The sequence below is a fragment of the Xenopus laevis genome, chromosome 1L, assembly GCF_017654675.1.
Source record: "Xenopus laevis strain J_2021 chromosome 1L, Xenopus_laevis_v10.1, whole genome shotgun sequence".
Taxonomy (NCBI): Eukaryota; Metazoa; Chordata; class Amphibia; order Anura; family Pipidae; genus Xenopus; species Xenopus laevis.
In genome coordinates this window covers 175,741,287-175,813,375 of record NC_054371.1, presented here as the reverse complement: position 1 = coordinate 175,813,375, position 72,089 = coordinate 175,741,287, and the positions used below count along the sequence as shown (strand labels likewise).

General features: G+C 39.5%; 3 protein-coding genes and 1 pseudogene across 4 annotated transcripts in view; 3 read left to right on the top strand and 1 right to left on the bottom strand.

Moving 5' to 3' along the window:
- mlxip.L (MLX interacting protein L homeolog) overlaps positions 1-17,290 on the top strand; it is a 57,875-nt gene extending 40,585 nt beyond the window's left edge. Inside the window, exons 10-17 of the mRNA XM_041567672.1 lie at positions 3,196-3,317; positions 4,955-5,135; positions 6,498-6,610; positions 8,151-8,252; positions 9,143-9,270; positions 11,716-11,839; positions 12,439-12,568; positions 13,469-17,290. Of these exons, the coding sequence (XP_041423606.1) occupies positions 3,196-3,317; positions 4,955-5,135; positions 6,498-6,610; positions 8,151-8,252; positions 9,143-9,270; positions 11,716-11,839; positions 12,439-12,568; positions 13,469-13,590 (1,022 nt within the window). The 3' untranslated portion in view covers positions 13,591-17,290. The remainder of the gene's footprint in view (positions 1-3,195; positions 3,318-4,954; positions 5,136-6,497; positions 6,611-8,150; positions 8,253-9,142; positions 9,271-11,715; positions 11,840-12,438; positions 12,569-13,468) is intronic.
- Positions 17,291-19,971: 2,681 nt separating this feature from the next.
- Positions 19,972-20,483, bottom strand: LOC108695670 (annotated as a pseudogene).
- Positions 20,484-25,172: 4,689 nt separating this feature from the next.
- LOC121395090 lies at positions 25,173-30,272 on the top strand. Its single transcript, XM_041567667.1, has 2 exons — positions 25,173-26,158; positions 28,644-30,272. Exon 2 carries the CDS (start codon positions 28,725-28,727, stop codon positions 29,919-29,921), a length of 1,197 nt encoding a protein of 398 aa, XP_041423601.1. The 5' UTR covers positions 25,173-26,158; positions 28,644-28,724; the 3' UTR covers positions 29,922-30,272.
- Positions 30,273-36,835: 6,563 nt separating this feature from the next.
- Positions 36,836-60,871, top strand: lrrc43.L (leucine rich repeat containing 43 L homeolog). 2 transcript variants are annotated; one of them, XM_018263151.2, is made up of 12 exons: positions 36,836-37,481; positions 39,017-39,265; positions 39,687-39,797; positions 39,900-40,039; positions 41,074-41,312; positions 41,864-42,042; positions 44,411-44,495; positions 44,888-45,024; positions 50,184-50,279; positions 54,912-55,112; positions 56,052-56,130; positions 60,427-60,871. In XM_018263151.2, exons 1-12 carry the CDS (start codon positions 37,392-37,394, stop codon positions 60,591-60,593), a joined length of 1,773 nt encoding a protein of 590 aa, XP_018118640.1. In that variant the 5' UTR covers positions 36,836-37,391; the 3' UTR covers positions 60,594-60,871. The 2 variants fall into 2 exon arrangements, with proteins under 2 accessions (XP_018118640.1, XP_018118658.1); XM_018263169.2 differs by lacking the exon at positions 39,017-39,265 and having other exon boundaries at positions 36,918-37,481.
- The last annotated feature ends 11,218 nt before the right edge of the window (positions 60,872-72,089 follow it).

Below are 72,089 nucleotides of genomic sequence, written 5' to 3'. Positions count from 1 at the left end.
TTTGTTTTTTTTTTGTTTTGAAAGCAAATTCCAAAATGAATTTCAGTGTAACGTTGTGTTCTTGCATGGGGTAATTTGTGCTACACACTTGGTTATCCCTAAGGCAAATGTCACATTTGGCCTTCAGCCACCCGTGTGTAGTAGTAACAGGCATATATGGGATCTGCGTATCACTGTGCACATATGGAGATTGGGGGTGGGGGGCTAGGCAGGTGCCTCTCCTGGCTATCTACCCATAATTCGGCCCTCTTTCCCCAACAGCCTGGCCGTTGCCTTGCCGGACAACTTGGCCTGTCACTTGCAATGGAAGTGCTGTCTTTTGCCTGGTTAAGCAATTTCATAGAGGGTAAACTTGGGCATAGTGGGAGAGAAATGCAATGGACACTGCCTGAAATCACCCTGTGTATAATTGCCTTAAAGAAGAACACAGTGTTTACTGAAAAACAATGTGAAATGTTATATCAATTGTTTTGTTTTTTTTTTGTTTTGAAAGCAAATTCCAAAATGAATTTCAGTGTAACGTTGTGTTCTTGCATGGGGTAATTTGTGCTACACACTTGGTTATCCCTAAGGCAAATGTCACATTTGGCCTTCAGCCACCCGTGTGTAGTAGTAACAGGCATATATGGGATCTGCGTATCACTGTGCACATATGGAGATTGCAGCAACAATATGCTCATGTGTGCATTGTGGACAGGTGGATGATATTTATTCCCGCCATTGCACACATTGTGGAGAAAACACCACCTCCTTTTTCTCTATAATAATAAAACAGTAGCTTGTACTTGATCCAAACTAAGATATAATTAATCCTTATTGGAAGCAGAACCAACCTATTGGGTTTATTTAATATTTATGTGATTTTCTAGTAGACTTAAGGTATAAAGATCCAAATTACAGAAAGATCCATTATCCAGAAAACCCCAGGTCCCGAGCATTCTGGATAACAGATCCCATACCTGTACTGTTATTTTTCACCTGAGTACAGCAGTGGTCAAAATGGCCCATGTGCCATTATGCAAAATACATTAACCATTACCTAGAGTGGGTAAGGTGAATTGGTATGTATTGAATCCCTGATTTGGTTCGGGGAGGTCTGGACAGAGATTCAAAAAAGGCCCTGGCGTGTTAATTACACAGAGGCCCATACACCCCCCCCCCACACACAGCCTGATAAATAGTGATTGTCTATGGCAACTTACAGCAGCCCGGGCCTGGATTCGAGACTTGCCTAAATTGCAAATGTTAAAATCATGTGACTTTAGACAATGTGGCAATAGAAAGTGTCAACTGTTTTTCTGCAAATTTTGTTTGCATTTCCCATTGGTACTCTACTAATTTGCATATGCAAATTAGGATTTGGTTCAGTATCCATCTCAGAAGATTCTGAAAAAAATATATTTAGATAGATAGATATGAGAAAATTCTGAAAAATAATATATATGATACAGTGATTCCTAAAGGTGTGACAATTTCTCTTTATGATATTGTCCTGCTGATTCAAAAGGCAAGCCTAAACTTCTAGGCAACTTAAACAGTCTAGGACAGTACATTGATTCCATCATAAATAGACAGGTGATGAACTTCTCCTTTTAGAGTCTAAGCTCTTTTGGGCAGGGCCCTCTTTTATTTATTGGTTGTTTTTGTATGAAATCTTGTATATTTACCCATGTACAGAATATGTTGGTGCCTTTTAAATATGTGTTAACAATAATAATAATGGTGTAAATGCTAACTACAACATGTTTAAAGCAAGAATAGTCTCGCCACCATGTGGAGCTATTGCCATTAAAACTTACAGACTTTTCCACCCATTTGCTGAGCTGGAAAATGCTCAGCGCCAATCCCCATTGCTCCAGTCCAGATGATGAAAGGGGAGGGGACAGGGGCGACGAATGGCAGTGGGACTAGGGGCGCCCACTATGTAAATCCGGCCCTGAATGTGAGGAGCACAGTGACGTCTAGGAAGTGCAGAATGGCAAGAGGCATGCTTGAGGCATAGAGGAAGGGCAGGCAATACATGATTGACAGATGAGATTTTCAGATACCTTTCTAGCTGGTATGTTATGATAAAAAAAATTAAATAAAATAAGAATTTGGGTTTCATGTTTCATTTGAAAAGCACTATTATTAAACAGGTGTTTATGTTTGGGTGACAGGTCCCCTTTAAGGAATGATTGTTCATACAGTATACCTTGTGCCTTCCCTTTGATGTCAGTGGTAATTAGGAATGCACAAAATCCATGATTTTTCGGGATTCGGCTAAACCTCAGTAAAATCAGGTGTTCAGCTAAATCAAATGTGAGCAGTGTCGGACTGGCCCACCGGGATACCAGGAAAACTCCCCGTGGGCCCATTTGGCCAATTTCATGGTCATTATCAATTTCTATGAGAACAAAAAAGCTAAATATATGGTTTAATATATTATAGTATGTAAAGAAAAGAGACTAGGAGAATAGAGGTTGAGTGAGGAGAGGAAGAATAATAGAACTGAGAGTGGGCCCCTGGTATAAGGTCTTTGGGTGGGCCCCTGGTGTCCCAGTCCGATACTGTGTGGGGGCCCCTGAGGTAGCAGTCCCAGTGGGCCCAGGACCCCCAGTCCGACACTGAATGTGAGAAAAGTCTAGGCTTTAAAGAACTCAAGACGAAAGAGCCTAGCTGAAATGTGAATGTGTATGGTTTAATGGCAGTGTCCTGCCAAAAATTATGAATGTGGTATATCTCTAATAGGATGCAAAGTAGTTGGGCTACAATACGTGCTTTAAGTGCCATAGCCATTTTACTTAAAGGAGTGGTTCATCTTTAAGTTAACTCTTAGTATGTTATAGAATTATTTGCCTTCTTCTGACTCTTTCTAGCTTTCAAATGGGGGTCACTGACTCCATCTTAAATGAAATACCAGCAGCAGGTACATTAAACTCTTTTAAAGTCCGTTATAAAATAAGAGCCATCTGCTGTTATGGAATGACATGTAAGGTGAAAATAAACATGACGAAGTGGCAAATGTTCTTTAGCTGTCTTTTGTATGCTGATATGTGTTCCTTACATCTAGGTATGAATGGAGTGCAGAAAGGAGGGCTTATTTTAAGAAATGTCATGACTGTAAGGGAGACAATGTCTGTACATGGGAATTTTATTAAACATTGAAAGCATATGAAGTGTTTCTATTAAAATTTAACTGAATGTCTCCTTTAGCTTCCTTCCAAGGACAAACTCAAGCTGTGATAATGTCACCTGCACCCCTTAAGACCGACACTGTGCTGGCTCCAAGAATTACTCAACCCAACGTCGTTATTGCTCCTGCTGCAATCGCTGGAGTAAGATACTTTCCTGTTCTGTTTGCCTAGCAATCTCTAGATATCATGAAGATGTTCACCATGAAGGGGCTATTCAGTTACTACTGCCAATGTGTGTAGAGTCTTGTGTTAATCATACTGGCGATCAAGCAGACTCCATTTGGTAGGTAGAAAATTTGTAGTTAAAATGGGCTGTTAGTGAGACCTGGCTTACTATATATAATACAATAAAGCAGACAGCCACAGTTTCAAGTTATGTTTTTATAGTAAAGAACTATATATTTTGTGTGAAACATGGTGGTGGCAGTATCATATTTGGAGCCTGCTTTGTTGGCTCTTTTATTGATGAAACTATAAATTCTGAATTGCACCAGCAAATTCTGCAGCAAAATGTCAGGGAATCCATCCATGAACAAAATCATAACAGTAGGTCATGCAGTAAGACAGAGATTCTAAACACACAAGTCAAGCTACCAAAGAATGGTTAAAGCAGATGAAGGTTAATGTTTTGGAATGGGTGACCATAATTCCATAGAAATATTGTGCAAGGATTTGAAGCGGCCAGTTTATATGAGTTAAAACTGTTCTGTAAGGAGGAATGGGCCAAAATTCTTCCAAACCGATGTTCAGAACTAATCAACACTTCCTGGCAGACCTGGTCTGTAGATTCTGAAATAATTGAATTGCTCCAGTTACTGAAAGCAAAGGTTTGCATACCTTTGCTACCCACAAATATGTAACTTTTTACGGTATGGTAATTTTATTTTTAAAGTAATACTGGAAATTCAATTCAAAAGTTTACAAATCTTTACACACCACTGTGTGTGTGTGTGTGTGTGTATATATATATATATATATATATATATATATATATATATATATATATATATATATATATATATATATATATATATATATATATATATATATATATATATATATATATATATATATATATATATATATATATAGAGAGAGAGAGACGCAAACATATTGCATACCCCATCAAGAGACTAATTTACTAAAGTTAGAATTGGAGCATTGTCACCAAAAATTTAAATTTGACTTAACATTGACCATTGTCAGTCTGACAAGTTTTGGTGAATTAACTTCATACTGGAGAACATTCGCATCTTTTTCCCAGGTGAAACTTCAAAGATTTGCCAATTTATGAAGAGCACAAGAGCACGTTTTTGTATCTCATTATCTATGTCATATCCTCTGTGTTAATATCCCATATCCATCATTTTTTTATGGTATAAATCCTTTAGCAATATTTTCCCACTTCAACCTTATCGGGTGAATTTATTTAAAGAACTGATGTCCACAAAATGTAGGGGATTAAGTTTGCAGTGGCATAAATACAACTTTAAGTGAATATGCGATGTCCCCATGAAAAATATACCTGATGTATTCATGCAAAAAGTTGACAATTCACACTATTGCACATATGCCCCATTGTGCAGCCTTTTAAGCCTGGAGACAGCAGGAGTTAGAACTTTCCATACCTGAAATATATAATTACCTCAAAGCATTTCTGTGTTAGAAATGTGGCAATGGAATCACCCACTACAGGAAGAGTAATAGGTAATTTTACTTACATTGCATGATAGTTGCACAACAATCTCTTCATACCAGCCTTTCTCCCTTACTTATAGACTCCATCACTGCCAGAGTTCCATGGCAGTATCCTTGTTGGTCCAGCTCAGCAAACTCAGGGCAGCCAGATGTCCCAGCCTATGGTGCCTCGCATGTTCCCCAGCCTGACTTCAGAGTCTTTGGTTAAGAGAGAAAAAACTCCATTGCAGAGCTGCAGCACAGCCCCTTCTCCTTCATCCTGTAAGTAATATAAGTTTCTAGATTACCCATTGAATTTGGTGGGCATCTGCTATATTGTCTTGAAAGCATACATTTAGTCAGACATTAGTATAAACTCGCTTACCTCACATACAGATATTTATATATTTATCTACATTTAGGTTTGGATATGGCTTGGCATTTGGCCAAATCTTTGGTGGAGAATTCACAATTCAGCCAAATCCAAAAATCCAGAAACTATTCCCCCAAACATTGCAAGTCTTTATAATAATATATTGAGTAAAACAGCCCATATGTAAAACCTTTTCATCTAAATAACCCCTTTTTCATAACAATATACTGTTATAGTAGTATGTACTATTGTATAATCATATATGGAAAATTGCTGCCCCTGATGTTGATTAGGCCTATAGTAGTAATGATCCATGCCTTCAAAGTTGTCCATAGCAGCTCACCGTTTTTAATCTTTTTATGCTGTATTTAGTGTGCCACTGACACGGCACATGTTTATTGTGCTCTAGGCTGCTGTTGAGAAGCTAAGTTTAAAGGGCAAGGAAAGGCTAAACAAAATGATGAGTGCAGAGAAAGGCGTACCTAATTGCAGGCCACCCTTGGAGCAAGTTTGCTGAAGCATGGCTCATTTTAAAACATCTGTTGCTAATTATTTCCAAAAACTGGAAAGTACAGTGATAACTTTACCCAAAAATCATTGTGCGGTCTCAAGATCAAGACTGCCACGCATGCACAATAGGTATTCTTTTGTTTCTGTGCATGTGTACATCTTGTGTTTTATGAATGGCTTTCCCACCCGCTGGAGCGCATGATACAGGCAGGGAAAGTTTGCACATGCGCAGATGAACAGAAAAGATGCGCTTGCTGACGAGTTCGAAATGGCAGATGCGACCAGTGCATGAAAGGGAGATATACAAGGTGGAATAACTGCGTTTACAATAGGTATTTCAAAAAACAAAGGTAGCGACCTGGGAGAGGCGAATCCAACAATTTAAATGGTGCATTAATTATAAAACATCTTTCCTTGCCCTTTAAAGATCATCAAAAACATTAGCAGAAAGTGGTGTTACATTGTCATAGAAGCTAAAGCTACAGGTCAAATTATTGATTAATGCTGATGGAGAATGCACTGTTTTTTTATGGTGCCATGTAAGGTAAATCTGAATGAACTACTAATCAGACTTGAATAGTGATTGTTATATAATATATAATGTGTAACATTGTCATGTACTAGCCTGTGGTGTATTAGGGCACATTTCAAGCATGAGGCTTTAAAGAGCCTTTGTGTCATCAACTTTAATTTACTTCATACCATAGCAATTGTGTTTTGCACAGGGCCCTTATTCATTGTTCTGTTTATCTTTTTTTAAGGCCGAGACTGTCAGAATTCAAGGCAGGGATCCCCATGCGCATCTGAACATAGCCTCAGTCCCCCACACAGCTCAGGAAAAGCCTCAAGCGACTCTCAAGTTGTAACATACAAGGTATGATCTGGGCTGTGCAGTAAGTGAAGCAATGCAAGGCCACAAGGTAAAGGTGCATTAGGCACACCTCTGCCCCCTCAGCATGCGCCACTCACCCGACCACTAAGGGTAGGACTCCACGAGCGATTTTGTCGCGATCCGACACGCTGCGACAAAACGCATGCGACAAAAATAAGGTAAGAGATAGAATTTTCCCATGGCATCGCATCGTTGATCCAACGCGACACGATCGCAAACAAAATCTCGTGGAGTCCTACCCTAAGTCTTCCCCCAGTGCATGAAAGCCTCTGTGCTGTTCTCATAACCCCTAAACTTGGAGTAGTCACACAGAAGAGGTATTTACTAGTCTCATCCTCCATGGTGCTTCTTCTGCCTACCGTAATTCCTGCCCTAAAGTTAGGTAAAAAAGTCCAAAGTAGCTGTAGCACACAATTCAGTTTTGTCAATGCAAAAAGTGACTTTTATTGGTTCATTGCAGACTTCAAAAACATGGCAACGTTTCGGGCCGCACAGGGCCCTTTCTCAAGCCTTGAGAAAGGGCCCTGTGCGGCCCGAAACGTTGCCATGTTTTTGAAAAAAAACTTTTATTGGTTCATTGCAGACTTCAAAAACATGGCAACGTTTCGGGCCGCACAGGGCCCTTTCTCAAGCCTTGAGAAAGGGCCCTGTGCGGCCCGAAACGTTGCCATGTTTTTGAAGTCTGCAATGAGCCAATAAAAGTCACTTTTTGCATTGACAAAACTGAATTGTGTGCTACAGCTACTTTGGACTTTGTTGCAATTGTACTGGCTCTTCGCAGGGGGCCTTGTATGCTGTTTAGCACCAGATACCTGAAAAGGCTGATGGAGTAACAGGTGAGCGCTCTAATTTTTGTGTGGCCCTAAAGTGAGGTAGCTGACATTTCCTGGTGTTAATTGGTTTCTGTCCTAAGTTACTTTCAAATGCATATTGCTTTGCCAAGATAATCGTAAAGTAAAAAAAACCATATCAGGCTCTTTGTGCAACTCTGTAATAGCACAAGAAAAATTAGATTTATCTTTTTATTTCTGTAATAGGGGAAGAAAAACTTTTCCAGTACTGGTCGGAGTGACCAGCGAGAAGTTCTGAAACTGCTGAAAGAAACATAAGTGACATTAATAGCAATAAATATCTGACAAATCTGGTTGCTGCTGTAGGTTACTTCAGCAGCCAAAAGTTTAAATGTCATGCAGGTGAACATGGTAGAATTGTTCATACTGCCAAAACCAATGAAAATAAAAAATAATCTGCCAGGAGGGAGGCAGAATGGAAATGTAAATAGTTTAGAAAGCACAAAAAATGAGGACTAATTGCAAACTCTCTACTTACATCGGAGTGAATACTGATTTTAAAAGTAACTGCTCTTGTGATAACATCAATCCAATTAAACCCTAATGGAGAGGAAACCCCATTGATGATTTTATGAGAACTTATGTGGTGTAACACACCTGTGTGTATCATACTGGTACAGTGGAGCATGACCATGTAATAATGGTTTACTTTGTATTTCCTTCCTTTTCAGAATCAAAGATTAAAGCATATTTCTGCAGAACAGAAGCGAAGGTTTAATATAAAGACTGCATTCAGCACATTGAACAATATTGTGGCATCCAACACAAAACCGGTAATTAGTAAAAACTTCCATCATGTATTCTGTTTGTGGATCAAGTTTCCTGAATGTTCCTGAAGTTGCTGAGACCAACTCTACATCTACTTTCTGTTCCAAATCCAGTAACGCTTCATGCTTCATTCACACACATACTTCTGCATTGTGTGGGCACACCCGGCACAGTGAGAGAATGTGACCAACATTGATTCCCCACTAGAACCTGCATTAAGTATGATGACCCAGTAGGAGGCTTAAGGCATTATGAGCCTTGGAATTTGTAAACATGAAGAAAGGGCTCTGTAAGTGGGTATCAAGCTACAATGATATATGAAATAAATTATGACCGTAAATTCTTACAGCGCCACCAACGAAAAAGGCTTTACTTGGAGCTGAATAAAATTGTTATAATTATTATTACAGAAAACTGATGAGTGCTATATATATATATATATATATGCAGGCCCACAGTACCAGCACTCAGACACATGTTGCCAGTGGTGCACGATCGATAAATCGTATATAGTCTTATGAAGGATCAGCACACACTGTTCTTTAGTGAAGTAATAGTGTTTATTTTCAAACAAAACACATTTTTATCCGACGTTTCGGTCCCACCTGGGGACCTTTTTCAAGGACGAAAAAGGTCCCCAGGTGGGACCGAAACGTCGGATAAAAATGTGTTTTGTTTGAAAATAAACACTATTACTTCACTAAAGAACAGTGTGTGCTGATCCTTCATAAGACTATATATATATATATATATATATATATATATATATATATATATATATATATATATATATATATATATATATATATATATATATATATATATACACACATATATTTATATTGTGTGCTAAGCCATTCTAATTTTTCTTTTTACCTTTGCTTTCTATATTCAGATTAGTCATGCAATCACACTACAGAAAACAGTAGACTATATTGCCAAACTGCAGCAAGAAAGGGCCCATACTGTGGAAGAAACAAGACGTCTCAGGGAAGAAGTGGAAGAGCTGAATCTTGCTATCAGGTGATTGCTTACACAGCCTGTCCTTATTACTGAGTGAAAGCAGATGACCGGAACAGTTTTTCAGCATTTAGTTGAAAGCCCTGCAAGTAGAGTAGAGAGGCTGTTATAGCAACAAAGGGAGAACTAGCTTCATATTACCACCCTTGGTTACAGATTGAGGTGTTTTGTTAACAATAGTACTTTTCATAATATAGTGTGTATATTTAGCATCATATTAGTAAAGCAAAGCATAGGTTCCAGGAAGGTCCTAGAGCCATCTAGGTCATGCCACACACATTTGTTTGCTCTTCCTTGCTTTCCTTACCCTTAACGACCTTCATGTCTTCTCACTGTTTCTTCTCTGATTTCTATGTGCTTCATCCTCACTCATCTCCATGCTGTACCTCAATGTCTCTGCATCCTCATCACCTACCTTCACAGTCTATGGGGTATGTTTATCAAAAAATGAAGTTAGAGATCGCCACAGTCCTCTAGAGTGAAATTCCGCCACTCTCTATTCATTTATATGGGATTTTGAAAGGCATATTTATCAAAAGATGAACTTTCACTTTCACCCATTGATAAATACTCTAAATTCCATAGAAATTAATAAAGAATGGCAGAATTTCACTCTAGAGGAATGTGGCGATCTCTAACTTCACTTTTTGATAAATATAAACCCTATGTGCTCCTCCATCTTTCACCAATCTCTGGGCCCTCTCCCTGCTCCTTGTCAATATCTGTGAACTCCCCCTGTTGCTGCCCCACCTCTGAACCTAAAGTCAAAATATTGCTACTACAGTATATATAGAACACACGTAAAATCTGGTATGCTCATAAACAAACATACAGATGAATAAGTATTCCATTCATTTTATTCAAAATATTGCTACTGCAGTATATATATAGAACACATGCACATAAAATCTGGAACGCTTATTAACAAACATATATAGATTAAAGGGGTGGTTCACCTTAAAGTTAAGTTTTAGTATGTTATAGAATGACCAATTATAAGTAACTTTTCAATTGGTCTTCATTTTTTTATTTTGTATAGTTTTTGAATTATTTGCCTTCTTCTTCTGACTCTTTCCAGCTTTCAAATTGGGGTCACTGATCCCATCTAAAAAACAAATGCTCTGTGAGATTGCAAATTTATTGTTATTGCTACTTTTTATTATTCATCTTTCTTTTCAGTCCCTCTCCTATTCATGTTCCAGTTTCCTATTCAAATGAATGCATGGTTGCTATGGAAATTTGGACCCTAGCAACCAGATTGCTGAAATTGCAAACTGGAGAGCTGCTGATTGAAAAACTAAATAACTCAAAAACCACAAATAATGAAAAATGAAAACCAATTGAAAATTGTCTCAGAATATCACCCTCTACATCACACAAAGTTAACTCAAAGATGAACACCCCTTTAAAAAATATTCCATTCATTTATTTAAATGTAAGGGTCAGGGCACACGGTCAGAATCGGTGAGATATACATAAATTTTCTATATTAAGTGGATTCTGTGATATTTCCTTTATTAAACTGTGAGACCAGGCTTTGGGCTTAACTGAGAGTCCGCAATGCTAGGGTTAACTGAATCCAGGAAGTACAGTTTGGGTCACTGACACTTGGCCTTCAAAAAATGCTGTTGACCTGAAACCTGCCTAGAAGTAGAAAACTGTCTAAAACTGCTAATTTCTCAGAAACCTTTAAATAGAAAATGTAAAATTTAAAAATGCTTAGAAAAACACCACGACTATGTTAACATGAATTCATACTTTAAGAAAACCTTTGGGGTAGTTCACCGTTTCGTAAGTTTTAGAATTCTTAGCAACTTTTCAATTGGTCTTCATTTTTTATAGTGTTTGATTTATTTTCTTCCTCTTCTGCCTTTTTCTAGCTTTCTAATGGGGGTCATTAACCCTGCTAGCCAAAACAAAACCCACCTCACCCTTCTGTGAGGCTACAATGTTAATGTTATTTTATCTTTCTATTCCAGTCCTATTCTATTAATATTCCAGTCTCTCGTTCAATCCAGTGCCAGGTTGCTTGGGTAAACTGGTCCATAGCAGCTAGATACTGTAGCTATTGTTATTCCAAACTGGAGAGCTGCTGAAAAAACCCCCAAATAATTCAGAAAACCACAAAAAATAAAAAAAACAAAGACCAGTCTCAGAATTCCACTCATTACATAATACTAAAAGTTAATGTTAGTTAAAGTTAGTTATAAAGTAAAACAACCCCTTTAATATTTGTAATTTTGACTACGGGCCTTGCTTTTACAGCAGCACCTTTGTTTTAGTGGGAAACACTATATTTTTGTTATTATTTTTGTTGAATTTGTATCTCTTGCTTCTATCTCTGGCAGGCATTTATCATTTTGTGGTACACAGCTGTGAACTAGCCAGTAGTTATGTGTGAACTGTATACTAACAGCAATATATTATGGAGTTTTTTTTCCTTTACAGCTCTTGTCAGCAGCTGCTCCCAGCAACGGGGGTGCCAATTGCGCCACAGAGCTCATTGCACATGAGAGATTTTTTTGACAAATATGTAAAGAGCAGAACCCTTCAAAATTGGAAGTTTTGGATCGTATCCTTTGGCTAGTGTGCATTTTGTCAGCTTCAGGTTGCCATGATATAATATACTCTTCAAATGTTAAGTCTCTTGGGGTCAAGACTGAATCAAAGTGCAAATAGTAGAAACTATAAGATTTCTGATGTCTCCTGTATACAAAGCATGCCATGTGGAATAGTAATTATTATCTAGACTAATATATTCACAAAAACACTGTGTTCTATACATTTATGTGCGCAAACTGTAGGTCAGTTTTACTGTATCATCAAAACTGATCTAAATCACCACAACTGTTTAATAAATGTATTTTTACTACTAAATGTATGTTTAGTAATAGTATCTGGTTGGTGATCACTTGGAATTACGGACAGTGTGAAAAACTTTGTGTGCCCTTAGGCCAAAGTATTCATTTTGTCTCCTTGTTTGAGCACTTTTTTTGCTGGATATATTAAAGGATTTAATTAAATTGGCCTTTAAATTTGCCTTTTATAACAGTTTTTTAGAAGGGAATACATATGCAGTGTGGTTTTATATGAATGTGCATGCATAATAATAGACCTATACATTGCATGTTGTACTTTGTGCCTTTCCCTTGACTTCATTTGGTAACACAGTTCAGCATAATCATTAAACCATTGTTTGAGTCCTTCAATGACATGGTGTCCACAGCAAGCTTAGAGGAGATGTGCAGCTCTACCAAGGATTGGCTGGATACGCACTGCTCTCTCCGTGCTTTGAGGCCCAGTAAGTACCTGTACTTTCTCTTAACCATCACCCCTACAGTATGTATCCTTATATATCAGCACATATTCTTCTTTTCTTCAGCTGCAGTGTCTTAGAGGATATTTCAGGGCCTTTGGAAAAAGAATGAAAATTGATTATGGTGTGCAATGATTGTTAGATATTTTCATTTTCTTCAGGGATGCCCTGTATGTAGCCCTCTATCTGCTTTTGAATTATAAAATTATATATATATATATATATATAATACACAAAAGCCATGAATATCCTGTAAATTATATCCTTATAAACGGTGAGTAGTGATGTCATCAGTTATAAACGGTGAGTAGTGATGTCATTTCTGTCACATGACTCACTAAAATTTGTGTATTATAATAAATAAAGTACCCCCAGTTGTAAAATATGAGGATATTAGAAGTTACCTCGGAGTTCCATGACCTGTATAAAAACACTCGGCCTTCGGCCTCGTGTTTTTATATGGTCATGAAACTCCTCGGTAACTAATAATATCCTTATATTTTACAAGAGGGGGTACTTTATTCACTATATATATATATATATATATATATATATATATATATATATATATATATATATATATATATATATATATATATATATATATATATATATATATATATATATATATATATATTTTAATATAAGCCTCTGCGGATAGAGGTGCTTGGAGTTTTAATTCAAAAACAGCTGAAAGTCTCCCCTGATTTACATACTTGTCCTTTCCAAATAGGCTCCCCAGACTTCAATCATTACATTTCGACTCCTCTTCCATAATCCTAGCTTTTCATATTTACTTATTGCTTTTTATTAACATACTGTATGGTGCCATGAATTCAGTGCTGGAAACATAACCACAAATTGCATTTTCTCTTCCTTCTGTAGTGGTGCTGAATACACTTCGTCGGCTGAGCACAACTACATCAATCCTGACAGATCCGATGAGACTGCCAGAGCAAGCCAAACAGGCAGTTAGTAGCAACAGTAAAGGTGGGGGAGAGACATAAGTTGATTAACATGGTACAGAAGAGTTCTCATGTGTGGCGGAGAAGGGCTTGTGTTGTTCCGCTGTTCCGGAATGGCACCTCTAACACTCCACCCTTGTCAGATACAAGTGGCATGTCCGGCCTTCAGACAAGTTCATGGCTTTCAGGGAATTCTAATTTTTGTGGAGCTGCAAAGCATCACCTTTGTGAAAGGCAGAAAGAAAAACCCCAGAGAGTTTCAGCTCAAATAACCTGCATATATATATATAAGCTTGATCTGATTTCTAAATTACAGATATTAAATAAAGGGAATAAAATGTCTATGGAAAAGTCAGGATTGTCTTCTACTCCTCAGTAACCCTTATATTTGTCACTGATTTTTTTCATTGTCCTTATGTTTGTGCAGTGGGTTGCAGGACCTCCAGGCAGTGAAGGAGTTAAGATATCTAGGCAAGTGTTCCACTGAATGAGAACAATGTCCCAGCTAAACCTTCTACCTGCTGATAAAAGCTGTGTTATTTACTCAGGTCTCTGCAGTTTCATTTCAACACGCTCGTGCCAGGGAAGATGAAACAGACTAATATCCACAAGTATAGTTATTGTGCAATTAAAGGAATGAAATCTATCATGCTGGATTTAGGATGTGGTAGAAAGGCAGCTAAAGGGAATGTTCTATGGAATTTTTTTTCCAGCTGTACAATAAGAAGCTTTGAACATTGCAGTTTCTGTTAATAAATATTTTAACATTGGAGAAAAACATCACCGGTGCTGTTGCCCACAGCAAGTAATCAAAACTTGAATTCTGTTTTTAACTTTTAGGTGACTGTTCAAATCTAATTGCTGATTGGCTGATATGGACAACATCACCAGTGATGTTTGTCTCCAGTGTTAATTAATATGCCACTTGGTTTAGTGGATAGACCTAAAGCAGTGGTTTATCATGTCATAGAAGTCAACCATGTTATTGGGATCATTATGGTCCAAGTTTTACTTCATGTCACCATTTGTAGTGTATATGAATTAGGTTTAACAATTTTTAGGACTGGATCAATATCACCGTCATGACAGAATAGTTGACACAGCTGTATTGTGTTGCAAAGGATGATTAAAGTTCTTGTGTGTCTCAAGGCAGTACATTCAGACATTTGGAGCAAGAATGGCCTAAAACCTGTTACTGAACCCTGTTTCGTAAATATTGGGTCCACAGATGTTGTAGAATCATAACACCTTGTGTGTCTTCACCGTTGATTCTGTGTTGGAGAATACTGGGCATTGTAGTTTAGCATTATCTGGGGACCCAAGGTTAAGAAACAGGGGCCTAAGAGGTTAGAAAAGAATTGGGGCTACTGTTTGTAAGTAATTCTGGTGCTTTTTATTATAAGGAATCTCCTGCTTTTCGTGATCAGATCTTCATTTTCTTTCCTCCTATTATTTTATGACAAAATCAAGTTGAAAGGCAGACTATAAAGAGACCCTTTATTTCTGTTCTGGGTCCTTGATTCTTCTGATAAAACAGGTGGAAGTTCTGTTATTCAGTGGCAAGGGGTGACTTTAGGTGTTGCTAAAAATCATAACCACCAAGCTCACTGCACCAAACTGACCAAAATATCCACACCAGTTATTTCTATAGCAGTTACTTAAAGTGCTGGTGCAAGCAGCGGTGCCACTTAGAAACGCGACAGTTACAGAATGCTTTCAGTAAATTACCATAGCATTCAGTGGGACTTTTCAGCTTCACCCCACAGACACCAAAGCGCCAAAAACCATGTTGCCATTGTCCATAGAGTGTGTGATAATGAGTTCTTCTACTTTAAGCCCTATGACAGGCTTGTTGAATGCTGCTGCTCTCTGTGACAGAATGTGGCAATCCAAACACCCCTTTTCATCTATCACTAGCCAGAACACTCAAGTGAGTGTATTTAGCATTTGCTGGGTAGTTTACCGTTAAGTTTATTTTTAATATGACGTTAATTTGTTTATTTTTAACTTTTGAGTTGGTCTTCATTTTTTATCTTTTTTTTTTTATTTGCCTCCTCATTCTGCCTCTTTCATCTTTTAAATTGGGGTCACTGATCCCAGCAACCAAATGACTCTGTCTGCTACTATTCATTCTCTCATTCTCACTACAGTCTGATTGCTGGAGTATATTGCACCCTAGCATCCAGGTAGCTGCTGGGATTTCAAACTAGAGTAGAATTGCTGAAAAAAAACTATAAATTATTAAAAAAAAGATAAAAAATAAATAATGACCAGTTTCACACTCTCTCAGATGATCACTGGCTACATCATGCAAAAAGTTAAAGGTGAACTACACTATTAATTGCAGTGACAGATGAACTGGTGCATCTTGCCCATCTGAGCTATGGCCATATTTCTTAAAAAATGACCACATTGGTCAAAATATGATATATAACCATGAGCTTTCTTTTGTTACATTTTAGTCATAAATAAACCTAATTATCAATGCAAATATGTTCCCATGGCAATGGAGATAAACGTTTAACACTGCGGGAAAAATGTTATTTTTTTTTTTATCTGCTTGTTCATGTTTATATTGGTCCTTTGTTCCCATGAGTACAGACCCACAAGGACCAGTAACACCAATTACTGGGTGTAGAGCAGTCACAGAGGAAAGAACACTTATGGGTAGTAAGTGACCATAATTAATCTACTGGCTTTCTTACAAATGCATAAAGTTCTGCTGCTGCAGTATAGTAAATGAAGTGTTAAGCAAGTCAGTGCAATGAGCGTGGCAAGGATGAAAGTCCAGAAATAAGAGCATTTTGTAGATTATAATAATTTTGTAATGGACCATCATGATAATGCAAATGTCGGCATCTCCCGCTACCCTGTCTGGAATGCTGGGAGTCCAATAGGGTATGGAGGGCAGCAGGCAGGCATGTAGTTAGGATTACAACTTGCATCACTTCTGTGTTAGTCCATTTAAAGCTATTATAATTTACAACATTCATTTTCCACCTAGAGTTAAGTATTTTGTCAGACAGTATTTTTGTATCTAGCTGTATATATAGAATGGGATTGTTTTTCTGTCATTAATGCAAATTTATGAAATACGGCAATTACGTTTGAGACTTTTATCGCGCTTACAAGAAATCTGGAAATAAATGAAGCCAATGAAAATGCTTTTGTGAAAGCACAACCAGCAATACAAAATCTAATCGAAAAAGTTTTGGTGGAGTCTTTACCTGGTCTACGAGGGGCTGGAATTTCAGACCTGCCAGTGCATAAAAACTGGCGACAGAACAATTATGGTGTGAGATTTGCTACATGTCTGTTGCCTGGACATTCAAATGGAGAAGAGAGCTGCAAAAGCCCAGGGGAACGTGCATGCCTGTTGCTTCAATATACATATGGTTGTTAAACATTCATTGGGAGAAGCTTTATTCAGAACTTTACTGACAGATCAACAGCATAAATATTGTGGCAATAACTGATTTTGAGAATTTTTTTATATTAATGGATTATTTTTGTTTTCTGTGTAAACGATTGTACGTTAATGGGATTCCCATTTTACCTGTTACCTCCTCTTTTTTTTTTTTTTGGACTTGTATCTTGGCATACCTTGTATGTATATGTGTGTGTTTGTGTATATATAATATATACCCACACACATTCAAAAATGTTTCATTTTAATGTTCAGCGCATGATTTTAATGTTATCTGACAAAGAAAATAAGCAATAAAAAAACTTTTGCATCTTCTGCTGTAGTTTCCTGTAAGAAAAAAATGTTTGTGACACCTGATCATGCCCAACATAAATAATACTAACTTAAAAGAGATTATGCAATTGCTGCCCTTCGTCGCCTTTATTTTTTCTTTGGAAAGCTTCCTAAAACTTAACATAATAATGTGATTAAAGGTAAATTTGCTTTGTTGGCAACATTTTCTTTATTAATATTTTGTGTGTGATATAGAAATCTTGCAGCAGGCATGCCATCACAGAGCAAGCAGAGGAATTTTAAACAGATTTTCTGAATATTAAACAGGTTTTGCAGATTATAATAATCACTTTATTATTTTACCAAATAATTTTAGTAGCTTGAAACTCACACTATCCGTATTTTTGGCAGGTTGCATAAAGGAACACCATTACATCTGTGGCAAAGGTCAATGGGACTTAGGGTAATGGCACAAAGTGGGATCATAATTGGGCAAAGGGCAATCAATGACGATTGCTCCAGCTAAAAATGACTTAGGGGCAAATTCACTAAGCGCCATCAATTCGCTAGCGTTGGGCATTTTTGTTACTTCGCAAATTCACTAATGAACGCTGGCGTAAATTCGCTAGTGTTACTTCGCACCCTTGCCTGGCGAATTTGCGCAACGGACGTAACTACGCAAATTCACTAACACGCGCATTGTACTGAACGCTACCTTATACGCTAGACTTCCTTCGCCACCTCAGACCAGGCGAAGCGCAATAGAGTAGATAGGGATTACTTAAAAAAAATTTACATTTTTTCTAAGTCCCAAAAAACGCTGGTGTTTTTTCTATATTATGGGTGATAGGCTGAAAAAGATGGAAATTTTTTTTTCGGCTCCCCTCCTTCCCCCCTACATTTTCTAACTCATGGCAACTTAACTATACAGTGGGCACATGTGTAGGGCAAAATAAAAATTTTATTTGATGTTTTGAAGGTTTCCCAGGCATTTGTAGTGCTGCTACATATTCCTCCATTGAAATTTGAATTTGGCGCTGTATGCAAATTAACCATCGCTAGCGTAACTTCGCTTAGCTTAGCGAATCAACGCTAGCGCAACTTCGCAACCTTACGCTACCCCTGAGCGCAACTTCGGATTTTTGTGAATTTGCGGAGCGCTGGCGAAACTACGCCTGGCGAAGTGCGGCGAAGTTACGCCTGGCGCAACTACAAATCTTAGTGAATTTGCCCCATAGTGCAGAAGCAGATTACTTCAGTAAAGGGTAAGACTTTTGTTGGCAAGGTAATTAAACGATTCTGCAGTGAGCAGTCAGGAAAACACTGCAAAAGAAGCAAATGTAACAAATCTTCAGGGTATAAAGGTGATACCTTTATTGGCCAACTAAGATAATCATAGCAAGCTTTCAGAACATTTTATTTCATTTTTCAAGCTGATTAAAATGAAGCTGTGGTGTTCTCTGGTATATATACAACATTCAGCTCATAGGTCAAATGGCCAACAAAAAGGCATATCAGTCTTTGTGTAAGGTGTTAAAGTCATAAGCTACATATATGCACTTGGTCAGTAGGCACATGCAGGGCTGGACTGGGAGTAAAAAGCAGCCAGGGCAAAAAAAATCAAGGCAGTCCACATGTAAACACGCAATGATCTTTCACTCATCCACTCATCTATTGGGTTAAAACTGCAAAAAAAAAAAATATATATATATATATATATAAGCAAAAAGAGCTGCTTTACTTACTTAAGTGTAATAATACATGAGTGATAATCCGAGTTCCCTGTATAAATCAGTCTTCTAATCAGACTTCTAATATCCTTATCATTTACTTTGCTACTTTTAAAAAACAGTGCAGTCAATAAATATAAATGCCATTAAGCAAAATGTTGAAGGGTACTAATGGTTGTCGCTGGCATGATGCCTAGGATTTACTGTGGAAGAAATTTCCCCATAAAGCATAAAAAGCAAAGAGCCCAGAGAAGTGGATGGGATATTTGGTGTCTTGCTAAGTATTCATGGAACAATACTTTGATGCTGCGTTGTTTCTGTATATATATATATATATATATATATATATATATATATATATATATATATATATATATATGTGTGTGTTCCATTGTTATAAGGTAATCTGATCCCATGTAAATATTAAGGAGCAATGTCATGTATATGCAAACAACACATAACAATAGACTACATTTCAAGAACTTCAATCAGAGAGCTCTGAAAATAATGACTCTAATTTCTCATCAGATTGCTTTAGAAAAGGCATTGCTGTAGACAAGCCAATATTCTATTATCTGCAGGAAGGCAGGCTTCTATCACAAGATACAGTTGTCAATTAAAAAATGGGTTTTTTTGGAATGCTGTGGACAGTTGTATATTCTCTTGCACATGCAACATTTTCACTTTCTGGTAAGGATTCTGACACATAACATTGACATCGTTATCTCTTTTAATTTATTTTTTACATTTTTTAAAAAGTTATATATTTATATACATTGAAAACAAAAAACAAGTGATGTATTTCCAAAACACAGGAACAAGGTTTTTCATTTATAATCACATTTCATTGTGTTCATAAACTAAAATGTGACTAAACCAACTGTACTGCATTATATTATATTAAAGTATAGTATACACCAGACCTATTCTGGTCGGATATTCTCTATTATACTATATTTTATTCACATATAAATAATGAGATGTACAAAACATTCATAAATGTGGCCCGCTATGTGACTTAGGTGAGTTTAAAGTAGCTTGACCCTTCTCTAGTTGGTAACACGCTGGTTTAATAGAGTCTTTTCATTGTCTTTTTTTGGTGTGATTAGTGTGTAGGGTATGGATTCCCTTAGAATTCAATCATTTTAGCACAATCCACGTTATCTCGGTTGGGAACCTGATACATTCTGGTATAATTATTTGTGATGAGAGCTGAAACGAGGGACAAGGACCTTGAACAGCTTGGGAATTAAATTTTTCTGCATCAGCCAAAAGTTAGCCATTTTCATAGCTCGCTTGTCTGTGTCCCCTTGCTTGCAATAGTCAATCCGTTTTTCTGTATACTGCTGCAGCTTTTCCGCCCGAGCCCAGGTTGTCTCAATCCTCTCATGTCGGGTCAAGCCTGTGAGAAGATTCCTAAATAAATCAAGTCTGGAACGCGGTCGTAGGCCGAGCTGCAGGGCAACGCGGCCGTTGGATATCAGGAGCCCGGGAAAAAGTTGCATGCTTAAAAGAAGGCGAAGGTGACAAGTCGTCTCTTTTAATTTATTGTCTTTCTATCACACTGACAGTGAAGGGGTGTGTCGTGGCTTCCGGAAACAGCTGGAGTCAGTAGTGTGGGAAAGATTATGCAGCACAGTTTTCAATTAGGATCAGGAGCCAGCAGCCCACTTGAACAAAATATAGAGCAGCCCCTCGGGCATTTGCCCGAACGGACAGATTGCCCATTCAGGCCTGGGCACATGGATAATTAGCTGCATAGACTTTGAGCATTAAACAGTTATTTAGTAAAGTCATTTGACCGTTAGTTGCCCTTAAAGAGGAAATATTGTGAAAATGAAAATCTAATATAAGCTTCAGCATACTGAAAAAAAAACTTTCTAAATGCAATCAATTAAATATTCTGTACTGTTTCTGAAATAATCAAGTGTATGTTCACTGTCCCTCTCTCAGCATCTGTTTCTCTTCATTCTGTCTTCATGCAGGAGTTGGGTGTCAGATAATCTTTGACAGTTAGATCCAATATATCTTATAGGGGGGCTCCTGCTGCCTAGAAGATATATTAGGGCTCGCTCTATTAAAATCACCAGACATCATGTCTCTCTACATGCAGGATTTGTGCAAAATGCAGTTATTTTTTTTTTTTTTTAGATTTTGTTTGTACTGGAATCAGTTATTTGAGTGAGCTCTAATACATCTGATAGGAAAGGGAGCCCCCCTATAAAATATCTAACTGTCAATGACTATCTGACACCCAACTGCTGCAAGAAGACAGAATGAAGAGAAACAGATGCTGAGAGAGGGATAGTGAAGATAAATTTGATTATTTCAGAAACTATGCAGAATATTAATTGATTGCATTTAGAAAGTTTCTTATTTCAGTATGTTGAAGAAGCTTATATAAAATGTTTATTTTTGCGATAGTTTCCCTTTAAGGCAAGTGCATGTGCAAATATTCCAGTTAGCATCACATGTGGATGTTTCTCTTAGAACTGCATAAAATCATTTGAAACATTGGAGAACGTTCCCTAGCTTCCATGGTACATTCTTAGTGTTCTTTCTCCCTGATGTAGGTAAATGGAGTTGGTGCAAAGCACCTGCCCGTTGCAAGAAGGATTACGATATATGCATTTATTGAAACCACGTAACTACTATATTCCAGTTCTACCAAATAGTTTGAAAGATCTAACAACAAGGCAGGAATGACATTTACTACTTTACTGTCCCTGAAACTTTGTGCAAACATAGCAAATGGAACTGCTTGTCCTATTCCCCTTTGTCCCAAAATCAATATTGTCTTTTCTTTACACAAATACTTGCTAAACATTCAAATATTGCGATCCCGTATTTGTACATGGTCTGACATATTACACTGTGCTATACAATAAGTGCATCTCATATTTTTCTGCATTCTGCTCTTCAGTGGACCTTAAAGTGTGGTTCACCTTCAAACAACTAGTTGTTTTCAGATAGATCACCAGAAATAGCGACTTTTTCCAAATACTTTCTATTTTCTATGTGTGACCATTTTTCTAACATTGAAATGTAAAGTGTAATTTTCCACCTTCTGATGCAGCCCTGGGAGGGGGGGGGTCGCCGACCCTGTAAACTGTTCTAAATTGATACATTTAGTTGATACATTTCTTCTCTTTGTCCCTGCTGAGCAGAATCTCCAGGTTTCATTACAGGCAGCTGTTGGAATTAATACAATAGTTGCTAATACTCCAGAGATGCTCCTGAGAAATGTATCAACTAAATGTTGCAAAATTGTAACAGTTTAGAGTCTGCACCTGAATTACTGAGCTGCCAGACTCAAACACCAGAGACACGAACATTCAACTTTAAACTTAGATTTTAGAAAAACAGTAAAAAATAAATTATGGAAAGTAATTGAAAAAAGTCTTTATTTCTGGGGAACAATCTGAAAACTACTGAACTGAATAAGTGTTTGGAAGGTGAACAACCCCTTTAATGAAGAATGTCAGGACAATGGGAATAACCATCAGTGTTATAATCAAGTGTAAGCGTTTTTCAGAAACTGTCATGGGCACCTTTATAGGGAAGCATACCCAGAACCAAGATATGACCCAGATAGAGATTTCATGCCAAAAATAGCCAACCTCTTAAAGTTTACCCCCTCCCCCTGCCTTTTTTAATCCTTTAAATGGCAATCAACAGAAAATCTACAAAGCTGACATGAAAGTACAATTGTGTCAGCATCACAGATCCTACATTCCTTGGTTTCTGTTTGGTCTGTGCCAGAAGCACAGAAGAGAAGCAGAGGGGCACCAGGAGGTATTGGAGCCCCATGAGGTCCTATTCATATAAAATTTAAATAAATATTGGCAAAACTGGTTGAACTTGTGGGCCTGAAAAATAATCTGCTGTGGGGCCCAGTAATATCTTGTTACTCCATTGTAAAAAAGGGGTCTCCATGAAGTAGAATATTAACTCACCACATCAAGGAAGTGGCCCAGGTGCACCGCCCTGAGCCCTCAGCATAGGGAGTGGACAACCGTGAATAAATCTGGAGCAGGCACTCAAATAAAGGCAATCTTCCATCAAATTGTTGAAATAAAGTAAAAGAGATTTATTGTGTCCTCTGCCTTACGTGTTTCGTGTTACAAACACTTAATCATAGGCCTATGATTACGTGTTTGTAACACGAAATGCGTAAGGCAAAGGACACAATAAATCTCTTTTACTTCATTTCAACAATTTTATGGAAGATTGCCTTTATTTAAGCGCCTAAGCCACTGGTCTGTGCCAGGCTGTATATTGTTGGGTAACAAGCGTACCAATTGCTGGTTACATCTGTTGCAACTGTTCCTTTTACACAGTGTCCTTTAGTTATGAGCTTTGAGCAGGTCCATCCTATGATGGAATAGATCCTGAGTGCACAAAGACCCCCCCCCCCCCACAGGCCCCATAAATAGTTATTGTCTATGACACTTTACAGAGGCCCCTCTTGCCTTTGACAGAATCTACAGATTGCCAGTCTGGACCTAGCCTTGAACAAAATTAAGGGAGAAGTGTGCATGCATACCAAACTGTTTTAATGGAATGACAAAATAATATAGTGTTGCTCTGCACTGGTAAACCTGGTATGTTTGCTTCAGATACATAACTACAGTTTATATAATCAGGCTGATATATAGCCATGGGGGGCAGCCTTTCAAAGCTGAAAAAGTAGAAAAGGCACAGGATACACAGCAGATTTCAAATAAGCTCTGTTGTACACAATAGGATTCTTCAGAACTTATTTGTTATCTACTGTGCTTGAATGGTTGCCCCCACAGCTGCACAGTAGCTTGTTTATATAAACTATAGTAGAGTTTTTGAATGAAACACACCACTTTTACCAGTACAGGGCAACACTACATTAAATTGTCATTCCTTTAAAACGTTTTCATTTTTTGGTGTTACTGTTCCTTTAAGTAAAAGTTAAAGTGATACTGTCATGGGAAAATCAGTTAATAGTGCTGCTTCAGCAGAATTCTGCACTGCAATCCAATTCTCAAAAGAGCAAACAGATTTTTTTATATTTAATTTTGAAATCTGACATGGGGCTAGACATATTGTCAGTTTCCCAGCTGCCCCCAGTCATGTGACTTGTGCCTGCACTTTAGGAAGGAACTACTTTCTGTGAGGCTGTAATCTCTCCTACTCAATGGAACTGGGGGGGGGGAGGGGTGATATCACTTCAACTTGCAGTACAGCAGTAAAGAGTGACTGAAGTTTATCAGAGCACAAGTCACATGACTGGGGGCAGCTGGGAAACTGGCAATATGTTTAGCACCTGACAAGCAGTATTTGTGTCCATTTTTGTGTGATGCATCACTACTGATGTTAATTAGTTCCTGCTTTGAGTTCGTCCCACAGAACTAGAGTGGAATCAGCAAAGGCATTATAGTCCAGTACTCTTAGTACAAGTCAATTGCGTTCATGGACCCACTTAGTAGGGTAACCCTGGAATCACTGTATGGTCCAGCAGCAGTTCCAGGGCTTCTTTGTATTCATGTGACTAATTCATCATGACAGGCCGCAAAAGTTGCCAGAACCACTTATGGATGCAGTCATTTTTGTGAATAGTGTCAAAATGTACTTAAAGGGGTTATTCACTTTTATATTAACTTTTAGTATGGTGTAGAGAGTGATATTCTAAGACAATTTGCAATTGGTTTAATTTTTTTATTATATGTGGTTTTTAAGTTATTTAGCTTTTTATTTAGCATCTCACCAGTTTGCTATTTCAGCAGTCTGGTTGCTAATGTCCAAATTTCCCTTATGCAAGCATGCATTTATTTGAATAAAGACTGAAATATAAATAGAAGAGGTTCTAAATAGAAAGATTAGTAATAAAAAGTAGCAATAACAATATATATGAAGCCTTCCAGAACATTTGTTTTTAGATGGGGTCAGTGACCCCTGTGTGAAAGCTGGAAAGATTCAGAAGACCAATTGAAAAGTTGCTTAGAATTATCCATTCTATAATATACATAAACGTATTCTGCATCCAAAATAGTGCTTTGCACTTTTTTTTAACGATGCTTACAGACATATCCTACACCTGCAAAACTCAAGCAGTCTCAAGCATTCCCAATAGATCCTATACCTGGTTGAGAAAATGGCAGAATACAATCTGCAGGGGTGACTGAGAGACGTAACATAGGGCAGATTCAATTATAACAATTTTTTGAGGGACAGTTTTGAAAGGGATTGCAAGGGGCTAATGTCTTTTCCTGCCTGAACACTTGATTGCACAAGTATGCTTCTTATCAAATACACACAAGTTGTAGACTGTGTAAACCTACTATAGCCACTCAGGTGTTCAAACATTACCAAATATAGGGTAGTTACATTGTGTATGACATCACAATGGAATCTCTTTGTTTACTATGCTATATAAGTTGTAGTACTACCCATAATAAACTGAACTTGTTTTGCAACACACAAGCCTACAGTGTCGTTCATTGCAAGTTCCCTGATCAGCACGCTTGGAGAGATGATATCAGATGGTTTACCGTTGCATCAAGTATAAGACGAGCCGGCTCGCAGCTGCAAGGACAGTGCAGGGATAGCACAGTGGAGTTTAGTGGCCCTAACAGTTTTCTGGTGTCAGAAGTGGAACGGCTGGAAATCCAGAGGTAAGTAGAATCACTGTCTGAACTGACGGTGTTTTCTCTTACCTTTGGCTCTTTCCGATTGTCCGATTCTTTAGTTTAAATAAGTGTCTCATGTATGGTTGAGACTGTCTCATGTATGGTTGAGACAAGGGCATGATTACCAGTTTAAATAAGTGTCTCATGTATGGTTGAGACTGTCTCATGTATGGTTGAGACAAGGGCATGATTTGCAGCTAAAGTGTCTCATGTATGGTTGAGACTGTCTCATGTATGGTTGAGACTGGTTATAGAGATCCCATGGTAGTATAGTAAAATAGGGATACTCAGGTTGTGCACGGAGACCATTTCTTACTGACTGATTCATCTTTCCATGCGTATTATTGTCTTGTCTTGTCTGTGTATTTGTGTTTTAAAATATATCTGTGAACAGCTGCAGCGTTAAGAGTGATCACGAGTTGCTAAACGGGTATTGTTGGGACCTTGATCTCAGTTCAGCCCTGGCTTCTCTGTTTCGTTGCAATCGTACATGACACGTTCTTTGATAAGAATTTAAGGTATTGATATATTTGTTTTTTTATTGAATTCAATAGTCCACATAATTGATTAACCAATATTTCTGTTGACTCTATTTCACTTCTCTTCCTTCGGCCTATTCTTATCCCATTATACACCGTAGACGTATAAACTCTGCGTGTTCAGAGTTCGAGGCTATTTTTCCTGCAAAAAGTTTAGATTTATGTCCAGGCAATAGGTGAATAAACCTGGAACAGAGAGTCAGCCTATAATATAAGAACAAATAAACAGTTCTCGTTAGGAAAACTGTGAGTTACATTTAATCATTACACCACCAATTAGTCTATCCTATACCTTCTTTTTCTCTTTTTGATACTTACTAATCTTATTTGTAGACTGTTCTTGTCTTGAATCAAGATGGGTGGTAAGACTTCAAAAAAATGTACCACCGCCCCTCCTTAATGAGACTTGCAAACAGTATGTGTATAGATGTAGTCCTACTGGAGGATTTTATGTTGACCCCTGGGTAGATAATCTTGCAGGTTGGTGTGAACATTTAGAGCTAGACAATCCTTTTCCACGTGATGGAGCTAATGATTTATATTATATGAATATAGTTTATCAAATGTGTGTTCAGAAGAAAGAAGGTGACCCTAAATGGGATTATACATATATGACACCGGGTGGGAAAATTGGCTTAAGATTGCCCCAGGTTGGTACTCTACACCTTCCCTCCCTAAGAACTACAATCCATGAAAAATTGGTGTTTTAAAACTATTCAACAACACAATTCACAATGCTCTACAACCTGTGATCAAACTGTTAATACTACCCCACCCCCTTACATGGCTATCTACCCTAATTTGACACATAAACCAGACACCATGGAGGATAACGAGATTTGCATTGCTGTAGCTTCTGCTCCTATAGTACCCCAAGCTGCCCCTATAGCACCAGTCCAAGCAGCCCCATTGGTTCAACAACCAATGCCTGTCCCTGCCCCACCCCGTATGATTGAAGCTGCAGCCTACCCATTGCCGGCCTTCCCCCAATCTGGCTTAGATACAGTAGATACTGATAAAAATCGAGATACCCCAAATGCCCTAATTAGAAAAAGATATGGGGATAACCAGGTTCTACATAGGGCTGCCCTGAAGGTTGTACCCCACTTTTCCCTGTCATCTCATCTTCATTCAGTGCAGACCCATACATTGTATTAAACGTTGCAGGAGTGGATTTATTATTCCTAGTGGACACGGGAGCCACCACCTCCTGCATTAATACAAAATATTATGAGGGAGACAGACACGGATCGATACCTTCAGTTGGGATTAACGTGGTACTAACTCCCACCTTCCAAACACCACCTTTACCTATTGTATGCCCAGGCTCTACCCGTACCATTTCACACCCATTTACACTCATCCCTGGGTGCCCCGAAAATCTGTAAGCCAGAGATCTATTCCACAAGTTAGGATTTCAATCCATCAGAATTTCCCCGGATGGGGGCCTTTCTGCAGATATTTTTGTTTCCGAAACTAACTCTATTTTTCTAAATTCTAACGACCTTTTTACTAACCCTTCCGTCTGTATGGGCTAATGACAAATTTGATGTGGGCTTTGTTGACTGTACACCTTACAAAGCACTACTTAAACCACACTCACATCCAGTATACATAAAACAGTACCCTCCATCACAGGAAAAGTTAGATGGTATCCGTTTGTTAATACAGATATTCCTTAATCAGGATATCCTCACTAGTGTTGTGTCTCCTTACAATACTCTCATCAATCCAGTTCCTAAGAAGAACAACGAATTTCGATTTGTACAAGATTTAAGAGCTATTAATTCACTAATTATACCAATTGCACCTATTGTGCCAGACATTACAGTTCTTCTTACCTCCATTCCGTGTGATGCTTTGGTGTTCACGGTTTTGGATTTATCCAATACATTTTTTTATGGTTCCAGTAGACCCTGAGACACAGTTACTTTTGGCTTTTACTTTTGAGGTGTTCCAACTTACCTGGAAACACCTCCCCCAAGGCCTAGTGGATTCACCAGCGGCTTACTCCCTGGTGCTCCAGCATACCCTTAAGTCATGGGCCCCCGGCCATGGTTCTGTCCTGCTTCAATTTGTTGATGATTTATTGTTGTGTAGTCCAAGCCAGGAAGCTAACCACCATGATACCACCTCACTGCTGCAACATCTGGCAGCAGAGGGTCATAAGGTTGCTAAACATAAAGCTCAGATGGGGGCTGAGACTGTTGAATATTTGGGATTCATTCTTTCCCACGGCCAGAGACAAATAAACCCAAAGAGAGTACAAGCACTAACTAAGATAAAAAAACCTGAAACTCCAAAGGAAATGCTGTCCTTCCTTGGCATCGTCAATTATTGCCATCAATGGATACCGAACTGTTCTTACTTTGACAATATCTTAAGACAATGTACTAAAAAGGATGCACCACCTTACGTACAATGGACTGAACAAATGACTAATGCTTTTCATTCTCTCCTACAGACATTGGTTACAGCACCTGCGCTTGGTTTACCTAATTATGTTAAACCTTTTCATTTATATGTCAAGGACACCTGTAAAACCATGGCTGCGGTCTGTGCTCAAGAATCTGGGGGAAGTTTTCGTCCTGTGGCCTATTTTTCCAAAGTAATGCCGCTTCCGGTACAGGGGATGCCGGCGTGTCTCAGAGCTTTAGCAGCTAGTGCTATGGCTGTTGAACTGTCACAGTCTGTCACAATAGGCCACAATACTATTTTGCACACCTCACATCAGGTTACACACCTATTGAAGAACATTACCACCCAACACATGACCTCCCAAAGATTAAGTGGCTATGAAGTTATTCTATTAGGTACTGCAAATTTACAGATCAAATACGCAATCAACACTCAAGGGCCTGCTGCCATACTGCATGCTCTATTACATCTGTCTGACCCTACTAATGCTTTTATACTCGATCCTCATGACTGTGTTGAATCTATCCACTACTCTACCTCACCTCGACTCGATCTAACTGACACTCCTTTGTCACATGCTACTAACGTTTTTGTTGATGGTTCCTGCTCCAGGCCTTCCGATGACACCTACAAAGCAGCATATTCAGTTGTCCAACTCCCTAATATTGTACTCGAGACTAAGTCTATCCCTGTTAATTCTGCACAAGCAGCAGAACTTATAGCACTCACCAGGGCCTGTCACTTGTTTGCCAACCGCCCCGTTAATATATTCAGTGACAGTAGATACGCTTTTGGGGTAGTTCATGATTTTGGCAAAATTTGGCAACAAAGAGGTTATGTTACTGCAGATGGGAAATCCATCGCACACCCTGCCCTCATTCATAATCTTTTACAGGCCATCCAACTTCCTTCCGAAATTGCAATTATCCATTGCAGGGCACATACCAACAGAACTGACGAGATTTCCCTCGGTAATGCCCTAGCAGACCAGGTTGCCAAAACTACTGCATCCTCTGCCACTCCCACTGTCATCCCCATGTTTCTCCACACACCTCCGAGTTGTCCAGACAGTCAAATTCTACAGTATTTGCAAACATTTGCCACTCAGACTGACCTGCATTTTTGGGAACAGCAAAATCTTACCCTTGACCAGTTTGGTCTTTATTCCATCCAAGGCAAAGTGGGTATCCCCGAAAACAGTCTACCCCTACTTATCTCTCAAGCTCACGGCATTGGACATAGGAGTTCTAAGCTCACTTTGGCTGAAATGCAAAAACATTTCATCGCAAAGAACCTTGAGACAGCATTGTTCTACCTTTGTTAAAACTTGCCTCACCTGTCTTAGGGCCAACACCTTAGGAACACACAAAGTACACCAAAATTTGCCTCCCCCAATTGCACCTTTTTCTCACTGGCAAGTTGATTTTACTCATATTCCTAAGATTGGCAAACTACAGGAATATTTGCTCGTTTTTACCGACCATTTCTCTCGCTGGGTAGAAGCTTTCCCTTGCCGTCACGAAGACGCCAAAACCGTTGTTAAGTTCCTAGTTAATGACATCATACCCCGATTTGGTTGTCCGCAAAAAAAAATTAATTCCGATAATGGCCCAGCTTTTGTTAGTAAGGTCCTCCAGCTTCTAATTTCCACCTTACAAATCACATGGAAGTTTCACATTCCTTACCATCCAAAGAGTGCCGGTGTTGTTGAGCGAATGAATCGCACCATAAAGGATAAGCTCACCAAAGCCACATCTGCCACATGGACTAATTGGAAGTCCTTTTTACCTGCAGTACTAGCTGAAATACGCATGACACCACATTCAGTTACTAAATTATCTCCTTTTGAAATTGTCATGGGACGCCCATTTCCCACTCCCTGGGTCAAAGGCTCCTTAGTCATCCAACACACTGATCTTAATTTAATTCAGGAGGAGTATGTACGTAATCTTATTACTACATTGAATGGCATCTATGGTGATGTTTCTTTGTCTTTTCCTTTGCCCCCCCAGGAGCCGACCCATCCATTTCGCCCAGGTGATCCTGTTGTGGTTCGACAGCTCCATCGCTATCGAAAAGGGGGATTCCCATTTGGCCCACGAGTCACAGTGATTGCCATCACACGGAGAGCAGTCCTCACCGATGCCAGCGACCATTGGATCCACGCTTCACGAGTGAAACTCGCGCCAACACTTCCAACGCCAGAACTGAGTAAAGCTGACAACACGGAACATGACACCACCACCAAATCCGTCACAGAAGGACCCGAAGATGACGTCTCAGGACCTCACACCCCTACCACCGATGATGATGAGGAAGTCCACAAAATATGCACTATGGTGCATAATTGGCACTTTCCTTTTTCTATTTTTCCCGATTATGATAATCCTTAACTGCATATGTTACCCAAACCCTCACAGCCCTTTGGGATCAGTTTGTTACCAGTTTTTCAAGAGCAATACAACACTCCATCGCCATGAACGATCAAACCCCATCGCCACCTTAGGAGGTCAGTCTACTAATGAATGATAAGTTGCAATTAAACAAAGTGATGGCACTACCACCTTCTGGTATAACTCCATTGGCAAAAAGCTCAGATCGGTGTCACCTTATTGATTGTCTTAATTTTTGTTTCATTTCTTTTCTGCTGTATAATTCCCTATATCAGGAAATTAACTTCATCTTTAATTACTTCTTCTGAGGGCTTGCAACTTAAGCTTATTCATGCTGCTCGCGTATAGTCACTTATGTGACTAAAAGGGGGATTGAAAGGGATTGCAAGGGGCTAATGTCTTTTCCTGCCTGAACACTTGATTGCACAAGTATGCTTCTTATCAAATACACACAAGTTGTAGACTGTGTAAACCTACTATAGCCACTCAGGTGTTCAAACATTACCAAATATAGGGTAGTTACATTGTGTATGACATCACAATGGAATCTCTTTGTTTACTATGCTATATAAGTTGTAGTACTACCCATAATAAACTGAACTTGTTTTGCAACACACAAGCCTACAGTGTCGTTCATTGCAAGTTCCCTGATCAGCACGCTTGGAGAGATGATATCAGATGGTTTACCGTTGCATCAAGCATAAGACGAGCCGGCTCGCAGCTGCAAGGACAGTGCAGGGATAGCACAGTGGAGTTTAGTGGCCCTAACAGTTTTATAGAAGAGCTTTATCGAGTTCATATATTTAGTTTCATTTTGCTTTAAAACTAAATGTTGAAAAAGCTGGAGCCGTATTAGAACGTTTACCTTAAAAATGGTGTATATACATATTACATGAATTAAATGAACACAGTACACAAATGTTTTTCTTCAATCGTTTATTAATCTATCTCATTCTATTGACAGATATTGCTCTGTTACTTATTCCCTTAGAACCTATCAGGGGCGTTACTACAGAGGAAGCAGACCCTGCAGCTGCAGGGGGGACCAGGAGGTATAGGGGCCCATGAGGCCCAAATCAAAAGCAATTTCATCATATACTGGTAAAACAGAACAACCTCTGTATATGTTGGGGGCCCTAAAAGGTATTTGCTGTGGTGCCCAGTAACTTCTAGTTATGCCACTGGTTTTCTTCAACTGTTTATTAATCTATCTCATTCTACTGACAGATATTGCGCTGTTAATTATTCCCTTAGAAGTTAGAACATATAGCCAGGGTCGCCATCAGGGGGGCCCCCCTTGACAGCACTAACGCTGGAGTTTGTAGGAAGCTACAGGAGAGCGGCTGGCTATTGATTTGCCCTCCCTCAGATGTTGCGCTCACTCCTACTCACTAACTCTCATCCGCAGCGTGGGGGGATCATATCTTCTAAATTGGTGGGTTTTGCCTGTGCCCCAACAGCTCTGGGCTCGTCACTGATAATGCTGCCAGTTTTACTTGACTTGCATAAATTACATTCCAAGTTTCTGGTAAATGAAAGGGGCAGTGATGGTTTTTGCGCATTTGAAATTCCTGACCCTAAGCACATATTTGTTATTTAGGAGAGGTAGTGCTGTTTACTGCATATTCAGTAAGGAGCAGTGACATAGATCTGCACAGTGGTGTAGTGGAGATGGTGCCTATAGTAACAGTGGGTTAATACTCTCTGGGAAGGGAGTGTGACTGTGGGATAGCAGGTATAGTAGGGAGAGATGGTGCCTATAGTATCAGTGGGATAGTCTCTGGGAAGGGAGTGTGCCTGTGAGATAGCAGGTATAGTAGGGATAGATGGTGCCTATAGTAGCAGTGGGGATAATAGTCTCAGGGAAGGAACTGTGGCTGTGGGATAGCAGGTATAGTAGGGAGAGATGGTGCCTATAGTAGCAGTGGGATAATAGTCTCTGGGAAGGGACTGTGCTTGTGGCACAGCAGGTAAAGTAGGGAGAGGTGGTGCCTATAGTAGCAGTGGGAGAATAGTCTGTGGGAAGGGAATGTGACTGTGGGATAGCTGGTATAGTAGGGAGAGATGGTGCCTATAGTAACAGTGGGATAATAGTCTCTGGGAAGGGAGTGTGACTGTGAGATAGCAGGTATAGTAGGGATAGATGGTGCCTATAGTAGCAGTGGGGATAATAGTCTCAGGGAAGGAACTGTGGCTGTGGGATAGCAGTAGGGAGAGATGGTGCCTATAGTAACAGTGGGTTAATCCTCTCTGGGAAGGGAGTGTGACTGTGGGATAGCAGGTATAGTAGGGAGAGATGGTGCCTATAGTAACAGTGGGATAATAGTCTCTGGGAAGGGAGCGTGACTGTGAGATAGCAGGTATAGTAGGGATAGATGGTGCCTATAGTAGCAGTGGGGATAATAGTCTCAGGGAAGGAACTGTGGCTGTGGGATAGCAGTAGGGAGAGATGGTGCCTATAGTAACAGTGGGTTAATCCTCTCTGGGAAGGGAGTGTGACTGTGGGATAGCAGGTATAGTAGGGAGAGATGGTGCCTATAGTAACAGTGGGATAATAGTCTCTGGGAAGGGAGCGTGACTGTGAGATAGCAGGTATAGTAGGGATAGATGGTGCCTATAGTAGCAGTGGGGATAATAGTCTCAGGGAAGGAACTGTGGCTGTGGGATAGCAGTAGGGAGAGATGGTGCCTATAGTAACAGTCAGGGTCGGACTGGGGGGACCGGGGCCCACCGGGACTGCTGGTCCAGGGCCCCCGCCCCCCTACTGCGCGCATGCGCGAGCGCACTTCTCGGCGCGCAAGCGCCGATACGCATGCACAAGCGCCGATGCGCATGCACAAGCGGTGATGCGATGCACATCGCCGAAAACTTTTTAAAATTTTTTTATACTATTAGAGGGGGTCTGGCCCGGCGGGGGCCCACGAGGGTCGGGGCCCACCGGGTTTTTTCCCGGTGTCCCGCCGGGCCAGTCCGACACTGGTAACAGTGGGTTAATGCTCTCTGGGAATGGAGTTTTACTGTGGGATAGCAGGTATAGTAGGGAGAGATGGTGTCTATAGTAACAGTGGGATAATAGTCTCTGGAAGGGAGTGTGACTGTGGGATAGCAGGTATCAGTGTCGGACTGGCCCACCGGGACACCGGGAAAAATCCCGGTGGGCCCCAGTCCTTGTGGGCCTCCACGACCACATGCTGTCACTGTCCGTACTTTTGTGAGCTGCTCTCCGTTTTTTGTGTTCGCATTGTGCGCTCCCCCACCCGCTGTACCTAGTGGGTCCCGCTCCGCTGCTGCTCCACTACTCCTCTGCGCATGTTTTAGCTGTGCTGATGATGTCACTGGCTGGCGTCCCGTACGTGGGGGAGTCAGAGAGAGACTGAGAACAGCTGACAACGATAACTTCCGCCTGAAAGATTCCAGCACTCTGTCATGTCCTGTAAAGTTTGTTAACAGCAGTGGTGGGGAAAGAACGATAAGGGACGGGTTTCTTCACAAAATAAATATTAGAGAGGAGAGAGTGAGGAAAGCAGGACGCAAAATAGATATTTCTGAGCGATCGGCAGTCTGCCCTTGGTGCCCTGTAATAGGAAACTTTACCACAGCTGCGACTGTGTTCTGGGTTAAGTTGTGCGGGAGTTGTAAATCCCAACTTTCTTATCCAGGCACACAGTTTAACTCTGCAGTTCACGGAGCACACAATCTCTGATGTAGTGATGTGTTCTATGGGGGGGGGGGCAGACTGTCCAGCACTCAGGAATGTATGTGTTATGCTTTCTCTCCCACCCTCCCCTCTACAAAATCTTCCTATTGTGAAGAAATAGTTATGCTCTCTCCTCTCCACTGTGTGTTAACAGCAGAGCCGGGCCAACCCGGCCAGGCGCCCCAGGCAACCTGGCCGGGCACGGCGCCGGCTTAGTGTGCGCCAGCGTGCATGCGCAAAAATACGCACCAGCGCGCATGCGCGAAACTACGTGCCAGCGCGAAACTATGCGCATGCGCGCAAGCGCATTTAAAACAGAAATTACTGACGCCAGTCAGGGAGACACAGGACCGGACACGGGGTAGGCGACAGAGCAGGTACGTGCCTGGCGCCCCCTCAGCTTTGCGCCCTAGGCACGTGCCTACTCTGCCTACCCCTAGTTCCGGCCCTGGTTAACAGACTCCCTGTCTCCAAAATAGACTAGCAAAAAATAGGGGAGAGGAAGGCTGAAAAGGAATATGAAAAGAATACAGGTAGAGCAGAGAATTGAGGAATGGGAGGAGGGGAAAATAGTAAAAAGTTATGCATCATGTCATAAGGAAAGAAGAAACCAGAAAAAAACAAAAGGGGCAAGAGGAGCAATATAGAAAAGTGTCATGGAGATATCATTGGTAAAGAGAAAAGGAACAGATATTAAACAGAAGGGGTTTTACAAAAAGGGAGAGGAAAATCAAACTAGAGGGCTCAAGAGTGGAGGAGAGAGAAGCAGAATGAAGTAAGAGGCAAGAGAGGAAAATATGAAAGTACAAGAGCAGAAATACCAGAAGAAGAAAAATGCAAATGGATAGTGAGAAGAAGAGAAAATATTAAAATAAGATGTATTGGGACAACAAAAATGAGTATGTGAGTACAGTGTTGTGCATTTTATTTACAGTTATGCTGTTTTTGGTCTTGGGCCTCTGCTTCAGCTTGTGTTGGGCCTGCAAATATCCTGCCTTGCGTTTGGTTAATTTATACATAAAGTTCTGTGGTTATCCTATTTTGTTTTCTAGGGAATTGATACATAAATGCTTTCATGGCTTTTATTCTACCAAATGTTCTGGGTGGATTATAATTTAAATTGGTATTTACCTTGTATGCATCCTAGCCAGCATGTTTCATTGCCCTGACTATATATAGATTGCTAGTGCCAGAACCCACTGCCCCTCACTGTTGTTAAAGTGCAAGTGTCACTGCCTCTCCCTGTGTAGAATGTGTTTGGTGTGCCTGAATTTAGTGCCTTTGACTAAATCATGTGCTGGAAATGTTTTGCCTCACTTTATACTGTGAGGATGCTATGCCATTGTGCTCACCCTATAATTTAATTTTGGTTCATATATAACCTCTACCTCAACTCTGCTTCCAGATCTTAACCTGTGACTCCCACTCTGGTGTTAAACGACTGCTGCCATCAGCTATGTCTGTCATTAAATACAAGGTGCCACACTGTATATGTCATGAAATAGTATGTGGCCATGATGTGTCTGTCATGAAATTGAAATGCTCAGGGCCGGATTTGATAGGCAGGCGCCCCTAGACCATGTGGTCCTAGCACCCGCCCTCACTACCTCCCCCCGCACAAGGAGCACGGAGCACTGGGGAGCTGTGTGTCTCCAGTGCTCCAGAGAAAGCGGCTGGAGCGGCATGCTGCCCCCAATACCTTGCCGCCCTAGGTCCGGGCCTTGGTGGCCTCTCCACAAATCTAGGCCTGGAAATGCTTTGAAGTCACACAGGTGTGTTGGTGGGTGTGCCAATATCTAGTAGAATAAAGTCAAAGGCAACTGGACTTTTAGTGGCTTCTTCAGTACAACTGAGTGGTAGGGAATCTCCTTTCATTTAAACCAGTACGGGGAGTACAGTCACAGAGACCCAATCAAAATGGTTCCATTGAACTTCAGTAAATTGTTGGCAGATTCTTAGCAACATTTCAATTGGTCTTCATTTTTTTGTATAGTTTTCAAACTGTTTAATTAATTTAATATTCTTTTTTTTTATAATAAAAATGTTTATTTTGACATTTATTTGGGGGCGCTATTTTGTATTGGGTGGGCCCTTGAAATTAGGTTTCCTGGTGGGCCATAGGCTCCCCAGTCCGACACTGGCAGGTATAGTAGGGAGAGATGGTGCCTATAGTAACAGTGGGTTACGGCGTGGGAGGGGCCCCTAAAATGTTGTTGTGAGGGGCGTGATTTCTAATGGGGGCCCTGCATAAACTGCACAATGGAGAATTAATGTTGAGGGTCCTGCGTAACGAGTGCATAGAGATGTGCCCATTGCTAACAATAATATCAATATTTACTATATTTTTTCTATGTTCGTGTCTAAGAAACTTGTTCTTTGCAAAGCAGCGTGGAATTCCACTTAGACTAATCTCCCGCTAAAACCGATTCCTATTACGGTTTTTCTAAATCCTCCTCTCTGATAGTACAGCCACTAGACTTGTCTAATAGGGGCGTGTGGGGATTTCCCGCCAGCCGTAGAATACAAAGAACAACGCGAACATGTTGCAGCCCCTTAGCAATGGACGCTGTCTCTTGGCAACGTGATCCTCGCTTCCACCTGAGGTGACACGAATGGCTTCTGTAGTCACTGGGAATGTGAAATCTGGGGAAAGGAAGCACGGGGAAAAGTTCTGAACTGATCTGGGCAATATAAGGAGCACATCATGGCCGCTATCACTGTAACTGCTGCACTGGAAGAGCAATTGCGATCTCTCTGCCTCGGTTCCTTCCCATGTGGCACCAAAGGGACTCGGGTAATTATTGGTTTCTTTTGCTTTACAACCAGTGTTCGGGTGAAGGATCCCTTTCAAGATATGTGTAAACAAAATTGCCTCTGAAAGCAGAATCCTTCAGTCCATGGGCCACTGGTTCTGTCTATGTGGCACTGTAACAATGAAGGCTTCATAACAGGTCTGTTAACGGAAACCCTCAAAAAAAAAAAAAAGAAATGAAATAAAAAAAAGAAATGAAATAAAAAACACTCCTCTAAAAAAAAGAAATGAAATAAAAAACACTCCTCTAAGTACTTCACTTTGGCAATTTATAATAAAGCAGTCCTCCACCCAACGCACTATTTTTTTTTTTAGCAAAAATGTTAGCAGAGAAGAGTCATGTGATGTTTCTCTGGCTAGTTCTCAACAGAGCAACATTACATGACAAGACTTTTTTTTTCTTCACAGTATAATTATCAGCCAACTATATACAGTCTGCCGGAATGACCAGCAGGGTCTTGAAAAGTAAAAAAAAATATATATAATTTACAAAAGTGTTTAGAACAGAATCCTGGGCACGTTTATTTGAGGCTTCTGCTACTTTTTGATCAGAACCAGCAGGGAGCAAAATAGAAAAGCAAAAATATTTTGTCCAGAACGGCATCAATTAAAACTTAACATTCTTTATTGTTTTTTTATTAAAAAATAAGGCTTAAGCTAGCCATAGACGAGCAGAATATTGGACAAAGGATTGGTCGGTTCCCTTTCCCAACCTGCCACTAACCATTCAGATAAAATAAAGCAACAAAGAGAACAAACCAGCTGATGTCCTGCTCATCACAACAATCGTGCGAAAGTATTTCCGACAAATTATACTGGGAAGCTCACAGCGATATCGTCAGATTGGCAATAAATGCAGAGATATTATCGTCAGCTGACAGAAATCTTTTAACCTGGGCAATCTTCCAAATGACCAATCTCCATGGGACGAAAAATGTCGGGACTCTCCACACACGGTCCGAAAATCGTACGAATCGGATCTTTGTGTCTATGGCCAGCTTCAGACACCAATTGGGATTACCAGCCTATTGGATTTATTTATTATTTAAATGATTTTCTATTAGACTTAAACTATAAAGATCCAAATTACAAAAAGATTTGTTATCCAGAAACCCCCAGGCCCCAAAGATTCTGGATAGCAGGTCCCATACCTGTATACAAAAAACTAATTGTATCTCCTCTAAAGAAATTGCTTTAAAACTCCCTCTTTTATATCAGGCTATTAAAAATATGGGACAGAAAGGAGACAGGAACCACATCACCTGCCACGTTTTGGACCTCAGGTCCTTAGACATTGGTGTCCTGTTAGGTTCCTGAACATAAAGCTATACAATCCTGAACACAAATCAGCACTATATATTGGCATATGTTGCCCCTCCAAGTGTAATTCATTTCGGATTACTTTTTCTGGCATTACTACAGCAGGAGTAGTACCAAGAGGTGGACAACTGTTTTATCTGTGAAAGATACAGGCTTCTTGCATAACTAAATATACATTTTGTTCTTTTTTTCAACAGAACAAGTCCAATTTGCAATCTGGTAAAACTTCATACTCAGACTCGTACTGGGAAAATGACGATCCAAATGAGGAGACTGTGGATGCATTGCTGGAACTCTTAACCTGCAGCTGGTCCCCATGGGGGCTTGAGAATAGATGGAGCTGTGAGGCAGAGCAGCTTAGGCAACTGGCAGTGCAATGTCCCGAACTCATCACCCAACAGTTCATCTATTCTCACTTTCGATCTCTCAGGGTGGTAGATAAAGAGGTTATTATGCATTTCAGGGACTTCGTACAGATGCAGTCACAGGAGAAGATGCCAGTGTAGGGGTCGATACTCAGCATTTAACCACAGGAGGAGAATCAGCACCTTGTGGCTTTAGCCTCACAAGTGGTGTGGGGAGGGGGGCAGATAGAGGGGGCCTGGTGTTGGGGGAAGCCTTCATCCTCCTTTAACTAGACGGGTTTCTAGTTATAGAATTGCCACAAATCTCACACAATGTATGGAAAGATAAGTGATCATCAATCTAAAAGGCAGAGGGTTTTTCTGTTATGGGCTTATTTGCCCTTTATGTTTTTATGTACAATGAAAAAGAGCAATGATGCACAATGTCGGTATTTCACTGCCTTTGCCTTGTTTGAGTGTCACTTATGCATGCTTATATGTTAGTTCTCTCTTTATACTGCAGGTGAGCAATGTGGATGAACAGCTGCTTAGTTTCAGTAACTTAGAAGAGCTAGTGCTAAGCGCTAATAAAATAACAAATGTAACATCGTCCAGCCTCCCACAGACTTTAAAGGTGAATGAGTGTTTTTTTGGTTTTTTTATTCAGTGCAATGTGAAGTTTTCAGTGAATGGGATAACCTCTATAACTGGTTATTCATCCTTGATGCTAAATTAGGTTCTGGAGCTTGGATCAAATCAAATTTCAACCTTAAAGGATCTCACTGTAAACCCACCTCCTATGTTACAGCATCTGGGTCTTGCCTACAACAGGATCCAGCATCCTTCTGAGAGCGAGTATCTTACTGCAGATTTCTGGTAAGCAAAGATGAACTACACAGCATATGTCTAAACCAGCATTGGGCGAGAGAGAGAGAGAGAGAGAGCTGTGTTTGGGTCACAAGGCCAGCACTAACCTTCTCACAGCATGGAACATGTAATGCTCTATTAAGTATAAGCAAAGTCTGCTGTAAAACATAAAAGACAACAAGGCAACAAGTACCCCATGAATGGACTCAAAATTTGTATATTGACAGTTTGCAGTTGCCCTGAATGCCCTTTGGCTACATTCTTACATCATAAGATACAGATGACTTGTGGTTTTAAATGTGTCCAATTGCATTGCCTTGTATGCAGAAACATCTTGTGCTGACACTGCAAACAGGGACATAAATATCAATGCACTGATCTTGTTACCTGGAATGTCTTCAAAGGACACTTCATAAATGATAATTACCTATTAGACCTCCCTTAACAGCCATATATACCAAAGTTTTAATAGATCTAGATTGCAAAGGTATTTATTTCAACACTTTCTATCTGAACTGGGATTTTGAAAATTACACGTTTCCCTTTAAAGGAAATCTCCTTGTATCTACAGTATATGCAAATAATAGCAAAATGTTGGTAGAAGGGTACCCAGGAATAATGGATTTTACCGTAATTTGGATCTTCATACATTATCTACTAGAAAATCATGTATACATTATATGAACTCAAAAGGCTGGTTTTGCTTCCAATAAGGATTAATTATATCTTAGCTTAGATCAAATACAAGGTACTGTTTTATTAGAGAGAAAAAGGAAATAAAATTAAAAAAAAAAATTTGTGGGTTTCGTTGTGTCAGTGGGCAATGATGCATTTTTCTCAATATCTTTCTGTGTTTAATTGCTACTAAGAAGCTATTCAGTGTTACATTAGCATACATCTGTATATGTTTCATGTCAGTGAAATGGGAGAAAATGCCTTTGTATTTTATAACTGATGTATAAGTAGTGTTTGTGTTTATAGCAGTGTTTTTAGGTGAGACTTTCATTATCTTTCACCTCTCTAACGAATGTCTCTTTTTGCAGGCCCAACATAGTTTCACTTGACTTGAGTTTCAATGACCTCACAGATATTTTCGACCTGGTCCCAAGACTGTGCTCTTTGCAGCATCTTCGTGTTCTCGTCTTGCAGGGAAACCCCCTAACTTTTTTTCCTGCTTACCGAGGGTTTACTATAGATAGTCTCCCTTTATTGTTTGCGCTTGATGATGTTCCTATATTGCCTGACGAGAGACATCAGTTCAGTGGACTATCCAGCAGAAAAGGTGAGTCTGGGAAGCCACAGGATCTTATGTAGACACATTTCTTAAGGTCTAGAAATAAAAGCTTAAATTGGCACAAATTGTTTTGTTCCCCAGGTTATGTGAACTATGAGCTAGCAGAGTATTTAGCCAATGGTAAATTAGGATTTCATTGCAGCAACACGTGCAGCAGTAGATGAGTGTATTGATGACCTCAACTGGCTGTAAATACTGTAAATGCCGTTTGGGGCAATAAAGAGAATAAGTAGTGAAGCCTGGACCAAAGCTCGGTGCTCTCTGGCACTGTATATATAAACATGTACAGTACATGCATGTGAGCAAGGTCCCCATACAGGTGCAGCATTAGCATCCAAGCATTAGGAGTTGATACTAACTACACAGCATAAGGCAGTTGGGTATGGTCATAAACCCCTTTAGATCCTGGTATATTCAGAATTACTCTGAAGCTCCGTGCACATATGATCCCAGCCATACCCTCCTGTGTTCTGCTTTACAATAAAATAACTGATGACCTGAGCAAATCCTGTAAAAAATATAATCTGATTTCATTACAGGAGCTCTAGGGAAATCAGCAATGATGCTAGTAAACATTGGGAAACTACGAGGAATTCCCAATCCAATAAATTCTTTAGAAGCACAAGATCCAGGGGAATATCCGGTTATTACATACAATTATCATGCGTCCTATGAATTCATAGAGGATCAGACCAGCAGAGAGGAGGACCATATTCAGGTACATCCCATTAAAGAAATTCAAAGACCATCTAGCCAGATTGTGGTTTAATGAAGATGTTTTGTTATAGATGGTTTTATTATGAACAATTTTTCAGTTGATCCTCATTATTTATTTGGAATGGTTTTGAATTATTTAATTATTATCCTTCCATTTATAACGGTTTGCAGATTGCAGCTGAATGTTAACTGGTTGTCTGTGGTTATTTGCCATTCTCTGTTGACATATTCTAGACTGTATCATTATTTCTCTGCAGAAGAAGCATGAAACATGCTTGCAACATGACTGCAGATGATGTAGGACACATTTTGCTGGGTTTAAGGTTAAAAAACATATTGCCTAGCAAGCCTTAAGCCTCAAAATTGCTGTCAGAGAAAGGTTTAAAGGGTAGTTCATAAGAATAAAGATGGTATAATTCGTTCAACAATGGATCCGGCTCATAAATAGTATGCTCCCAGTTATCAAACTAACCTATCTGGCCAGACGGTGCCCCCAAAAATTTGAGAAGGTCTGGGACCCCTAGCTGGATGTCATTCCAGGGGTAGCTCCCTAAGAATGCATGGGAATTCACTTCACGTAACCAACCTCCCATTTTACACAAATTTCCCGTTTCCTCCCATTGACTACTGGTGCATGTCCTACTATGTATTCCTGTTGTGTATAACTCACTATTACCCGAAAAACATGCAATCTTATGTGTATGGCCATAGCAATGCAAGTTTATGTTTGCGCTATTGTGTTTAAAAATGTTAAATAAAAACCTTTTAAAAAAAAAAAAGATGGTATAATTCATAATGTATTTCTTCAAGTTAGAAGCATGCTGCATTCATATCATTCAGGAAGGGAGACTGGCAGCTTCACATTCAAATAAGAAGTAGTTGACAACTGATTTTTTCAGCTACAAATCCTTTCAGTGTTTTTTCCACAAAGGGAGTAAGGGGAGTTATTTTGCCCACTTTAAAGGAATTGTTCAGTATAAAAATAAAAACTGGGTAAATAGATAGCCTGTGCAAAATAAAAAATGCTTTCAATATAGTTAGTTAGCCAAAAATGTAATGTATAAAGGCTGGAGTGACTGGATGTGACTGGACTGGATAATTTCCACTGATTGGTTACCAGGCAGTAACCAATCAGTGACTTGAAGGGGGCCACATGGGTCATATCTGTTGCTTTTGAAACTGAGCTGAATGCTGAGGATTAATTGCAAACTCACTGAACAGTTATGTCCCATGTGGCCCCCCTTAAAGTCGGTGACTAACTCAGAGTTAGAGAGTTGAAAAGCAGGAAGTAGTGTTCTGTTCTGTTGTGTTTGACATCCACCAGCCTTTATAGATTACATTTTTGGCTAACTAACTATATTAGAAACATTTTATTTATTTTGCACAGCCTATCTATTTACCCAGCTTTTATTTTTACACTGAACTGTTCTTTTAAGCAGCATATGAAAATGGTTTGTCTGGCCTAAGTTCCAAAAAAATCAAGAACAGATTCTATTGATATATGAACTGCTTCTGTATTAACTAATGCAAAGGCACATTTGAATTTACATATTTCCCTCTCCCAGTGCTGTCCCTTGTATAATATAGGGTTGAGTTGGTGGGATGAGCCTATGGTTAATTTGGCGCTTCAGCCAGTCAGAGACAGGGCTGGAACTAGGGGAAGGCAGACTTGGTACCTGCCTAGGGCCCAAGAATGAGCAGCTACCTTTTCAGTGTTCTGCCTACCCCTAGTTCTCTTGCTTCCACTGCCACTCCCCCTGCTTGTCACCACATTACATCATTGAGCATAAATGTGCACGCGGGGGATGAGGTGGTACACTTTTTACCCTCTGGTAGGATATGCTATGGAAGAGACTAATGGGAGCTTTCAATTCTCTATGCTCAGTGGGACTCTTACCTACTTCTTAGTACAAATAAAATATGCCTGTTTAATGATGGTTAAACATAATGACCTGCAATTAAAATTGTGTGGCGTGCACTTCTGAACAGTTTTGTAATTTACATACATTTTATTTTCATGAATAGTAACAGTTTTTCACTGAAATATCATGATTTTCAACAGCAGCACCCATGTCTGTGCTGTGGGCCAACTGCCAGTCAGATGGTTAAATGACAGATGATGTGTCTCTGCTCAGTTCTGTCACTGTTGTGACACAAAAAGGCTCTTGAATAGATAATTCAAGAGCCAGAAAACAGAAAATGATGAATAAATGCTTATTTTAATTGCAATTATATCAATAATTTAAAAAATGTGTAATTAGGGTGAAGAATCCCTTTTCATTTAAAAAAGGTTTCAAGAAATCATTGACTTTGTATAATGCATTCTAGTGTTTTGCTTCAATATTTTTCTTTTTTGTATTTTTATTCAGACAGCTGTACCAGTATCCTCAAAAACTGCAAAACATCCTCAAGGAACCTTGAGCTCTCTTCTTCCTCAGACTCCATTTCATACAGGTGCCTGGTTCTGCAACCTTAAAATAGAAAGTATTTCAGGAAGTAGTTTCTGGGCCCACTAGTTCAGTCTTTTAGGTCCTGCCAAACTTAGTAGAAGGTGAACCATTTCACAATGCAAAAATGCAAAAATGTACATTGCAAAAGTGCCTAAAGAACTCTCCAGGCCTGAACCCACAAATGGATATGCTTCCTTACTCTTCTGGTAATAATTGAGCACACTTTTTGTGGTGCTTCTAATATATGTAAATATGTTATATATATACTTCTTCATAATATTTACAAAATAATACAAAAGTACCATTAGAAATATATATCTAGATATAAACCTGAGTGATGGAAACATAAGTACTTTAACTTAATATGTATGTGCATAATTTTACCTCAATCTACAGGCTCCTTCAAAACCAGTGGAACATCTTGGCTTGATCCCATTGACTTTAAATATAATAGGAAGCATGAAGTGAAAGATCTGCTAGCCCTGAAGTCTTTTTTTCTGGCCGGAATGATGGTTATAGTTACAGAGGAAAAGGTATGGACATGGGATATGGGATAATCCTATGAATAATCTGTTTTATGAATCATGCCAAAAATAAACAAATAATTCTGCAGAAAACGGTATTTCTGTAGAAGCTCATTTGCCACAATCTTTCTCCTCTCCTGTCTTCTTTTCTCCAGGCCATGGTAGGCACATACTCAGCAGATTGAAAAAGCCGTCTTTTTGCATCTGTTAGGCTTTCACTCTACTGTGCATGCACCTGCCTAGACAGGGCCGGGCCAAGGTAGTTTGGCACCCTAGGCAAGAGCTTTAATTAGCGCCCCCCCCCCCTGATAGAGCATTACAATTTTCCACCTTACCATGAATATTTAAATAAAGAAAGCAAGAAAGTGGACAACACATTAATGAATGAAAGAGTTTTCATATATATATATATATATATATATATATATATATATATATATATATATATATATATATATATATATTAACAAAAATAAGGTAAATGTCAGAAAAACAAAACAGTAGGATAATTTGATCCTGTTAAACAAAGTGCAACTAAAGGGTTCACTTAACACCAATAATGAAATGTCCACAACATTTTACTTTTAACACAACTCCTATGAGAATAGTGTAATAAGCTAAAACCTTCTCAGTGATGAGGTAGCCCTTACACTGCCAGCCCTCCAATTTTTGAGGTGGCTTAGTATGTAGCTGCAGAGTATTCAGCCAATCCTTCAGCCACAGCCATCATACTGCCCCCCCCCCCTGTACCTGTGCCTGCAGCCATCCATCATACTGGCCCCCTGTAACTGTGCCAACAGTCAGCCATAATATTGCCCCCCCCTCCAGCAGCCATCATACTGCCCCCAGTACCAGCAGCCATAATACTGCCCCCGTACCAGCAGCCATCCATCATACTGCCCCCCTGTAACTGTGCCAACAGTCAGCCATCATACTGCCTCCCCTGTACCAGCAGCCATCTACTGCCCCTGGCCCCAATCTTTACCTGTGCCAGCAGCAGCCAAAAATAAATTAGATCATGTGGCCCTCAAACATATCTATGTACCTGTGCCAGCCTAGCAGCATTATTAAAAAATATGGCCCCAAATCTGTACCTGGCTGTGCCAGCAGCAGGAACCTTCACAGAACAGAATCCAATCTTCAGTGCCTGCAAACAGACTGGAAGGCTGCGAGCACTGAGCCACACCAATGCGCCCATCCACCAGCTCTCTCCCGCGTCGGCGTCAGTGACGTCGCTGACGTGCATACGTGTAAGACGCGCTGGCGCTGCACCACCAGCAGTACTAAGTTGCCGACAAGAGGGAGAGGGTGGGCGGAAGTGCTGGAAGGGGTCGGGAGGTTTTACCACAGGCCAGAGTGCCATAAAAACGGTGAACGGTCAAAACAAATAATTAAATAATCGCTTAAAAAAAAAAAAAACGAAAAGAAAATGGAAAAAAACCCCAAAACATCCTTTTTAATGTGCGCCCCTCACTAATGGCGCCCTAGGCAGCCGCCTACCCTGCCTACCCCTAGTTCCGGCCCTGTGCCTAGAGAAGATGGAAGAAACCAAAGTTAGTGACTACAGAAATACCCCTAGTCAGTGCAGTTTTTAGCAAACAGAAGCACTGGCCTGGGGTATCAGGTAAGCAATTCTCTTGCCACAAGTCAGTTATGTCTACTAACACAACCTGCAGGGAAAACACTAGCATGATCACCACCTTGAATGTGGCAGTAAATCCATGGTTGGAATTGCGTCATTGCGTGTACAACAATTGACCAGAGCGATATGGGCAGCATACATTTTAGCTTGCTGTACTTACATTGGCATTTGTAAATGAGTCTTCTGCAGTTTACATGGCTTTGTTGATTCTCAGAGAATCAAAGTTCTGAAATAAAACCAGTAGATGGCAGCATTAAGCATCATACATAGAAATGGTTCTCTTGGAATGCAAACCTTGAAAGGAAGCTGCATCTGAAAAACTGCTAAAAACTAGGGGGCTATTTTTTATTCTGTTTAAAACAATTAACACTGAAAGAAATGGTAGAAAAAGCTGTGTAGGCAGCAAATTTATCAAGGAGTGTGTTTTATTTTATGCTGCCCAAATGCCACATTTTACACCACTTTAGATAATCAGTTTAAAGACAATGGGAAAAAATCAGGTGTGAAATACATTCTGATGGAAGTCACTCTGAAAAAACAAACAAACACGTAGAACTGTGATAGATGAATGTTGTATTTTCCCATAGCCCAGAAGCGGCTGCTTACTTTAACAGCAGAGCCTAACACAGAGGTACGTGATTGCTGAAAATCAATAAGCAACTTGATTAATATTTTGTTTTTTATACGGCAATGCCTGGTGATATGTGGTGTATTCGGTCTCTGTTTTTTTAATACACAGTAGGATAAATAGGTCTCTATAAGTGCAACGGGAGAAGGAAATTGTAAACCACATAGCACCATTACATTGTTACAACAACAAATTAAAGTAGCTGACCACCTACACATAACTTTTAGTAAGTTGTAACAGTTTGACAGTGTGCAACTGGCCTTCCTTTTTTATTTTATGTTTTTAAAACTATATGAAGCTTGGCATTCTTTAGCATGAAATTCAAAAATCTGGTTGCAGGTGATCATTGACTGAACTCAATAAAAATCCAATGATTAAGGGGCAGATTTTTTAAAAATGTGAGTTTAGAGCTTAATAAAAAAAAGACTCACCCACTTTCTATTCATTCCTATGGGATTTTTTAGAATTGTATTTATCAATGAGTAAAATTTGGAACTCACCATTTGATAAATATAGTTCTAAAAATCCCATAGGAATGAATAGAAAGTGGGTGAGTTTTTATTCATTAAGCTCTAAACTCACATTTTGATAGATCTGCCCCTTAGGTTTGGGTAAGCATGAAATGTGTTAACTGATTTCTGTGGTCAGTCTTCTATTTTAGTCATCATGAAATACAGTATTTTTAAAGTTAGGACTGTGGTCTGAAATATTGCTGTTCTTGTCTGTGCTTATAGTTAATAAAAGGTTTTTTATTTACCTTGGAGAAAATTAAGTGGTATCCAAATTGTTGACTACAGGGCTCAGTAATAGGGTTGCCAGTTTTCCCCATCCCCCTTTCCAGATGAGGGTGGGTGATGATATTGCTGAGGTGGGGTGATGACATTGCAGGGGCAGGGTGATGACATCATGGGGTGGCTTGATGACACCATGGGGCAGGACTATGATGTGGCACTTGGCAATGGCCCAATCGCGTCATTCTAGGAAAATCCTTTCGGAATTTGGAAAACTGGCCAATCGGTTTTGACCCAGGCAGCCCTTCTGAAAACTGTCTGTCAGGGTCAAAACTGAATAGGTGGCAACCCTACTCAATAACCAACAATCAAAAAGCAGATTAATTCTAGGGCTATATTTGTATTGTAATTAATAGTTTTACTTTCCACGAAGACCCTCTACAATTCAACCAAACAGTCCACAGTGTAACACCTCTAACTCATTTCTAGGGTGAGTGGGAACTTACCAACAGCTAACAGTTTAAATTCCAAATAATATAAATTAAAGACCAACTCCAGACTGTTTTTGAAAGACACTGTCTACAACAGGGGTCCCCAACCTTTTGAACCCGTGAGCCACATTCAAATGTAAAAAAAAGTTGGAGAGCAACGTAAGCATGCAAAAAGGTCCTGGGGTGCCAAATAATGGCTGTGATTGGCTATTTGTAGCTCCTATGTGGGCTGGTAGTCTATAGGAGACTCTGTTTGGCAGGATATCTGTTTTTTTATACAACGAAAGCTTTCCTCCAAGCCAGGAATACAAATTGAAGCACCTGCTTTAAGGCAACTGGGAGCAACATCCAAAGGGTCATGAGCCACTGGTTAGGGATCACTGGTCTACAACATTCTAAAATCTTAAAGGAGTTGTTCACCTTCCAAACACTTTCTTCAGTTCAGTTGTTTTCAGATTGTTCACCAGAAATAAAGACTTTTTTTTCAATTGCTTTCCATTTTTTATTTTTTACAGTTTTTCCAAAATCGAAATTTAAAAGTGTAATGTAAAATAGTAATCCAGGTGCAGATTATGAACTGTTATTATTTTGGAACATTTAATTTATATATTTCTCAGCAGTACCTTTTGAGTATTAGCAAGTCTTGTATCAATTCTAGCAGCTGCCTTTAATGAAACTCAGGAATTTTGCTCAGCAGGGACAAATATTAAGAAATGTATCAACTAAATGTATCAATTTAGAACAGTGTAAAGAGTTGGCGACCCTCCCTCCCATTTGAAAATGGAACTTTACATTTCAATATTAGAAAAGCAATCACACATAGAAAATGTTTTTTATTTCTGGTGAACTGTCTGTAACCAACTGAACTCAAAAAAGTTTTGAAAGGTGAACAATCAATTTAAAAGAGAACTAAACCGCCCACAGTGATAAGTCCCCACTGGCCCCCTTCCGCTGGCCCCCCTCCCTGCCTCCCCCTGCTAAGTGTTACCCCAGAAATGTGTCCCCGGTATTATTACTGACTGCAAATGCAGAGTGAGCGCAGCAGAGCTCACAGCCCCATCTTCAGTAATCTTTGGGTCTTCTTCCGGCGATTCGGCAATATCCGTCACTTATGGCACATGCACAGTAACGAACCGGAAAACTGCTCCAACTGCGCATGCGCCAATATGTCACTCACTTTACGAGGATTATTGAAGTGCCGAAGATGGCGCCCGTGAGCTCCGCTCCTATACACCTTACTCCTTACTGCAATTTACTATATATAATATATATATATACCCTTTTATACCTTTACTATGTTACTGGTGGTATTTTGGAAGTAATTTGTGAGGTATACACAGGTATATTGTGTGATATCTGTAGCTTAATGTGCATGATCTCACAATATCTGTATTGCTCTTTCATGGTTGTTGAAGATATTCCCCAGTTATGTGAGCTTTATAATAGGCTACCATAGGAAACCTTTTTTGTATATGACCTTCCCTTTTAGATTCTTTGTTTAATAAGCTCTTCAACTGAGAGGAACCATAATGAATGATCCATCTGAGGGGAGACACAATGAATGATCTGGATAGAGAATAATTTGAGGCCAGCTAAATACCCAGTAAAAAATGAAAATGTTTCAATAGTGTTAAGTAGACATGACTTTATATGACATAATATTCTGTTCATTTCAGACTTCATTCTGGCCCCTGGATCACGATAAAACTACTGTTCCCAAGTCTGCCAAAAAAGGAGGGAAGGAGAAAGACAAAGGTAGACCTAGTTCCAAGGTGAGTTTGGCAAGTGTGCATGTGACTGTATAAGCACTAGATGATCTCAGATAACCTTAAACGTTCGTATCATTCTGAATTGCTTTGTTTTGTTAACAGGACCCTGGCATTGAGTGCAGAAATATTTACAATATACAGTAGATTATACTGACTATAATTATTGTATAATATGCCAAACAGTTAAATGTTATGAAATATTTCATTATTAGCGTTGGTTTGTCCATAACTTTCATCTTTCATTATTTTCTCATGACACAAATAAGGATTCTGTCAAATTGTAACTCACCTGTGCCCAACCCCATTGCTTCTGATCACTGTGACTGAAAAAATCCCTTCCCTTACCACAGAGCAGTCCAAAACTTTGATACCATTTAACACAACACTAATTTATGATCAGTACCAACTGATGATAATAAATCAGAATTCCCTATAATGTTATTGTCAACTATAATTTAATTAAGTAAAAAAAAATTAAAGGAAAAAAAATATGACTGGTGGGGATATATGGGTCCTTGCAAAAAAAATATATATTTAGGCCCTTTACCATTGGACTGATGCAAGAACATGAAGATGATTTCCATCTTATGTGACTCTCAAGGAATCTTAACATATGGGTCAGAATTCATAAACTGTGCATCATAATGTTTTGAGTGGGTTTCCACATCCATGATCCACCTTTGCACAGGTGGATCAAGCATAGAAGCTTAGCAGCCATATTGTTTTAATGAAAACAATATTATTTAAAAAGAACAACAACATTTCAGAATTACCTAATATTGGTCGGATGAGTGGTCAAGAAAACTCCAGAAAGTCCAGTTGCTTGTTGACTTAACTCTACTAGATACTATAGATGATATACTATCATGACCTGGATGAATGAGAATCTCCATAGATACCTGACTATTATTATTATTATTTTATTATTAACATTTATTTATATAGCGCCAGCATATTTCGCAGCGCTGTAAAGTAAATGTGTTTATACAACTAAATCACATTAATTACATACATAGAACATATGGAGTTACATACATCACAACCAATACTGGTACAAAAGGTGAGGAAGGCCCTGTGCATAGGAGCTTACAATCTAAAGGGAAGGGAATAAGACACAAGGTGTGGGAGTGGGCAGGATCAGAATTAAGTGAGTGAGAGATGTAGTACTGTATGTGGTATTGCATTTAGTAGTTAAAGTGGACATGTCACCCAGACACAAAAATCTGTATAATAAAATTAAACATGAAATCCAATTTCAATTTTTTATTAAAGCATTCATAGCTGTTGTAAACTCAATTAAAAATCTCAGCTGTCAATCAAATATTGTCTGCCACTCCTCTATGCCATGGGCATAGAGACGGGGCAGACAATTACTTTCACTTTCCATTCAGCACTTTCTAGATGTCGCTGCTCTCCATATTCCCCCATTCTCTTTACCAAGCCAGGGCATGGTGATGGACATCGGGTCCCCCATTCTGGTGCACAAACAAGATTCTGAGATGATGCAAGGCTTGCCTTAACAACAGTGTGCACAAAATGTCTGCTGCCTGCTTGCTATAATTTTGAAATTCCAGACTGAAGGAAGCAAGATTCAAATAATTTATATAGTGTAATTAAAGTTTCAGAATTACCTAATATTGGTCGGATGAGTGGTCAAGAAAACTCCAGAAAGTCCAGTTGCTTGTTGACTTAACTCTACTAGATACTATAGATGATATACTATCATGACCTGGATGAATGAGAATCTCCATAGATACCTGACTATTATTATTATTATTTTATTATTAACATTTATTTATATAGCGCCAGCATATTTCGCAGCGCTGTAAAGTAAATGTGTTTATACAACTAAATCACATTAATTACATACATAGAACATATGGAGTTACATACATCACAACCAATACTGGTACAAAAGGTGAGGAAGGCCCTGTGCATAGGAGCTTACAATCTAAAGGGAAGGGAATAAGACACAAGGTGTGGGAGTGGGCAGGATCAGAATTAAGTGAGTGAGAGATGTAGTACTGTATGTGGTATTGCATTTAGTAGTTAAAGTGGACATGTCACCCAGACACAAAAATCTGTATAATAAAATTAAACATGAAATCCAATTTCAATTTTTTATTAAAGCATTCATAGCTGTTGTAAACTCAATTAAAAATCTCAGCTGTCAATCAAATATTGTCTGCCACTCCTCTATGCCATGGGCATAGAGACGGGGCAGACAATTACTTTCACTTTCCATTCAGCACTTTCTAGATGTCGCTGCTCTCCATATTCCCCCATTCTCTTTACCAAGCCAGGGCATGGTGATGGACATCGGGTCCCCCATTCTGGTGCACAAACAAGATTCTGAGATGATGCAAGGCTTGCCTTAACAACAGTGTGCACAAAATGTCTGCTGCCTGCTTGCTATAATTTTGAAATTCCAGACTGAAGGAAGCAAGATTCAAATAATTTATATAGTGTAATTAAAGTTCATTTTGCTTGACTAATGTGATAAAAAAGGATTTTGAATATTTTTTTGGCTGACGGGTCCCCTTTAAGCAGAGTGAGGGTAGCTTCTCTGAAGAAGTGCATTTCAAGAGATCTTTTGAAAGCAGAAAGGTTGGGAAAAAGTCAGACAGACTGTGGGAGAGAATTCCAGAGGAGGGTTGCAGCCCTTGCAAAGTCTTGAATGCAAGCATGTGAGGAGGTAATGAGAGAAGAGTTGAGTAGCAGGTCAGTAGAGGAGTGTAGCAAGCGGTTGGGTGAGTATATAGAGATGAGATCAGATATGTAGGGCAAGGGAGAGTTTTGAAGTGCTTTGAATGTCAGGGTCATTAATTTGAATTTTATTCTGAAAGGTAGCAGAAGCCAATGTAGGGATTGGCAGAGTGGCATGGCAGAGGAGGAGCATTTGCTGAGGTTTATGAGCCTCGCTGCAGTGTTCATTATGGACTGGAGAGGTGGCAGTCTCTGGAGGGGAAGGCCAATTAAAAGAGAGTTACAGTAGTCTAGACTTGATATGACGAGAGTGAATAAGAATTTTGGCAGCATCTTGCGTGATAAATTATCGTATTTTGGATATGTTCCTTAGGTGGAAGTGACATGATTTAATAAATGACTGGATATGAGGAGTGAAGGACAGGGCAGAATCTAGGATAACCCCAAGGCACCGGGTCTGGGGATATAGGGTGATGGTGGAATTGTTAGCTATGATGGATAATTCCCGGGATGTTAATGGTGTTAGTTGGAGGAAAGCGAACCTTTTCCGTTTTAGAAAGGTTTAATTTGAGGTAGCATTGCGACATCCAAGTAGAGATAGCGGACAGGCAGGAAAAGACACGAGTTAGGGGTTCTGTGTTGAGATCAGGAGAGGAGAGATAGATCTGAGTGTCATCAGCTTAGAGGTGGTAGTGGAAACCATATGAGTTGATTAGTTTGCCGAGGGAGGAAGTATAAAGGGAGAATAATAAGGAGCCCAGGACAGGGCCTTAAGGAACCCCAACAGAAAGAGGAAGGGGAGAAGATGCTACTCCATTGTAGGAGACACTGAAGAACGATTAGTGAGGTAAGAAGAGAACCAGGACAGGGCTGTATCACAAAGGCCAAGTGAATGGAGGGACTGGAGAAGAAAAGGATGGTCCACAGTGTCAAATGCAGCGGAGAGATCAAGAAGTATTAGTTATGAGAAGTGATTGTTGGCTTTAGCTTTTAAAAGGAAATGCTTGTGCAGAGCACAGTACTTTATTTTGATCTTTATGCAGTCCACCAAATATTAAGAAACCTTGCTGTGCCTGAAGTATATTTTTTGGGAGTGAGCAATCCACGATGGGCCAGTTACACTTGGAGGGTGCAGGGTTTCTGACAAGACAAAAGAAAGTACTGTGCTCTGCACAAGCACTTCCTAATATCCAGCTACTTGCCGAGGCAGACATTTGCAGTATGGACCCATAGCCAATGATGAAAAAGGACAAGAAGAAAAAACAGCGGAGCACCGTAGGAGTCCAGTAAAAGTATTAAAAAATGAAAATTTTATTTAATAAACATGTAAAAGCAGATTACAGCAGCAGTGAACCCTGGCTGCCCGCTTAACACGTTTCGTGGCGTCCTGCCACTTCATCAGATGCTGACGGCAGCCAACCTTCAACTCCTTTAAAAACCCTCATGTAGACACACCCACAAAAACCATTAACCCAAAACCAAAAACCATTTTTGTGGGTGTGTCTACATGAGGGTTTTTAAAGGAGTTGAAGGTTGGCTGCCGTCAGCTTCTGATGAAGTGGCAGGACGCCACGAAACGCGTTAAGCGGGCAGCCAGGGTTCACTGCTGCTGTAATCTGCTTTTACATGTTTATTAAATAAAATTTTCATTTTTTAATACTTTTACTGGACTCCTACGGGGCTCCGCTGTTTTTTCTTCTTGTCCTTGGAATCTATTTGACCGCATGGGATGGCGGCTGGGTGTGCAGCACGTTTGAGTCCAGCGTCTGGTAAGCGCTCCCACTAAACACAATTTTTTCTGGACATTCCAATGATGAAAAAGGCAATTATATTATATTTGTCATATTTATTGTGTACACCTTTGTTAGCCATATAAAACCTAGTTCCAGGGATTCATGGATTCCATCAATTAAATTTCATTTGTTTCAGGCTAGTAAAGCTGGTGCAAAGACCAAAAACAAAAAAGAACATTTAGATGAACTGCAAAGGGATCCTCCTGTCCTGAAGACCCTTGGCGTTGCCCATGTGACTTTAGAGAGCCTTGTTTTGGGAGAAATGACCATGTCTACCATTTGTAAATTAAAAATGTGTTGTACTGATCCTGAGGAACAACCAACTCTGATTGAGAAGGTAACAAGTCAGCTCTTCTTTCTGAAATACATATCAGTGAAGTATTTTCTGGTAAACAATAAAACAGGTGAGATACAATATACACAACTTCCAGAGGCAACACCACCTCCCCAATTCTAGGACTGTCAATGACTCCTGTAGATGTGAAAAATTGCCATAAATGTCAATGTCAGCAAGTTTGGAGTAAGTGCAGTACTGTTTACACTAGAGCTGCCCCATTGAAGAAAGGTTAATACCATGAAAAGCCCATAAAGGTCTAAAGGGGGAAGGGTTTAACCTGATCAGTGGCTGAAGCCAAAAAGTTCTTAAATAGCAGTTAGTTAAGGTGGACATACACGGGGAGATTTAAGCTGACGATTCAAGTTCTTTAGCCAAAGTGTATGGGGCCCTCCTTCGGTGCTACCCAACCAACATATGGCTATATCTGATGTACTTCCCTTGTACAGGTATGGGATGGAATCCATTATCTGGGAACCTGTTATCCAGAAAGCTCCATAGACTCAATTTTATAGAAATAATCCAGATGTTTAAAAATGATTTCCTTTTTCTCTGTAATAATAAAACAGTACCTTGTACTTGGTCTAAACTAAGATATAATTAATCCTTATTGGAGGCAAAACCAGCCTATTGGTCCTTTAAGGTATGAAGAAGATCCAAATTATGGAAAGATCTATTATTGGGAAGATCCCAGGTCCTGAGCATTCTGGATATCAGGTCTCATACCTGTACCATATATAACTCTTGCTGTTGCCTATATTTTACTTGGACTGCTCTCCCACAACCCTTTCTGTGTATGAAGTGTCAGTAAAAGCATTTTGAAAAGTAACAGTTTTAACATCTTGTTAAAGAGGGGCTGCAGTCACTGTAACACATTTAACCTGCAACAGACCAGATATCCATGTTAATTCAACAATGTACTGTGCCTGTTTTTTTTATCAGGATAGTAAGAAAAGCAAAGATAGAAAGAAAAGTGGGAGGGAAAGTGTGGATACACACAAAAATTCAGCATCTTCTGCTGGTAAGTATCATTATTCATCCATGTGATTAGGAAATAATGTTGGCATAATGTCGGCAAACCATGCATTTTAACATCCTTTTTATCACAATGTGTGCAATTTTTGGCTAAATGGTAATAGCATATAGACAGAATTGACTGTTGAAACCTATGGCCCTCATCCATATTAGGACCAGTTTTAGTGTATGACAGTGAGGGCATTTGAGCACCAGCATCAGAGGGGGAAAAAGAAAGTAAAACTAAATACATATTGTATTATATAAAACAATTGTTGCATGTTTTCATTATTTACATTAAAGGGTTACTGTCATGGGAAAACATGTTTTTTTCAAAATGCATCAGTTAATAGTGCTGCTCCAGTAGACTTCTGCACTGAAATTCATTTCTCAAAAGAGCACAAAGATATTTTTATATTTAATTCTGAAATCTGAAATGGGGCTAGACATTTTGTCAATTTCCCAGCTGCCCCTGGTCATGTGAGATGTGCTCTGATAAACTTCAGTCACTCTTTACTGCTGTACTGATATTACCCCCCTCTCCCCCCCCCCCCAGCAGCCCATTAGCAGAACAATGGGAAAGTAACCAGATAGCAGCTCCCTAAAACAAGCAGGCCCAGATTTGTAGCAAGGCCCGGACCTAGGGTGGCAGAATATTAGGGGCGACATGCCGCCCAGCCACTTCCTGGGGAGTGCAGTGCTTCAGTGTAAGCGGACGGGCTCTAGGACCGCGCGGCTGGGCCACCCACTAAATCAGGCGCTGAACACAAGATAACAGCTGCCTGGTAGATATAAGAACAGCACTCAATAGTAAAAACCAGGTCCCACTGTGACACATTCAGTTACATTGAGTAGGAGAACAACAGCCTGCCATAAAGCAGTTCCATCCTAAAGTGCTGGCTCTTTCTGAAAGCACATGACCAGGCAAAATGACCTGAGATGGCTGCCTACACACCAATATTACAACTAAAAAAGATACACTTGCTGGTTCAGGAATAAAATGTTATATTGTAAAGTGAACTATTTGCAGTGTAAACAGTATAATTTACAAATAAAAATATATATGTGACCTGTAGCCCTCCAGTTACTGCTAAATAGCAACTTCAAGACTCAATTGAACATCTGTCATTGATGTTACATGGGGGCCCTGCTACACTTCAGACAATAATATTCCGTCTGTTACCTCTATTTAACCTCTGAATGCCAGTCTCTTGCATAGCTCTGCTATATAGTTAAACAATAAGTGTGGTTATAAAAAGCACATTGATAAGGTTTAAACTTGTCAACTTGTTGATCTATAATAAATAAGGTTATGTATCACACAAATGTTTTTTACCTTGTTCAGGTGTGATGTGTTCCTATTTACACCAGTCACACCTTCAAGGTTTGGTTAATGGAAACAGACTTTGGCTTGATTGTATATGAAGCATCAGGCAAGGATGGCATTCTGCACACCACCAACTCATTGTCCACTGTCTGGCAGTTAGTAGCAGACACAGACAATCTTACCCAATAAAAGAGGACACAGATCTATTAATAGTATGCTTAATTTGGCCATTAAAACTGCTATAAACAGTAATAAACATATTTTGTAAGTGCGGCCTCCAAAATGGTCTTGATTTAGGCAGGTAGCACTGCTGCCCCTTCTTCCAGCCCTGCCCTGTAATGTTTCAATGTTCCAGACCGGTTAAAATGAACCTTTATGCCAAGTTATCAATAGAATAGAAGTAAACACAGATAGAACGTGTTCAGAAAAAGTGGCTATTTATATTTATGTGTGGGAAAGTTTGCACAGTTTACAAATGAAGCCAGTTCATAGTACTTTAACAGTAATGATTGTATTGCAGCTGAAATTGGATGTGCATATTATGAGATACTTTATTACTAGCAGGAAACATGATATTAAGCAGGAAACTGAGGGTTTGACAATGCCTCAAGTTGTTAAAACCTTGTCAGAAACAGTTATTGCATGCTTTATTTTGTTGTTCTGACTTGGGAAGTCATTTGACTGCGACTTTCACAGTATCTCCTTGCTGGGAAATTACAGAAACCATGATGCTTTGAGAGCAAGAGCAAGAAGTTCTCCTATATTGGGCTGGTATCACATTCAGTGTTCCTTCTTTATAAATTCCTGCCCTACCCCTTGTGTGTTGGAATACTTCTAAGCTTGATTTTTATGTATGTTGTGTCCCCTTTTGCTCACATACATGCATGGTACATACTGGGGCAATTCCTTACTGAATACAGGCCAAAATACAGATGCATGTGTTACATCAGACCCCAGAGTCTTGTTTATATATATTTTGGTTAAATGTTTAAGGATCAGGGAAAGAATTCAGAAAACTGCATAGCAACCAATTGCCAGTAAAGTTTTGATTGGATGGTTTTAAAGTTACTCCAGTTTTGTGCATTTTTCCCAACTTTAAGTACCACAGATTTGTTTGTGCTGAACCTTCAGTTCTAATAAAATACAAGCACTCGGATGTTGGGTTCTCTATAGCAGGGCTGTCCAAATGACCCCCCCCCCTTCTGTGGCCCTCCACATGCTGTGTCTGTTTACCATATGTAAGCTTTAAAAGGTATCACTACAGATATTAACTGGACCCTGCATTGTTTAAACCTCAAATTCAGACTGTAATCCCCTGTATTGTTCACACCTGTGATCCCCCCTGTATTGCTCACACTTGTGACACCTCTATTGTTTATATGCTAAAGCCCTGTACTCTTCACACCAGTGCTGCTTGTGTGCCATTCTCTGATTGCCTAGTGCTGCTTGTGTGCCATTCTCTGATTGCCCAGTGCTGCTTGTGTGTGCCATTCTCTGCTTGCCCAGTGCTGCTTGTGTGTGCCATTTTCTGCTTGCCCAGTGCTGCTTGTGTGTGCCATTCTCTGCTTGCCCAGTGCTGCTTGTGTGTGCCATTCTCTGCTTGCCCAGTGCTGCCTGTGTGTGCCATTCTCTGCTTGCCCAGTGCTGCTTGTGTGTGCCATTCGCTGGTTGCCCAGTGCTGCTTGTGTGTGCCATTCTCTGCTTGCCCAGTGCTGCTTGTGTGTGCCATTCTCTGCTTGCCCAGTGCTGCTTGTGTGTGCCATTCTCTGCTTCCCCAGTGCTGCTTGTGTGTGCCATTCTCTGCTTGCCTGGTGCTGCTTGTGTGTGCCATTTTCTGCTTGCCCAGTGCTGCTTGTGTGTGCCATTCTCTGCTTGCCCAGTGCTGCTTGTGTGTGCCATTTTCTGCTTGCCCAGTGCTGCTTGTGTGTGCCATTCTCTGCTTGCCCAGTGCTGCTTGTGTGTGCCATTTTCTGCTTGCCCAGTGCTGCTTGTGTGTGCCATTCTCTGCTTGCCCAGTGCTGCTTGTGTGTGCCATACGCTGCTTGCCCAGTGCTGCTTGTGTGTGCCATTCTCTGCTTGCCCAGTGCTGCTTGTGTGTGTCATTTTCTGCTTGCCCAGTGCTGCTTGTGTGTTCCATACGCTGCTTGCCCAGTGCTGCTTGTGTGTGCCATTCTCTGCTTGTCCAGTGCTGCTTGTGTGTGCCATTCTCTGCTTGCCCAGTGCTGCTTGTGTGTGCCATTCGCTGCTTGCCGAGTGCTGCTTGTGTGTGCCATTCTCTGCTTGCCATATGCTACCTGTGGAATGTAAGCCTGTTAGGGGTTTGTTAGCATTTGGAAATTGTTATTAAGGACGCCTAAGGTGTTTAATCATGTGTTGGGGAGTTGTTGTATTATCCACAGGGGAGGATGAGGCATATGGATTTAAGGGTATGTTTTTAACATGACTTCAATTTTTCACATATGAGTGATGAGGGATTTCCCTGCAGTGAGCACCAACCATTTGGTTTTTGGTGTGCTACCACCGTTAATGTGGATATGATTTTAAAAGTTCTTGAGGTAACATGGGTGGGGTTTACAGTGGATGAGGTTTAAAAGGGGGAGTGGCCAACACTGACTTCTATTATCGGCCCTCCACCACATAGGCCAGTAAAATTTTGGCCCTCGGTACCACAGAAGTTGGACAGCACTGCTCTATAGCATTCGCAATTATATTTAGGAAGGAACACTACTCACACTTCTCCGGTGCTGGTTTGCACAGTGGTGCTATTCCTAGACGCACAGCCATATCATCATATAGCAAAACACTTCCACAAAAGGACATAGCACTCTACTATTTCTTTGCGGTGCAATAATTCTTTTATTGAGCTACATTTACCACCAAAATGCAGAACAACATTTTACACCTCCCTTCGTCAGGTCCCTGTTTGTTATTATCTGTTCATCCCTTTAAAATTGTATTTTATTGCACTTGTTTCAGGGAAATCCAAAAACAAAATGCCTTCTGAAATCAGTCCCGGTGAGGAGCAGCAGGTGCTTCCTGAGCCAGTACCACTTACTTTAGAAATCCAAATCATTCGTTTGAATTCAACATCAGAAGCCGAGCTGGGACTTGGGAAATCTGAAGTGTTTATGCATAAACCTTAATATAAACATTAACTAATTTCTGGTTACTCATTTTGCTTTCTATATCAATTTTTTTGTTGCAGTTAAAAATGATCATTACTAATAATTGTGTCATTATAACCATTACATCTTGCCTCAATGTGTTAGTCCAATGTCTGCTGTTAACTGATGTCAGATTGAACTGAAAATAAGCACTACCTCTCTACAGGAGTATTTTTGGGATCTTATAGTGAAACATATATAGTGAATAAAGTACCCCCTTTTGTAAAATATAAGGATATTATAAGTTACCGAGGAGTTTCATGACCATATAAAAACACGAGGCCGTAGGCCGAGTGTTTTTATACAGGTCAGGAAACTCCGAGGTAACTTCTAATATCCTCATATTTTACAACTGAGGGTACTTTATTTATTATAATACACAAGTTTCGGTGAGTCATGTGACAGAAATGACATCAGAACTCACCGTTTATAACTGATGACATCAGAACTCACCGTTTATAAGGATATAATTTACAGGATATTCATGGCTTTTGTGTATTATATGGTAATAAATACAATGGACATTCCACTGAGCATCAAACTGCCCACGCACATGATATATATATATATATAATACACAAAAGCCATAAATATCCTGTAAATTATATCCTTATAAACGGTGAGTTCTGATGTCATCGGTTATAAACGGTGAGTTCTGATGTCATTTCTGTCACATGACTCACTGAAATTTGTGTATTATAATAAATAAAGTACCCCCTGTTGAAAATATGAGGATATTAGAAGTTACCTCGGAGTTCCATGACCTGTATAAAAACACTCGGCCTTTGGCCTCGTGTTTTTATATGGTCATGAAACTCCTCGGTAACTTATAATAGCCTTATAATTTACAAGAGGGTGTACTTTATTCACTATATAATATATATGGGTGATAGTAAGTAGTAGTATTTTTATTGGTGTACTGTTAATTTTGCTAACATTGCTTAGCTCTTGTCAGTTTTCACAGCTTAAAAGTGATCTGTTCATGGAACAAAAACTGGTTGTTTTCAGATAGTTAACCAGAAATAAAGACTTTTTTCAATTACTTTCTATTATCATTTTTCTCATATTGAAGTTTGAACTTTCTTTTTTCATCTTTTTATGTCTTTCCAAAGCAACTCTGGAAAGGAGGTCATTGACTCTGTAAACTGTTCTAAATTGATACATTAGTTGATACATTTTACATTGATACACTTCTTATCTTTGTCCCTGCTGAGTTTCATTAAAGGCAGCTGTTAGAATTGATACAATAGTTGCTAATATTCCACAAATGCTGCTGAGAAATGTATCAATTAATGTTACAAATTGTAACAGATCAGAATCTGCACCTGAATTATTGAGCTGGCAAACTGAAACACCAGAGACAGGAACATTACACTTCTATTTTGAAAAAACGGTAACAAATGTAAAGCGATAAAAAAAAGTCCAGTTCTGGTGAAAGTCATGATCTGAAAACAACTGAACTGGAAAAAAAGTGTATGAAGGTGAACAACCCCTTTAAAAGTACTTGCATCAAAACAAACTCTTTGCACTTTGATAAAGTTATGCTAAACACCATTAGGGGTCATTTACTGCATTTGGATTCAACCAGTTCATTCGTATCTATCAATTTTGCGAAGTGCCACTGCCTTCGTCCCACCTCCTGTTACAAATTGTGCACAAGTACATCTATTAACCACTGAAAGTGCCAGAAGCTCCAGGGTTGCCACAGCAATAGACACGGTGCACCTGTGCCTTAAGAATTGTGTGCAGACATCATTTTGATGCTGGGCACTGGAACTGATGCCATCTGATGCATTGCATGACATGAGTGGTATTGTCGGGGGAAAACTGAATTTTGAATAAACAACATAGCAATTACAGCCAAAATTGCACTTTGCACACTTAAGTAAATAAATGAATTGTGCGCAAGTGCACCTATTGACGTTCGACAACCCTGGAGCTAAGCCCACACTGAATATGGTGGTAATTCCAGGGTTCCCACAGAAGTTCCATCAATAGATGCAGCAGCATTGTGCCAAAAGATTCATAGGGGTCATTTATGTATTCACCCACAAGTATGTGCTCTTATATGGATGCACCACAGAGTGCATTCTGGCCCAATGCATTGAGGTACATCAAACCTACAAACAAGCTCATGTGCCCACCCTGCTTCTTCTGATGAATGGTTTGCAACTGCACCTATTGACACCACCCTAGAGAGGTGGCATCACCAGGGTTCCCACAGTGGGTTGCGTCAATAAGTGTGGCAGATGTGCCCAGCAAAATGGATGCAACTCCATTCTCTGAGAAAATAAGACCGAAATTGCACCTGATTTGCATCCAATGTGGCAAAACAGATGCAATTGTTGCAGGTGAAACTGACTGTACAGCTGCAATTACACTGGAATTCAAGGGGGAACTTCTGCATTGTGTGTAAAAAAAACACAGTTATGAAGAAGTAATCTGTTTTATGTTTATAGTCCCAGGGTACCAGCACGCAATCCTTTCATAACTTTTTTTTTTTAAAAAGGTTTTTATTTTTTTTTGTTTTTAACGACACACAAACAAGACAGTCTTAGTCCATGTACAATTCAGAATAAACCTCACAGCATTATTTACTGACAGAGCAATCACAATGCTTGTACAGTACAAGGAAAGGAGAAGGTAGCAATACAGGTCAAATCCTGAGAAATGGTCTGTGCACGACCACCAAGAGTATCTAGACAGGAGGTGCCTCTGGAAGCTCAAGTGTTGGGTTAGCATCTAACCAAGAGGCCCAAATATTATTGAATTTAGTAGGAGAGCCTCGAGCTGCATATGTTAGTTTTATAAGTGGTAGAGTTTTGTTCACTAGTGTAACCCAGTCTAGCAGTTTCGGTGATTCAGAACTCATCCACTTAATGGCAATTAGTTTCTTTGCATAAAACAAGACCGCCCTCATCAGATTCCTGGAGTCAGCCTGAGGGAGGAGGTCCTCCACTACTCCTAGGAGACACACCTCTGGAGACTTAACCCTAGGCAAAGCCAGATTTTCATCTATATAACCCATCACCTCCCTTTCGTAACTTTAGGTGCAGGATCAAAATGGTATATACATGAAGCAGAATGGATCAGCAATGTGTGACAGCATCAAAATCGATAGGTAGATGATTGATAGATAGATAGATAGATAGATAGATAGATAGATAGATAGATAGATATGATTGTACTGTACTGGACTGCCTTGGCATATTTTTACTCCCAGTCCAGACCTGATATCAATATGGATGTACACCAATTCAGGAAAACATTACTGGAGGCTGCAGTATTATTTTAGCATCGCTCTGATGCTGAGTGGTTAATTCTCCTTCCTCTATTAACATTCAAGGCAGGCAGGACTTGCACAAGAGAAACCCTTCTCCTTTTTAGTGCTTCCCTGTTGCTTCTAATACAATCATTGTTGTTGCTAGGAGCATGCATAAATCTCTGTATCAGTGAATGTCAGGGACAAAATCACACACTGAAATAAACGCAACCCCCAACCTTTCTGGGAGGGGGATGGGGTTGAAATTAATGCAGGAGGCAAAAAACACAACTTGAAAAGAAATATAATTATAATTTAATTATAATGTCCTTTCTAAATATATTATGTTCATTCCTAACAATATCATTGGCATCAAGTGTTATTATAGTGGTACGGTGCCAAGCCTGGTCTGTTGTAAAATTACCAGCTGCAGAGCGAACTTTCCTCAGCCCCACACCAGCCTTGCAGAACAATTGACGGGGGCAGGCCTGGACTGATAATCTGTGGATTCTGGTAAATAATGGAGGGGCTGCTGTATGCCATAGACAGCCACTATTTAGCAGGCTGGTGGGGGCTGTTTGGGCTTCTGAGTACTTGAAATGCCAGGCCCATTTTGAATCCCAGTCCAGGCTTGCAAGGAGGAGTACTTTAAGTTAAAACAAAAATCTTTTTTAATATCAATCATAACATTATCTTTGAATGTTATTTTTAATTTTGCCATAAAATTATCTGCCTAATGCTTTTACATTACCTTTCTTACCCCCTTTTCCCTATGAAAGGGCTGCCATATTTGTGCAGCAGTAGTCTTTTAGCATTAGAAACGCTAGCTGACATGTTGAGAAGGGACAGTCAGGTTGATAAAACAGTCACATTTAGGAACTTCAAGTAACAAATACTTACAAAAGCAAAACTATCAGCGAAGAATGATCAACATGACCTATAGGTAACTTTTCATGTAAATTAATATTTTGAAAATCAAATTTTAACTGTCAGTATAACTTTAAAGATAGTATCACTGATAACCTGCCACCACAAGATCTCCCAGTAGGCCCCAAACAAGGACAATTCCCATTGCCCTTTTCTATTTCCACCACATTTAACATGTATCTGAATCAGTAGTGTAATGTTCCACCCAGGGGTGTAATTACAGAGGAAGCAGACCCTGCAACTGCAGGGGGCCCCAGGAAGTATAGGGGCCCCACGAGGCCCGAACTCATGTACAATTTTAATATATTGGTAATATAGGTCATTCTCTTGGCCATAACTTGCTGGGGTGCCCAGTATTATCTAGTTATGCCATTGGTTCCACCTCCAGGGATGACATGTAGCGTGGCACCATACAGTAAACCCTGCAACCAGTCCAGACACTGCTATGTGGTAGCTAGGTCCACTATCATTAAAGGAGAAATAAAGCCTAACTAAAGAAGTAAGACAGAATTATTTTACATATGTTTCGGGCTTCTTTTATAGGCCAAGGTAACCTCTATAGTTATGCCCCTAGCCAGGCCCAGACTGACAATCTGTAGATTTTGCCCATTGCTGCTGTAACATGCCACAGGCAGTCAATATTTATCAGTTCTCTAAAGGTATTGTTTAGGGTTCTGTGTACTTGAAATACCAAGGGCTACTTTGAGTCTTGGTTCAAACCTACCTTGTATGTGCAGGTCTCTCTTTAACTCTTCTAAAAGAGGACAACTCACAATCTCTAAATGGTTTCATAGTTCAAAATGGATTCCTTTTTGAGAAGTTACTCATGTAGTTAGGTCCTCTTTCATTGAAGGAGAAATAAAGCCTAACTAAAGGAGTAAAACAGAAATATTTACATATGTTTTGGGCTTCTTTTCTAGCCCAAGGCAACCACAGCCCATCTCCAAAGATGCCCTAGTAGCTCCCCATCTTTGTTTTCTGCTGAATCATTGCGCATGCTCTGTTCTGCTATCAATTATTGAGCTTAGGGACTGACTCACAATATACTTTTTGTGTAGAATATAAATGCAATTATATAAAGCTGATTAGTAATTAACTCAGGTTATTAGTACATGTACCTCTGAAACCAGTGCAATTAGCATCAAAATGTAACAGCCACCCCTATATCATTAGCTTGTAGGACAGGCAAACCTCATTTTCTGCTTGATGATTTGAGACGACCCCTAAGCCAGGCTTTTCAATAGCAGCCCAGAGCACACTAAGCATGTGTGGTGTCACTGACACTCCTAACAAAATCCAAGATGTTGAGCTCCTCTCACAGCTGTGAAGGGCTGAATCATTTCTACTATACAGTTGTTAAATCGAATCTTTAGGGAGTTGTATTAAGTTCGGTATATAAATGATGGTATATTTCTATGGTTTAGTTCTCCTTTAAATGAAACTACATTTATGTATTATTTATATTCAAACAATGTTTTGCCGCTTGATTACTTTTTCATTTCAGGTTAATAATTACCACTAAGCAAATATCAAGAAAACAAGAGTGCTTAAATATCTTTATCTTATGATTAACCAACAATATGAGGCAAAAAGCAAGAGGCCACTCATTTATATAGTACCTGTGCTTTGGGAGCAGCAGAGTTACTAGGAAACGCATGTCACCTGTATAGCCTTGTTTCATTAATCAGTTTGTGAAAGAGCCGGGCACACGGAGCCGCAGAGCTCTGCCAACTGTGGTACCATCAGTCCATTGGCCAAGGATTATGTTATTGTAGTTACCAGGCGGTGCAAGGTGTGTGCATCTAAACTGAATTCAGTCAGTGGCGTGTTATGGGGTTTAAAGACCCATGTTATATTTCGTTCAGTCGTGGGCAAGACAGGTGAGGTAATCCAGCATTTCTATCCATGTTAATAGGAAATTCACTCTAGGGAGGGGTGGAATTAAATAAATACTCCATTATCACACAAGGACAGACAGAAATTATTTTTTTGTTTCTCCCTTAATGGTATAAAAGTGGCAGTATAAATCTGTGTAAGGGCTATCTAAAGTTTTGTGCTTAAACATGTGAAGGAAACTCATTAGGGGAAGTTCACATTTTTTACTGACATTTGCATTGATGTGATGCTGCTGCAATGGTGTAACTAAATAATGGGACCCCCAGCAAAATCATTTCAGGGTGCCTCTTCATTTTTGGAGTGGGACATTTCTGATAAGCATCATTCAGTGCCCTACTGGCACCCCCAGCAGTCACAGGGTCTGCTTCCTCTATAGTTATTCCCCTGGCCAGGCCCAGACTGACAATATGTACATTTTGCCCATTGCCAGTGGGGCTGCAGTAAGATGCCATAGGCAGTCAATATTTATCAGTTCAGTGAGGTATTGTTCAGGCCTCTGTGTACTTGAAATACCAGGGCTACTTAGGGGCAGATTTATCAAAGGTCGAGGTGAATTTTCGAATGAAAAAAAATATATATATAATTTTGAGCTTTTTTGTGTGTACTTCGTCTACAGAATAGTCCAAATTCGATTCGAATATCAAAATTTATCATGTGCTGTCTCTTTAAAAATTCAACTTCGACCATTTGTCATCTAAAACCTGCCGAATTGCTGTTTTAGCCTGTGGGGGACCTCCTAGAACCTACCTGGAGTGAATTGGTGGACTTTGAAAATTCAAAGGTTTTTTTTGGGAAAGAAAGACTTTGAATCAAATTCGATCGAATGCGCTATTCCTTCGATTCGTGCGATTCTAATTCAGCCAAATACGGACCTATTCGGTTAGAAAATGGACCTATTCAACCAACCATAAAAAAAACTTCGACTTAATTTTGGTTGGTCTTTTTGAATTGGAATTTCAAAGTTTTTTCAATTCGAAACTCGACCCTTGATGAATATGCCTCTATGGTCTCAGTTTAGACCTGCCCCTGGCTGTTCCATTACACCAAACTCTTCATTTTCTGTGTGCATTTTCTATGTGCATTTTCTATGTGCATTTTCTATGGGCTAGTTGTTACTTAGATGTGTCTAATTGTGCAGGTCCCTTTTTAACTCTTGTATTGGTTATCTGTTATATTTTTGTATGCAATCTGTATGTTTAATGCATGCACCCATTTATTATACAGCCCTGCAGACTATGTTGGTAGATTCTGCCAGCGGAGTTCCACGCATCCATCTTCCGGCTCCTCAGTAAGCTGACTGGGGGATCATCAATTTCCGTGTAATTCAGCGCATGCGCAGTTGTTCGCAAACCGGAAAACTTCACCAACTGCGCATGCACTGAAATACCGATCTCCCAGTCAGCTTACCGAGGAGCCGGAAGATGGATGCGTGGAACTCCGCTGGCAGAATCTGCGCCAAGAGGTAAGTATGGAGTATGGGGTATTTCCCCAGGGGGGGCAGTTAGCCTGAGGGAAGGAGGAAGGGGGAAGTCGGTTTTTTACAAATGGGTTGATTTCTCCTTTAAAGGGGTTGTTCACCTTCCAAAACTTTTTTCAGTTAACATTTTTCTAAAATTGAAGTGTAAACTTTCATTTTTCACCTTCTATAGCAGCTCTGGGAGGGTGGGTCGCCGGCCATGTAAACTGTTTTAAATTGATACATTTAGTTGATACATTTCTTATCTTTGTCTCTGCTGAGCAGAATCTCTGGGTTTCATTACAGGCAGCTGTTAGAATTGATAAAATAGTTGCTAATACTCCAGAGGTGCTGCTGAGAAATGTATCAACTAAATGTTGCAAAATTGTAACAGTTCAGAATCTGAACCTGAATTACTGAGTTGCAAAACACCAAAGATGGACATTAAACGTTAACACACATATATGAAAAATAAAGAATGGAAAATAATTGGAAAAGTCTTTATTTGTGGTGAACTATCTGAAACCAATTGAACTGAAAAAAGTGTTGGAAGGTGAACAACCCAGGGATTTTGCTCAGCAGGGACAAGAAATGTATCAGCTAATGTAAGGGCAACGACACAAGGTGCTATAGTGATTGCCCTAAAACGTATCAACTAATGTGTCATTTAAAACAGTGTACAGAGTCGGTGCTCCCCCCAGAGTTGCTTCAGAAAGACATATGAAGGTCAAAAATGGAACTTTAAACTTCAATATTAGAAAAACAGTCACACATAGGGGCACATTTACTTTGCTCGATTGAAGGAATAGAATAAAAAAAACTTTTAATTTCGATTTTTTTTTTTTGGCTACTTTGACCATCGAATTGGCTACTTCGACCTTCGACTTCGATTCGAACGATTCAACCTAAAAATCGTTCGACTATTAGACCATTCGATAGTCAAAGTACTGTCTCTTTAAAAAAAAAACTTTGACCCCCTACTTCGCCACCTAAAACCTACCGTCCCCATAGGCTTTCTAAGGTTTTTTTGGTCATAGAAAAATCGTTCGATCGATTTATTAAAATCCTTCGAATCGTTCAATTCGAAGGATTTAATCGTTCGATCAAACAATTTTTCGTTTGATCGTTCGATCAAACTAATTGCAGGAAAATCCTTCAACTTCGATATTCGAAGTCGAAGGATTTACCTTCGCCAGTCGAATATCGAGGATTAATTAACCCTCGATATTCAACCATATGTAAATCTGCCCCATAGCAAATAGAAAGTAATCGAATAACAATCTTTATTTCTGGTGAACTATCTGAAAAAATCTAAGCTAAAAAAAGTGTTGGAAGGTGAACAACTCCTTTAAATTATTTTTAGCAGCCACAGAGATCCCCAAGCTTTATATGGGTATGGGATCTATTATCTAGATACACATTATCCAGAGGACTCAGAAATACAATGTAATTGTCCAAGCTCTTCTTTTTTGACATTGTAATTCAGCTGACTTCCGTAACATTGTTTCACAAGCCAGAACAGCCAGTGCAGAATATATAAACAACCAGACAGCAACTGGAATTGCTATTGTGATCATTGTCTGTCTGGCCCTTGGCATCTACCACACTGCTAGTTTTGACTACTGCAACAATGAAGCAGAAGCCAGCTAACAGACCTTTGAAGAGGTACTGTGGGAATTCAAGTCCTTGCTGGAGATGAGCTGGAGTCTACTATTCATTAGTCAAAACCCTGCATGGCAAGGGACATAAATATACTGTTTTTAATAGCAATTACAAATAACCATTGAAAATGTACAAATAATGTATATTGCATTCTAAAATTATATTTTCTTTCATTAGATAAAATGTTAATGTTTCCCCTTTAAATGTGAACCACCCCTTTAACAAATAGCAAGAGTTAAGGGAGTTTAAAGAAGTTACACCGCACTATGTCAGCTGAGGATATATATATATATATATATATATATATATATATATATATATATATATATATATATATATATATATATATATATATATATATATATATATATATATAGTCAATCCCAAAGCCGGCACTCTCGACAGCAGGTTACAGTTGCCTGGGTGCAGTATCAAAAACGAAAACGAGTGTGGATCTTGCTTGTACATTGGTTATATATATATATATATATATATATATATATATATATATATATATATATATATATATATATATATATATATATATATATATATATATATATATATATAGTAAATTACTTCCAGATTTTAGGAATCCTATTTTAGGAAACAAGTAATAGACTGCTTCATATTTTATAGTTGGCACTAAAAATTGTAATAACATTTCACAAAGCAGATATTGTTAATAATGATGAGTGGGCAGACCTCAAACCTGCAAATTTACAGGATTCAGGCTGAGTTTTTTACATTTTAGATGAGTGGTGGTTGAAGAACATCCTCTTCCTAGCCCTTTTCAACATAATTCCCTGCTCCTGCTGGCTCCACGCCTCTAATAACTTAAAGGAACAGTAAGACCAAAAAATTAAAGTCTTTTAAAGTTATGAACATATAGTAAAACTGGTGTGTTTGCTTCAGAAACACTACTATAGTTTATATAAAAAAAAGCTGCTGTGTAGCCATGGAGGCAGCCATTTAAGCTGGAAAAGGAGAAAACACAGCAGATAACATATAAGTATACAATGGGATTCTTCAGTTATCTACTGTGTGTCCTGTGCTTGGATTGTTCCCCCATGGCTACACAGCAGCTTGTTAATATAAACTATAATAGAGTTTCTGACCAGTTTTACCAGTACAGGGCAACAGTACATTATATTGTCATTCTTAAAACATTCATCTTTTGGTGTTACCGTTGGCCTGTGCTGGGTTCAGTTGGTTGCTGGCTGACAATGTTGACCTGCATATCACTAATTCTCAATCTACATATCTGGATACACATGGTTTGTGGTAGGTCACCAAGAAATGGCTGAATACAGTAAAAGTGCCTTTTACACATGAAAATAGTCATTGACAAAAGCTATGAAGAAAAAGCTTCAATGTAATTTGGGTCCCTTTGTTCTAATCATAGAAAAACAGAAAAGGCTGTGCTCTTGATAAACTGAAAGATTTGTGGGCAAGTGTGTATGCATGTGTGTACAAGCAACATATCATTTATTTGGAAAAGTGGCATAAATTGTACATTTTCCAATTCCATGTAGCAGCTATCCCTGTGATCATGTGTCAAAATGCTCTAGTTGCTGTCCTGTATTCTGCAAGTTTAGCAAATGGCTTGTTGAAGTTAGCTATAGCAGATAGTGACCAGTTTAGCAACTCTAATCAACAAGCTGTATCAAGTCATCCTGCAAGCTGCCCAGCTGCATAACCGGCTCATCAGCTGTCATACTTTGTGAGTATCCTTGCAGCAGTGTACATGGACCAGTAAGTGAATGGGAAACTAAAATACTTTCTTGCATTTGTGCCACCATCAAGTAAAACTATACACAAAGCTTGTATATAGCAAATGTTTCTTGAAGTATCAAAAATTTGTGTGCACAAGCATAGGCGCACAGCTTAGATGGAACATTTGTTTTGGACTTTGCATGCTTTTGTAGAACTAATGTCGTTGAACATGGAAGATGTCAGTTGCTTATGAGACTGTATGTGACTGTGCATAGATATATTTATGCAAGAGCAAGTCAGTATTTCCTTGTGTGATTTCCGCAAATTATTTACTTGGCTGTCTATAATGTGAATAAATGTACTGTATTTGTTGAAATAATGTGTGTAGAGATTTAATGCTGAAATCAGTTGCTGGCAGTCTTCGCAATAACATATAATCAGACACATTAATTGGGCTAACAACAAACCAAAGGTAACAGAATACTGACCTGGGCTCTATAAGAGAGTCAGCACCTTGGCAACAGTCAATAAACACATTATCTAATCACATGTATCT

Bases quoted from the DNA above. Each gene is read 5' to 3' on its own strand.
- lrrc43.L (XM_018263151.2), top strand. From the start codon at position 37,392: ATGGCCGCTATCACTGTAACTGCTGCACTGGAAGAGCAATTGCGATCT. The intron at 45,025-50,183 runs GTATGGACATGG...TGTTCATTTCAG, and splicing joins TTATAGTTACAGAGGAAAAG to ACTTCATTCTGGCCCCTGGA. The intron at 55,113-56,051 runs GTAACAAGTCAG...TTTTTTTATCAG, and splicing joins AACCAACTCTGATTGAGAAG to GATAGTAAGAAAAGCAAAGA.
- LOC121395090 (XM_041567667.1), top strand. From the start codon at position 28,725: ATGGCTGCGGTCTGTGCTCAAGAATCTGGGGGAAGTTTTCGTCCTGTG.